The 72,089-nt window shown below is 47.2% G+C and overlaps 1 protein-coding gene and 4 long non-coding RNA genes across 7 annotated transcripts; 1 reads left to right on the top strand and 4 right to left on the bottom strand.

Moving 5' to 3' along the window:
• Window positions 1-6,331: 6,331 nt before the first annotated feature.
• On the bottom strand, window positions 6,332-9,043 carry LOC148393676 (uncharacterized). Of its 2 annotated transcripts, XR_015860385.1 has the most exons (4): window positions 8,855-9,043; window positions 7,269-8,730; window positions 7,114-7,184; window positions 6,332-6,977 (listed from the first exon to the last, which is right to left on the bottom strand). It is a non-coding gene; the product is annotated as an uncharacterized LOC148393676 (long non-coding RNA). The 2 variants fall into 2 exon arrangements; XR_015860384.1 differs by having other exon boundaries at window positions 7,114-8,730.
• A 3,850-nt stretch (window positions 9,044-12,893) lies between these two features.
• On the bottom strand, window positions 12,894-19,155 carry LOC148393675 (uncharacterized). The gene is made up of 4 exons (XR_015860607.1): window positions 19,044-19,155; window positions 13,443-13,528; window positions 13,085-13,252; window positions 12,894-12,972 (listed from the first exon to the last, which is right to left on the bottom strand). It is a non-coding gene; the product is annotated as an uncharacterized LOC148393675 (long non-coding RNA).
• A 7,447-nt stretch (window positions 19,156-26,602) lies between these two features.
• On the bottom strand, window positions 26,603-28,760 carry LOC148393674 (janus kinase and microtubule-interacting protein 3-like). Of its 2 annotated transcripts, XM_088385286.1 has the most exons (7): window positions 28,611-28,760; window positions 28,107-28,524; window positions 27,921-27,986; window positions 27,791-27,859; window positions 27,347-27,714; window positions 27,142-27,267; window positions 26,603-26,772 (listed from the first exon to the last, which is right to left on the bottom strand). In XM_088385286.1, exons 2-5 carry the CDS (start codon window positions 28,359-28,361, stop codon window positions 27,595-27,597), a joined length of 510 nt encoding a protein of 169 aa, XP_088241412.1. In that variant the 5' UTR covers window positions 28,362-28,524; window positions 28,611-28,760; the 3' UTR covers window positions 26,603-26,772; window positions 27,142-27,267; window positions 27,347-27,594. The 2 variants fall into 2 exon arrangements, with proteins under 2 accessions (XP_088241412.1, XP_088241413.1); XM_088385287.1 differs by having other exon boundaries at window positions 28,107-28,760.
• A 47-nt stretch (window positions 28,761-28,807) lies between these two features.
• Window positions 28,808-31,519, bottom strand: LOC148393673 (uncharacterized). Its single transcript, XR_015860381.1, has 4 exons — window positions 31,331-31,519; window positions 29,745-31,206; window positions 29,590-29,660; window positions 28,808-29,453 (listed from the first exon to the last, which is right to left on the bottom strand). It is a non-coding gene; the product is annotated as an uncharacterized LOC148393673 (long non-coding RNA).
• Window positions 31,520-38,174: 6,655 nt separating this feature from the next.
• LOC148393672 (uncharacterized) lies at window positions 38,175-45,463 on the top strand. The gene is made up of 3 exons (XR_015860610.1): window positions 38,175-38,286; window positions 45,027-45,112; window positions 45,303-45,463. It is a non-coding gene; the product is annotated as an uncharacterized LOC148393672 (long non-coding RNA).
• The last annotated feature ends 26,626 nt before the right edge of the window (window positions 45,464-72,089 follow it).

The following is a 72,089-nucleotide window of genomic DNA, read 5'->3' as shown; positions in this document are numbered from 1 at the left end:
ATTCTACATTACTTGGCAACAACATACTCTGTAACAGATTAGGCAGTATAATCATATCTGTTAACTTGAGAGTGCCCACACTCAATCTACTTATCGTGATGTGTTAAATCAATTACTGTTAGACATTATTTGTCTGATAATCTACCAAATCTTTGAATTGAAGAATTTGTGATTTAATTAATAGCTTGTTCAGGGTAATCAGACTTGTATATAATTCTAATGGCCTTCTTTTGAAAACTATTCTGAATTACAACTTTGGATCTTATATTACTTTGCAACAATCTACTCCGTGACAGATTAGGCAGTATAATCACATATGTTAACTTCAGTGCCCACACTGTATTTATTTATGGTTATTTGTTAAATCAAGTACTGTTAGACATGAAATAGGAAGTGTTTAACATAAATGTTATGGCTACTCACCATTGTAGCTCGCTCCTGATCAATGATACGAGCCTCTTCTTGCAGTGGAAAACTTGCAGCCAACAAACACCGTGGAACCTAAAGGAATGAAATTAAACATTAACATTTCGCCTCGACCAATTTTCACACGTACAACGCAACGCGGCTACACTTCTGCTATTACAAACGTAAATCTCCTTAAACACAATGAGTGTTACTTACCGTGTACGCTCTAGACGGTCCAGTTGCAAGCAGAAAATAAAGATATTTCTGTTGATAATCGTCGCTGCTCAGTGGCTCACGGCCATCGCGCCAACAGATTTGAATTTTGGCGGAGGTTCGGGCAATTACGTCATATCCGCGGCATTTGACTGCGACGTAATACCCGCTTATCTGAAACGGCAGTTAAAAGTAGAGTTACATCAAGTTTTCTTGGAACCTAAACGAATGAAAGAAAACTATCATTTGGCCACAACCAACATTCACAGATACAACACAACGTGCGGGGTTGAGGTTAAAGATTGAGTGAAGGGCCCTCGTTTTAAACTACTGTTTTGAAAAGGAGTGGGAACAAGTAAGACGTATTTAATTTATTTAATGGGAAGTAGTAAGACTTATTAAATTTATTTAATCTACTTTTCTTCCCAGGCAAAATTTGATGTGCTGCAATTCCAAATTTCCAAAGTGAATGAAGGAATGAAGTCCTTTAAATTATGATTTTGTATAAATACTAGGCATTAACACAAAATCGACGGCACAAAATGGGCAGACTTTACTTGTTTGAAAAGGACTGGTTACAAGACAGACTCTTTTAATTTATTTAATGGGAAGAAGACTTATATAGTTTAATTGATCTATTTTTGTTCCCTGCCAAAATTCGATTTGCTGCAATTCCAAATTTCCAAAGTGAATGAAGGAAAGAAGTCGTTTAAATTATGATTTTGTTTAAATACTAGGCATAGACACAAAATCTACGGCACAAAATGGGCAGACTTTACTTGTTTGAAGAGGACTGGTTACAAGACAGACTTTTCTGATTTATTTAATGGGAAGAGGACTTATTTAGTTTATTTAATCTATTTTTGTTCCCTGGCAAAATTGGATTTGCTGAAATTGTATTTTGCCAAATCTCGATTTGAGACCTGATAGGAAGTATTAAACGCTTAGTTAAATCAATACAAGTTGGTAATAAGAGCGAGTAATGTTGGTTGAACCGATGAATGAAGGTTGAAAGCAATTTAAATTATGACTTTGTATAAATACTAGATATTAACAGAACATCTACTGCGCAAAATGGGCAGAGTTTACTTGTTTGAGAAGGAGTGGCTTATTCAAAACTAAGATTTATGTAATCTGTTTGTTCCCAGGCAAAATTGGATGTGATGCAATTCCAAATTTCACCACATGATGGTGCCCAATTTTGACTTCATAGGACATATTAAACACTTAGCTTGTTATTATGTTCAAGGTAATCAGATTTGTTTATCATTCTAATGGCCTCTTCAAAACTATTCTGGATTACTACTTTGGATCTATTCTACATTACTTGGCAACAACATACTCTGTAACAGATTAGGCAGTATAATCACATATGTTAACTTGAGAGTGCCCACACTCAATCTACTTATCGTGATGTGTTAAATCAATTACTGTTAGACATTATTTGTCTGATAATCTACCAAATCTTTGAATTGAAGAATTTGTGATTTAATTAATAGCTTGTTCAGGGTAATCAGACTTGTATATAATTCTAATGGCCTTCTTTTGAAAACTATTCTGAATTACAACTTTGGATCTTATATTACTTTGCAACAATCTACTCGGTGACAGATTAGGCAGTATAATCACATATGTTAACTTCAGTGCCCACACTGTATTTATTTATGGTTATTTGTTAAATCAAGTACTGTTAGACATGAAATAGGAAGTGTTTAACATAAATGTTATGGCTACTCACCATTGTAGCTCGCTCCTGGTCAATGATATGAGCCTCTTCTTGCAGTGGAAAACTTGCAGCCAACAAACACCGTGGAACCTAAAGGAATGAAATTAAACATTAACATTTCGCCCGGACCAACATTCACACGTACAACGCAACGCGGCTACACTTCTGCTATTACAAACGTAAATCTCCTTAAACACAACGAGTGTTACTTACCGTGTACGCTCTAGGCAAAATTGGATGTGATGCAATTCCAAATCTATCTGAAACGGCAGTTAAAAGTAGAGTTACATCAAGTTTTCTTTTTTAATCAACACAATCATTTACAACCGTTGACCAGAAAGAATCGTCGAAATTCGACGTCCCCCACAAACGCCACGCTCACTCGCTTTTCAGGGCAACAAAAGTACTTCTTTTTAAAAACGATGAGTTGTACTTACCGTGTACGCTCTGGACGGTCCAGTTGCAAGCAGAAAATAAAAATATTTCTCTTGTTAGTCGTTTGTTACCATCCGCTGTGTCTTTGTCAACATCGCCGCCATTTTCCTACTTCCTGCTGCGAGCCGCGCCCACGGATTTAAATTTGGGCGGAAGCTCTTTCCATTGGCGTCGTTTTCGCATATAGCAAATCCGATTGGTTGGGAAGGGGGCACGGTTATGCAGCCGAGGGGTCCTGTGATCGGTGGGATGTAAAGTAGGCGTCGACGTCACGTCCGCGTCACGTGACCACGACGTGGCAGACGTCATATAGCAACCGCTGTTTTGTTTAGTAGACTTACAGTTGTTATGCATTGACATAATGGCGCACACACCAAATAGATTTAAATAAATTAAATAATTCTTCTGCCCACTCTCTTTTAAACAAGTTAACTCTCCCCGCGGATTTGAATTCCGGCGAAAGTTACGCCCATCGACGTCACGTATGTCACGTGACCACGACGTGGCAGATGTCATATAGCAACCGCTGTTTTGTTTAGTAGATTTACAGTTGTTATGCATTGGCATAATGGTGTGCACTCAAAATAGATTTAAATAAATTAAATATTTCTTCTGCCTACTCCCTTTTAAACAAGTTAACTCTGCCCACGTCCATTGACGTCTTGTCTGCGTCACGTGACCACGACGTAGCGACGTCATATAGTAACCGCTGTTTTGACCAGTAGACTTAGTTATTATGCGTTGACATAATGGCGCACTGGTTAGCATGGCCACCTCTTAAGCATGATGATGCGGGTTCGACGCCTGATCAATGTTAGCATGGAGTGAGCTGAAGTGCATGGCGCTGAAGATTTGAATCTTTGAAATGCGCTGAGGTCTGACATATCAGGCAGAATGGTTTGCCATCACGTTCAACAAAAAATAGAAACTTTCCCACTCTGATTAAAACGTCCTGTGTTCATCTACGTATTTTCGTTTTGCTGTGCATCTTTTCCCTGCCATTTCGAGAGCCCAATTGACACTCATAGTTTAAAGAAATGTGTTTGCCCATCCTACTTTGTGGAATTTCACCACATGCGCTTTTGACCAAAATACCAAATTGAACTCAAGTGAAGCCAACACGCACAACCCCCCCCCCCCCCCCACACACACACACACACACAATGTTGATATGAACATAAAAGAGCCGCATGCGGTTCGGGAGTTGCGGCTTGGCCAAACCTGTACTATACAACTTTATTTGTATAAAATTTTCACAACAGCTGTCACACAAACAAAGCGGGAAAAACCGAAGACGTGCGTGTTCCGCCCACGCTGGATTTATTTGCACCTTTGAAAAGACACCGTATTGCCGCAGATGTGGCAAAGAGTACTTTTGGGCATCTGAGACGGAAGGATGTCCAAAGCATCACGTCACCTGCTCTGGTAGGCATGGTGGTGGGACGTTGAGGTCAACCGCTTTGGGGTTGGCTGACTCTTTGATCGCAGGATGCCACACACTTGAAGACAGAAGCAGAAAAGCAGAGCTAAATGCAAAATGTACTCACCGGTGACTCCAATTTTTTTCCCCCCTGAAGAAACAGCTGGACGGGTGGCCCCGGCTGGCCAGTGGGACTCTTGTTATTCTGACCCTTTTTAGTGCGCGTTTGGGGCAACAACCGTTTTTTGTGGCGCTCTCTTCTGGTTCAAAAGTGCCCTGCATGTGAATTTGCTTTTCCTGCCTTCTGATTGGATGAGCGCCGGTGTGACGCGGTGCCTCTGTCACCGTGGCGGGGGGTATACGTTGGCATCGGAGCGTCTGCCAACGTCTGAGACCGGCTGGCAGTGTATCGGAGGTGTCGAGTGCGGTGCCGCTGGAGCTCACTCACCAGCTGGTGTTAGGGCCACAGAATGAAGGCCAAGGAGAAGAATAGAAAGAGAAACAGAAACTTCTCCTCCAATTGTTTGATTTGTCTCTTCTGAGCTTCGATGAATTCTTTCAGCTCTTTGTTCCTCTAGGACGGACAAATGGAAAGTGGCATTCAAAAGCCAGTAAGCGTGCAAGTAAGTGCCGGGCTGGCTTTGGGCCCTTACCTGTTGCGCGCTGTGCAGCAGATCCATTCTCTCTTGGAGGATGCAAGCGTCGCGCTCCCTCAACTCGCACATCAGGGCTCGCTTCCATTGGTCCACGGCGCTCCTAAGCTCTTCTCTCTGATCCGCCGTCAGCACGTCATTCACGCCAGCGTGGCTGGCTTTTTCGCCGTCCGTGGCGGGGCAGTCCCGCTGCGGTAGCGCCTCGTACAACATGGCCTCCAGCTCCAGGATCCTCTGGGCCGCAATCCTCGTCCATCAGTGGTCCGGCGGGAGATTTGAGGGCGGCTTACCTTATGAGCCTGGTCCATGGAACACTTCCTGAAGTCCAACTCTTCATCCAGGTAGCCCTTCTGCTTGCAGAACATATCCTAGCACAGCTCAAGGTCAGAATTGTTGGGGCACATTGCCGGAGTTCCCCTTGGCTGATGTCGCGTGTCTGTCTACCTTCTCACTTTCAATGTCCAACATCTTCTGTTGAAGTGTTGACTTGGTCACTTTGATGTATTCTAACCACTGAGGAAAGGCTGCTGTCACATAAGCAGAATGCGAGAGCGTGCGTGGACGTGCGTGTTACCTTCTCGGCTAGGGTGAGAAGGGTCCTGGCGTGAATCACGACCACCTGCTCCTCGCTGGTGAGATTCTGCAAGAGCCCAAAGGCACAGCGTCAACAAGCTTCTTTCAGCGCAAAGCCTTCCAAAAGTCACATTTGAGCCGCCGAGTCTCGTGGAGTGCGAACATAAGGAGTTCGACATACACTTACGGCGTTATAGCCCAGGATGTCCAGCTTCTTCATCAGATCACTGATGACGATGTCCGGGGGAAAGGCGCAAGGAGCAATGTAAGGTGTTCTGGGACCTCGGGTTAAGGTTAGGGTTGCGAGGGACGCCTTACGTACGCTCACGACCTCGGCCTCGCAGTAGATCTGCAAAGGGCTGAGGCCGTCTGGGAAACGGACTTGCAGAAACTTCAAGACGGGGGAGCGCCACTCCCTCTCCTGAAAGGCAGAGGCATGCATCCGTCCGTCCGTCCGTCCGTCCGTCCGTCCGTCCGTCCGTCACATCTCTGGCCTCAACACGCTTGTGCGAGTCTTCCCACCTCCAGCTCCAGGATGCGGAACTCAAGCAGTTCGTTTTGGTCTCGGATATCCTGGATGTGCTCTTTCAGACGCGCTTCTTCCGCCTCCATCCGCCTGACCTGAAAAGACAGTCAGACCTCATCTGCGGGGCTTCCCGACAGGTGTGACGCCAAGCGACTCCGCCCAGCGCCTTTCTTTCCGTCACCTTTTCGGCCAACTGCTGATTGCTCTGACGCAGCAGCTGCTTCTCCTCCACCCACTTGACATTCTAGAAGAGACAAACGCGTGGACAGCTTTGGAATGTTGTGTCATTTTCATCCACAAATTCTTTGGTTGACTGGAAAATGACATTTGCTTTTCTCCGCATTTTCCCAGCCACGTTCGGGGGGGGGGGGGGGGGGTTGGTCCAGTAATGCCAGACGGATGAGTGACTGAAGAATGTAGCTATTTTGTCTGAGAAAAAGGTGTGCTCATTGATGAGCTTACCTGTCCTTGTTGCTTCAGCGCTGACTCCAGATCTGCTACTCTGCTTTGATAGTGACCCATTTCTACCATCAGCTTTTCTCTGGTCTGAAAGGAGGAGGAGGGAGGCTCCTCCTCCTCCTTTCAGACCAGAGAACACCCGAGGCTGGGTGAGAACGGGGAGGCTGCGACCCGGCCGGGGGTTGCGGGAAGGGGCGCCACCTTGATCTCCTTCTCGGCGTCGTAGTCCCCTTTCGCTGGTCTGGGCTAGCAGAGCGTAGGCTCGTTGCAGCGCTTGATATTCTTGCGTCAGCTGGCGGTAGCGAAGCTCCGCCTCTTCATGCACACACCAATGCAACACAGCACTAGTACCAGAATCAGTCAGACCGGCGACAAAGCACCCGCGACGCAAAGACGAGTCCGATTCCAGGCTGAAGAGGAATGTTTGGTGCCAATACGCTGGCAGAAATGGCGGGCTACCTCTTCGGGTTCCGTGTCGGGGGTTCTGTCGGTGTGAAAAGACAAGGACGATCCGTCCGAGTCCACCAACACGTCTTCGTCGTAGCCGTAAAATGTTTCGATGACCTGCGGGCGCGGAAGCAAACATCTCTCTGAACAAACTGAAGCGACACCTCACGATGAATCGACGAGAGGAACGATAGCGAGAAAAAGGCCATTTCATCTTGCGCAACACCAAGCAGCCGCAAACAAACAGACTCACCTTGCAGGACCTCACGCTTTGTTCCTCCTCAGAGATTCTCGACGTCGGTATCGTAGCAGCAAATCTCTCTCCTGTCGACACAAATAATCCGCCTTTGAGATTCTTTGGATGCAAAGGGAACGAACGGCTCCGGCGCAGAAACAAACGCGACTCACAATGACATTTCTGACATGAGCTCCTGTCTCCAGAGCCTGAAAAACACGTCACCGGCGATGATTGGAGGGACGCTCGTCTTTTCCAAAAGTGACAACTACAGGGTGTGTCAGGGTTTTCCAGATTATCTTTATCGTATCATTGTTTTGCTTTGACTTTGACTGCGACCTGTAATAAATAATATTATTTATCCCTTATTTATCCCTATCGCTTATCCCTTCCTACACAAAGTCGTAAAACACCCCTTGCTATGTTTTGACTAGAGGTCAAGGGCTTCCTCTATTCAATCCACTCTTACACCCACCCTGTTTCTCTTAATTAAAATGCTCGTGCAGGAGCCGAGAGTCAGACTTCATTCGTACAACGGATGGACTCTCCACCTGCAGGTGTCCAAAAGAACTTACTTGTCTCCCGTGTGGTTCTTGCAAAATAAGTTGGAGCGAGCGCAACTCTAACAGGGTGCATTTTGCCACTAGCTGCCTACGGACAATGACGTCGCGCTCGCGGCTCATGGTTGACGGGCTGAGCAGCCGGGCAAGTCCGTCGTTTTCAGCGCACAGCGAGTGGCAAAGGCGCTGACAAAACGGGAGCTTTGAGCTGCTGAAAACGGCAAAACAAGTCTAAAGCGTGTTCAAACGCGTGCGCACAATGCTCCTGCTTGAAAGGTCGGAATTTAAGGGGCCAATTTTTTGGATGGCGGCCGCCGGCCAAGCTTTGGACGGAAAAGGTTTCCTGGCGACAGCGAGCGAGCGCGGCGCTGCCGTACGTGCACCGAGTCGCCTGCCTGAAGACCTTGGACAAGTCGTCGATGATGTGCCGCTGCTCCACAACTTGAAGGAACTCCATTTCACCGTCCTGCTGGCCGCAACCGCGGTCCAGGTCATTGAGCGAACTAGGCCTTCTCTGTGGAACACAAATGCAGTGGACTCTGTTGGCACGCCGCCGTTGTCCGCGTCGACTTACCAAGCTTGCCATCTCCTCGTTCTCCTGGGTGACAAAGCGCACTTTGTTTTCAAGGCGACACAGCACCAGCGAGAGTTCTTCATTCTTCCTGCTCAGGCGTTTGTTTTTGTACAGGAGTGGCAGAAACTGGCTTTCTGTTTCTCTCAGTCGCTTTAGCTGCAAGCATGAAGTGCGGGATGTGAAAGACGCACAACACGCGGGCCAGAACGTATCCATTCCTTTTGCATCGGTTTGAACGGAATCGTGGCTTTGGCTCCCAATAAAAGACATCTACCAGGCAACCGACTCGCCGCGCCGCTCAACTAATAAGCAAGCGCAATGGGTGCCTCGCTGGATGGCGCGCATCAAACGTAGCGCAAACCTTCAAGCGTGCTGTCAATAAATTACCAGTTCATTGCGCTCTTCAGAAAGCAGGGCGTTTCGATCCTCCAGTTTCCTGATGACTGCGCTGAGCTCAGCGATTTTCAGATGAAACCGTCGCGTGTCCCGATCCTCCTGAGACTGAAAACGCCCCGCAACACACACACACAAGCACTCGTTCAAAGTTCAAAACTGTTTTTGTGCTACCTTCCTCCAGCAACGAACTAAGTCATGCGTACTGCAAGTGTGTGATGAGGTGGCTTACGCAATGAAGAGGATTGCTAGTAGCGGCGTTGACCCCACTTCCAGGGTAGTTTAGGCCCGCCCTTTGGGAATCCCTCAGGGCAGCGATCTGCTGCTCGGCAGCCTGAGTCTGCAGCTGAAGGCGGTGGACGTGGCCGGCCCCAGGGCTTCATCCAAAACACTAACCGCTCTGTCTTTCAGCTTGATCTCATCCGTCTGGATGTACAAACGGGGAGCGCTCAGGCAGGCGGGCAAACTCATTTGCCAGAATTGTGACAAAAACAAAGAGAGCAACCGGCCAATTTTTTTCTGGAATCGACTAGAACACCTTTGCTGTGACAAAAGCGAAGCGAGCAACCGGACATTTTCTTCTTGTGAAATAGAATAGAATAGAATGCCTTAGGTGTCATTGCACTGCAGGTATACAACGAAATTGGGAACATAGCCACGCACCGCGCATCTGATCAGTCCTACCAGTCGGCGGATCTCCCTCTCGCAGTCTCTCTTGGTTCGGCTCAGCTCCTCCCGATGCTGGTGATGAGCCGATCGGAGCTCGGCCGCTCGGGACTGCCAGGCCTGCTGGGCCGCTGCCAGGGCTTCTTCCGCGCTCCTGGTGGAGGCGACACCGCTCGGTCTCCCGACACCGCCGCGTCTCCTCCACCTCCGCCAGCAAAGCGCCCCCCCTCCTCACCTGAGCAGACATTGCGCCACACCGGGCCGTTGAGACCGCAACGGAGCGCCGCGACGCTTACTGGGGACAAGCTACACAATACGGTAGCGGCCGCATCGAAGCCCGACGTGGCGTGCGGATAGTCAGACACGGATAGAGCGGATCACCTTGTCCATGGAGCCGTCCCTCAGGCTGAGGACCAAGGCATTCAGTCGCTGGATCTCTCCATCTTTGATTTTGATCACTCTCATCAGCTCCATTTCATGCTGCCGCAGTAATGTCTCCCTGGTAATGGCTAACTCTTTCTGCTTCTCCTCATGGAGTTTGCTTTTGAGTTCCGTCATGGCGGCGGTGGCACGGTGGTGCTCCGCCCGCAGGTCCTGACTTCTCTCTCTCTCCAGACAGCTGACCTGACATGACTTAGACTTAGACAAACTTTATTGTCATCTTGTCTGCACATGGTGCATACAAAACGAAATTCCGTTGCATACGTCTTACAACAAAGTAGTGATATTGCAGTTGAATAGAAGTAACATATCCTATGAAAATATATATATATACATATATACTATATATATATATATATATATATTAAAAATAAGTATAAAGTGCAGCAGTGATAATTATGCAATAGTGCAAGTAGGCAAAACAGTATTCAAGAGTGTGCAGAGGAATGCTAAACCATGTATTAAACTTCTATTTAAAGGGTTTATACAAGTTCAGTAAAGTTGGTAGTGCGAGATAGTGCAAGATAGAGGTCCGTAGTGTCATAAAGTACAGTTCTGTGAATGTGTGATGCAGAGTTCAGTTTAGAGCTCAACAGTTCTAGTGTTCAACAGTCTGATGACAGCAGGGAAAAAGCTGTTGCAGAACCTGGTGGACCTGCAGCGGATGCTGCAAACCTCTTCCCAGAGGGCAGCAGGGAGAACAGTCCATGGTGGGGGTGTGATGGGTCATTGATGATGTTACGGGCACGGGACATGCAGCGCTGAGATGAAATGTCCTGAATGGAGGGAAGAGGAGCCCCTATGATCCTCTCTGCTGTCCTCACCACTCTCCTCACGTTCTTCCAATCGGAGGCGGTGCAGCCTCCACACCACACAGAGAGACAGCTTGTCAGAATGCTCTCTATGGTGCTCCTGTAGAACGTCCTCATGATGGGTGGGGGCAGGTGGGCTCTCCTCATCCTCCGCAGGAAGTACAAGCGCTTCTGTGCCCTCTTGACCAGTGCCGTAGTGTTCATAGTCCAGGTGAGGTCTTCTGTGATGTGGACCCCCAGGAATTTGGTGGTGCTGACCACCTCCACAGCTGAGCTGTTGATGATCAGTGGAGCGTGGTGAGGCTGTTTTTTCCTGAAGTCGACGATGATCTCCTTCATCTTCTCCTCATTCAGGATCAGGCTGTTTTCTCTGCACCAGCCCACCAGCTGCTCCACCTCCTCTCTGTAGTCCAGGTCGTTGTTGTCTCTGATGAGCCCCACCACCGTTGTGTCGTCTGCTGACTTCACGATGTGATTGGTGGTGAACCTGAGGACGCAGTCGTGTGTCATCAGGGTGCACAGCAGGGGGCTCAGGACGCAGCCCTGAAGGGAGCCTGTGCTGAGGGTGATGACATCAGAGGTGTTCTGTCCGACCCGGACTGACTGAGGTCTGTTGGTGAGGAAGTCTAGCAGCCAGTTGCGAAGGGGGGTGTTGAAGCCCAGGTGTTCCAATTTTCCTACCAGATGCTGTGGGATGATGGTGTTAAACGCTGAGCTGAAGTCCAGGAACAGCCTCCGCACATGGGTGTTCTTCTCCTCCAGGTGAGCCAGGCTCAGGTGAAGAACGGAGGAGATGGCGTCCTGAGTGGAGCGGTTTTGCCGGTCGGCAAACTGGAACGGGTCAAATAATAGGGGGAGTCTGGAAACGATGTGACCTTTAAGCAGCCTTTCGAAGCACTTCATCATAACCGGAGTCAGTGCAACAGGCCGGTAATCATTAAATGAGGTGATTTGAGGTTTCTTCGGCACCGGAATGATGGAGGCAGTCTTAAAGCACGCCGGCACTGTGGCTTGGCCCAGCGAGGTGTTAAAAATGTCTGTGATGACCCCAGCCAGATGACTTGCACATTCCCTGAACACACGCCCAGGAATGTTGTCGGGGCCAGGGGCCTTACAGGGGTTGACTCTCCTCAGGGTCTTCAACACATCGGCGGAGTCAAGGCAGAGTACCTCCTCTTCCTGATGGGGGACAGTTTTAACTGCTGGAGTGCCGTTTAGTGCCTCGAACCTCCCAAAGAAGTTATTTAGACCATTTAGAAAGTCAGCATCAACTACACCCACCGGGGGGGGGGAGGGTGAGTTGTAGTCTGTAATCGCCCGTATGCCTTGCCACATACTCCTGATGTTTTTGACGTCGTGGAAACGATCCTGAAATTTTCGACTGCGGTCTCGCTTCGCTATCCTGATGGCACGGTTCAAGTTGGCTCTCGCTGTCCTCAGTGTCTCCTTGTCGCCAGACTTGAAGGCAGAGTTCCGCGCTCGTAGCGTTTGACGTACCTCCTCAGTCATCCAGGGTCGTTGGTTGCCCCGGGTGATGATATTCTTAGTGGTGCTGACGTCCTCGGTGCATTTGTTGATGTAGGCTGACACAGTCATGGCACACGCATGTCTAATCTACATCGGGAAAACTGGGAGGGAGGGAGGCAGGCAGGGAGGCAGGCAGGGAGGCAGGCAGGGAGGCAGGCAGTGTCTGTCTGTTGAGGTTTTCACCTTGTTCTTCTCCTGCTGAAGTTCTAACTGGACGTCCATCAGTTTGGTTCTCAGCTCGTCATTGGCGGCCTGAAGGGCGTCCGTTCGCTCCGCCTTGGCCCGCCCTGCCGGAGCTCGTTTGGACATCTCTTACTCGAGTCTCGCCCGGTCGTCAGTCAGAGATCACAACATTTGTACCTGGAGAGCACAAACGCAGCGCTGTTTTCCACTGGCTTCGAACTCAACTTCAATCGGTACCGTAACTTACAACATCATAAACATAGAACTAGCTTGACTTATTCATTGAATAAATGCATTTGGTTCTTCAAAACTGCATCACGCAACATAGCGTGACCGAGACGGCCGTTATCCACCTGCGTGAAGTTATTTGGTGAAATGAATGAGATGTTTAAGACACCATCGTTCTGTCTCTATGTAGATGAAGGGAAATAATCGATTGCTGAAGGTCCAAAGGTGTTGTGATAAACAAATAAACATATTAGTGATTAGTGACATATTTGTGATAAACATATTAGGCAGGATAATCACATATGTTAACGTGACTGCCCACACTGTATTTATTTATGGTTATTTGTTAAATCGAGTACTGTTAGACATGAAATAGGAAGTGTTTAACATAAATGGAAGACGAAAGGGGTACTCACCATTGTAGCTCCTGCTGGTCAATGATACGAGCCTCTTCTTGCAGTGGAAAACATACAGCCAACAAACACCGTGGAACCTAAAGGAATGAAATTAAACATTAACATTTAGCCTCAACCAACATTCACAGATACAACGCAACGCAAACTACACAAACGTAAATCTTTTTAAACACAATGAGTTGTACTTACCGTGTACGCTCTAGACGGTCCACTTGCAAGCGGAAAATAAAGATATTTCTGTTGATAATCGTCGTGTTTGTATCCGGTGTCTCGCTCAAGGCCATTGCGCCCACAGATTTGAATTTTGGCGAGAGTTCAGCCTATTGACGTCATTTCCGCGGTGTAATACCCGCATATCTGAAACGGCAAAGTTAAGAGTAGAGTTAAATAAAGTTTTTAGTCAACGCAATAATTTACAACCGTTGACCAGTCGAAATAATCGTCGAAATTTGGCGTCTGTGGCTGGAAGCAGACGCCGAGTTCGACATTCCTCCCAAACGCCACACTCCCTTGCTTTTCAGGGCTAAAAAAAAACAGTTGTAATTACCTTGTACGCTCTAGACCAGGGGTGTCAAACTCATTTTTTTGGCGGGCCGCATTGTAGTCATAGCTTCTTTCGGAGGGCCATTATGACTGTCAACCCAAATAAATGTATGAGCACCTCATATTATACACAGTAAAATCTACAAAACAAACTGACAAAGGACTCGTTTTCAAATCAGACGAATAAAAACTGGTCAAATATTTTTAAAAAATATATATTAAAAGTGAAGACAATTTGCAATTCTATTAATGACACACAAATGTCATGCACAATTTGTCTTCGCGGGCCACATAAAATGATGTGGCGGGCCGTATCTGGCCCCCGGGCCTTGAGTTTGACACCTGTGCTCTAGACGGTCATGTTGCAAGCTGAAAACAAAAATATTTGCCTTGTTAGTCATCGTGTTACTAACAGCTGCGTCTTGTTTGCCAGAACTGCCGCTTTCCTACTTCCTGTTGCAAGCCACGCCCACGGATTATAATTTTGCCGTGAGTTCCGCCTATTGACGTCATGTCCGCGTCACATGACTGCGACGTAATATTATCTAAAACTGTTTGTGCGGTATTGTGTTGTTCTGTGCGGTATTGTGTTATTCTGTGCGGCGTCGTGTTGTTCTGTGCGGCGTCGTGTTGTTCAGTGCGACGTCGTGTTGTTCAGTGCGGCATGGTGTTGTTCAGTGCGGCATGGTGTTGTTCAGTGCGGCATGGTGTTGTTCAGTGCGGCATAATGTTGTTCAGTGCGGCATAATGTTGTTCAGTGCGGCATGGTGTTGTTCAGTGCGGCATGGTGTTGTTCAGTGCGGCATGGTGTTGTTCAGTGCGGCATAATGTTGTTCAGTGCGCCATAATGTTGTTCAGTGCGGCATGGTGTTGTTCAGTGCGGGATGGTGTTGTTCAGTGCAGGATGGTGTTGTTCAGTGCGGCATGGTGTTGTTCAATGCGGCATGGTGTTGTTCAGTGCGGGATGGTGTTGTTCAGTGCGGCATGGTGTTGTTCAGTGCGGCATAATGTTGTTCAGTGCGGCATGGTGTTGTTCAGTGCGGCATGGTGTTGTTCAGTGCGGCATGGTGTTGTTCAGTGCGGCATGGTGTTGTTCAGTGCGGAATGGTGTTGTTCAGTGCGGCATGGTGTTGTTCAGTCCGGGATGGTGTTGTTCAATGCGGGATCGTGTTGTTCAGTGCGGGGTGGTGTTGTTCAGTGCGGGATGGTGTTGTTCAGTGCGGGATGGTGTTGTTCAGTGCGGCATGGTGTTGTTCAATGCGGGATGGTGTTGTTCATTGCGGCATGGTGTTGTTCAGTGCGGCATGGTGTTGTTCAGTGCGGCATGGTGTTGTTCAGTGCGGCATGGTGTTGTTCAGTGCGGCATGGTGTTGTTCAGTGCGACATAATGTTGTTTAGTGCGGCATAATGTTGTTCAGTAAGGCATAATGTTGTTCAGTGCGGCATGGTGTTGTTCAGTGCGGCATGGTGTTGTTCAGTGCGGCATGGTGTTGTTCAGTGCAGGATGGTGTTGTTCAGTGCGGCATGGTGTTGTTCAATGCGGCATGGTGTTGTTCAGTGCGGGATGGTGTTGTTCAGTGCGGAATGGTGTTGTTCAGTGCAGGATGGTGTTGTTCAGTGCGGCATGGTGTTGTTCAGTGTGGAATGGTGTTGTTCAGTGCGGCATGGTGTTGTTCAGTGCGGCATGGTGTTGTTCAGTGCAGGATGGTGTTGTTCGATGCGGGATCGTGTTGTTCAGTGCGGCATGGTGTTGTTCAGTGCGGCATGGTGTTGTTCAGTGCGGCATAATGTTGTTCAGTGCGGCATGGTGTTGTTCAGTGCGGCATGGTGTTGTTCAGTGCGGCATGGTGTTGTTCAGTGCGGCATGGTGTTGTTCAGTGCGGCATAATGTTGTCCAGTGCGCCATAATGTTGTTCAGTGCGGCATGGTGTTGTTTAGTGCGGGATGGTGTTGTTCAGTGCAGGATGGTGTTGTTCAGTGCGGCATGGTGTTGTTCAATGCGGCATGGTGTTGTTCAGTGCGGGATGGTGTTGTTCAGTGCGGCATGGTGTTGTTCAGTGCGGCATAATGTTGTTCAGTGCGGCATGGTGTTGTTCAGTGCGGCATGGTGTTGTTCAGTGCGGCATGGTGTTGTTCAGTGCGGCATGGTGTTGTTCAGTGCGGCATGGTGTTGTTCAGTGCGGCATGGTGTTGTTCAGTGCGGGATGGTGTTGTTCAATGCGGGATCATGTTGTTCAGTGCGGGGTGGTGTTGTTCAGTGCAGGATGGTGTTGTTCAGTGCAGGATGGTGTTGTTCAGTGCGGCATGGTGTTGTTCAATGCAGGATCGTGTTGTTCAGTGCAGCATAATGTTGTTCAGTGCAGCATGGTGTTGTTCAGTGCGGCATGGTGTTGTTCAATGCGGCATGGTGTTGTTCAGTGCGGGATGGTGTTGTTCAGTGCGGCATGGTGTTTTTCAGTGCGGCATAATGTTGTTCAGTGCGGCATGGTGTTGTTCAGTGCGGCATGGTGTTGTTCAGTGCAGGATGGTGTTGTTCAGTGCGGCATGGTGTTGTTCAATGCAGGATCGTGTTGTTCAGTGCAGCATAATGTTGTTCAGTGCAGCATGGTGTTGTTCAGTGCGGCATAATGTTGTCCAGTGCGCCATAATGTTGTTCAGTGCGGCATGGTGTTGTTTAGTGCGGGATGGTGTTGTTCAGTGCAGGATGGTGTTGTTCAGTGCGGCATGGTGTTGTTCAATGCGGCATGGTGTTGTTCAGTGCGGGATGGTGTTGTTAAGTGCGGCATGGTGTTGTTCAGTGCGGCATAATGTTGTTCAGTGCGGCATGGTGTTGTTCAGTGCGGCATGGTGTTGTTCAGTGCGGCATGGTGTTGTTCAGTGCGGCATGGTGTTGTTCAGTGCGGCATGGTGTTGTTCAGTGCGGCATGGTGTTGTTCAGTGCGGCATGGTGTTGTTCAGTGCGGAATGGTGTTGTTCAGTGCGGCATGGTGTTGTTCAGTGCGGGATGGTGTTGTTCAATGCGGGATCATGTTGTTCAGTGCGGGGTGGTGTTGTTCAGTGCAGGATGGTGTTGTTCAGTGCAGGATGGTGTTGTTCAGTGCGGCATGGTGTTGTTCAATGCAGGATCGTGTTGTTCAGTGCAGCATAATGTTGTTCAGTGCAGCATGGTGTTGTTCAGTGCGGCATGGTGTTGTTCAATGCGGCATGGTGTTGTTCAGTGCGGGATGGTGTTGTTCAGTGCGGCATGGTGTTTTTCAGTGCGGCATAATGTTGTTCAGTGCGGCATGGTGTTGTTCAGTGCGGCATGGTGTTGTTCAGTGCAGGATGGTGTTGTTCAGTGCGGCATGGTGTTGTTCAATGCAGGATCGTGTTTTTCAGTGCAGCATAATGTTGTTCAGTGCAGCATGGTGTTGTTCAGTGCGGCATAATGTTGTCCAGTGCGCCATAATGTGGTTCAGTGCGGCATGGTGTTGTTTAGTGCGGGATGGTGTTGTTCAGTGCAGGATGGTGTTGTTCAGTGCGGCATGGTGTTGTTCAATGCGGCATGGTGTTGTTCAGTGCGGGATGGTGTTGTTCAGTGCGGCATGGTGTTGTTCAGTGCGGCATAATGTTGTTCAGTGCGGCATGGTGTTGTTCAGTGCGGCATGGTGTTGTTCAGTGCGGCATGGTGTTGTTCAGTGCGGCATGGTGTTGTTCAGTGCGGAATGGTGTTGTTCAGTGCGGCATGGTGTTGTTCAGTGCGGGATGGTGTTGTTCAATGCGGGATCATGTTGTTCAGTGCGGGGTGGTGTTGTTCAGTGCAGGATGGTGTTGTTCAGTGCAGGATGGTGTTGTTCAGTGCGGCATGGTGTTGTTCAATGCAGGATCGTGTTGTTCAGTGCAGCATAATGTTGTTCAGTGCAGCATGGTGTTGTTCAGTGCGGCATGGTGTTGTTCAATGCGGCATGGTGTTGTTCAGTGCGGGATGGTGTTGTTCAGTGCGGCATGGTGTTTTTCAGTGCGGCATAATGTTGTTCAGTGCGGCATGGTGTTGTTCAGTGCGGCATGGTGTTGTTCAGTGCAGGATGGTGTTGTTCAGTGCGGCATGGTGTTGTCCAATGCAGGATCGTGTTGTTCAGTGCAGCATAATGTTGTTCAGTGCAGCATGGTGTTGTTCAGTGCGGCATGGTGTTGTTCAATGCGGCATGGTGTTGTTCACTGCGGGATGGTGTTGTTCAATGCGGGATCGTGTTGTTCAGTGCGGCATAATGTTGTTCAGTGCAGCATGGTGTTGTTCAGTGCGGCATGGTGTTGTTCAGTGCGACATAATGTTGTTTAGTGCGGCATAATGTTGTTCAGTGCGGCATAATGTTGTTCAGTGCGGCATGGTGTTGTTCAGTGCGGCATGGTGTTGTTCAGTGCGGGATGGTGTTGTTCAGTGCAGGATGGTGTTGTTCAGTGCGGCATGGTGTTGTTCAGTGCGGCATAATGTTGTTCAGTGCGGCATAATGTTGTTCAGTGCGGCATAATGTTGTTCAGTGCGGCATAATGTTGTTCAGTGCGGGATGGTGTTGTTCATTGCGGCATGGTGTTGTTCAGTGCGGCATGGTGTTGTTCAGTGCGGGATGGTGTTGTTCAGTGCAGGATGGTGTTGTTCAGTGCGGCATGGTGTTGTTCAGTGCGGCATGGTGTTGTTCATTTCGGCATAATGTTGTTCAGTGCGGCATAATGTTGTTTAGTGCGGCATGGTGTTGTTCAGTGCGGGATGGTGTTGTTCAGTGCGTTATAATGTTGTTCAGTGCGGCATGGTGTTGTTCAGTGCGGCATGGTGTTGTTCAGTGCGGCATGGTGTTGTTCAGTGCGGCATAATGTTGTTCAGTGCGGCATAATGTTGTTCAGTGCGGCATGGTGTTGTTCAGTGCGGGATGGTGTTGTTCAGTGCGGGATGGTGTTGTTCAGTGCGGCATGGTGTTCAATGCGGAATGGTGTTGTTCAGTGCAGGATGGTGTTGTTCAGTGCGGCATGGTGTTGTTCAGTGCGGCATAATGTTGTTCAGTGCGGCATGGTGTTGTTCAGTGCGGCACGGTGTTGTTCAGTGCGGCATGGTGTTGTTCAGTGCGGCATAATGTTGTTCAGTGCGGCATGGTGTTGTTCAGTGCGGCATGGTGTTGTTCAGTGCGGCATAATGTTCAGTGCGGCATGGTGTTGTTCAGTGCGGGATGGTGTTGTTCAGTGCAGGATGGTGTTGTTCAGTGCGGCATGGTGTTCAGTGCGGGATGGTGTCTTTCAGTGCGGCATGGTGTCGTTCAGTGCGGCATGGTGTCTTTCAGTGCGGCATGGTGTCGTTCAGTGAGGCATGGTGTTGTTCAGTGCGGCATGGTGTTGTTTAGTGCGGCATGGTGTTGTTCAGTGCGGGATGGTGTTGTTCAGTGTGGCATGGTGTTCAGTGCGGCATGGTGTTGTTCAGTGCGGTATCGTGTTGTTCAGTGCGGTATCGTGTTTCTCAGTGCGGTATCGTGTTGTTCAGTGCAGTATCGTTGTGTTGTTCGTATTGTGTTTAACACTTAGCCTCTAACACTTAGCCTCTAGCATCTAGAAGGTAAATAAATAGGAAGGAAGGACTCACCGGTGACGTCTTCGCCCACGTCCAAGCGTTGTACTTTGTATTTTCATCCTTCTGACAGTGGAAAACATAGCCAACAAACACCGTGGAACCTAAACGAATGAAAGAAAACTATCATTTGGCCACAACCAACATTCACAGATACAACACAATGTGACGTGCGGGGTTGAGGTTAAAGGTTGAGTGAAGGGCCCTCGTTTTAAACTACTTTTTTGAAAAGGATTGGGAACAAGTAAGACGTATTTAATTTATTTAATGGGAAGTAGTAAGAGCTATTGAATTTAATCTATGTATTATATTCTATTGTATTGTATTCTGTTGTATTCTTTTGGATTGTATTCACACTAACCCCACTAAAACTTCAGCCCACAAAAACTCGCCTCTGGCGCCTAGCCTCTGGCACTTAGCCTCTAACACTTAGCCTTTAACACTTAGCCTTTAACACTTAGCCTTTAACACTTAGCCTAGAAGGTGAATAAATAGGGTTAAAGGTTGAGTGAAGGGACCTCGTTTTAAACTACTTTTTTGTAAAGGAGTGGGAACAAGTAAGACGTATTTAATTTATTTAATGGGAAGTAGTAAGACTTATTAAATTTATTTAATCTACTTTTCTTCCCAGGCAAAATTTGATGTGCTGCAATTCCAAATTTCCAAAGTGAATGAAGGAATGAAGTCCTTTAAATTATGATTTTGTATAAATACTAGGCATTAACACAAAATCGACGGCACAAAATGGGCAGACTTTACTTGTTTGAAAAGGACTGGTTACAAGACAGACTTTTTTAATTTATTTAATGGGAAGAAGACTTATTTAGTTTAATTGATCTATTTTTGTTCCCTGGCAAAATTCGATTTGCTGCAATTCCAAATTTCCAAAGTGAATGAAGGAAAGAAGTCGTTTAAATTATGATTTTGTTTAAATACTAGGCATAGACACAAAATCTACGGCACAAAATGGGCAGACTTTACTTGTTTGAAGAGGACTGGTTACAAGACAGACTTTTCTGATTTATTTAATGGGAAGAAGACTTATTTAGTTTATTTAATCTATTTTTGTTCCCTGGCAAAATTGGATTTGCTGAAATTGTATTTTGCCAAATCTTGCCTTGAGACCTGATAGGAAGTATTAAACGCTTAGTTAAATCAATACAAGTTGGTAATAAGAGCGAGTAATGTTGGTTGAACCGATGAATGAAGGTTGAAAGCAATTTAAATTATGACTTTGTATAAATACTAGATATTAACAGAACATCTACTGCGCGAAATGGGCAGAGTTTACTTGTTTGAGAAGGAGTGGCTTATTCAAAACTAAGATTTATTTAATCTGTTTGTTCCCAGGCAAAATTGGATGTGATGCAATTCCAAATTTCACCACATGATGGTGCCCAATTTTGACTTCATAGGACATATTAAACACTTAGCTTGTTATTATGTTCAAGGTAATCAGATTTGTTTATTATTCTAATGGCCTCTTCAAAACTATTCTGGATTACTACTTTGGATCTATTCTACATTACTTGGCAACAACATACTCTGTAACAGATTAGGCAGTATAATCATATCTGTTAACTTGAGAGTGCCCACACTCAATCTACTTATCGTGATGTGTTAAATCAATTACTGTTAGACATTATTTGTCTGATAATCTACCAAATCTTTGAATTGAAGAATTTGTGATTTAATTAATAGCTTGTTCAGGGTAATCAGACTTGTATATAATTCTAATGGCCTTCTTTTGAAAACTATTCTGAATTACAACTTTGGATCTTATATTACTTTGCAACAATCTACTCCGTGACAGATTAGGCAGTATAATCACATATGTTAACTTCAGTGCCCACACTGTATTTATTTATGGTTATTTGTTAAATCAAGTACTGTTAGACATGAAATAGGAAGTGTTTAACATAAATGTTATGGCTACTCACCATTGTAGCTCGCTCCTGGTCAATGATACGAGCCTCTTCTTGCAGTGGAAAACTTGCAGCCAACAAACACCGTGGAACCTAAAGGAATGAAATTAAACATTAACATTTCGCCTCGACCAATTTTCACACGTACAACGCAACGCGGCTACACTTCTGCTATTACAAACGTAAATCTCCTTAAACACAATGAGTGTTACTTACCGTGTACGCTCTAGACGGTCCAGTTGCAAGCAGAAAATAAAGATATTTCTGTTGATAATCGTCGCTGCTCAGTGGCTCACGGCCATCGCGCCAACAGATTTGAATTTTGGCGGAGGTTCGGGCAATTACGTCATATCCACGGCACATGACTGCGACGTAATACCCGCTTATCTGAAACGGCAGTTAAAAGTAGAGTTACATCAAGTTTTCTTGGAACCTAAACGAATGAAAGAAAACTATCATTTGGCCACAACCAACATTCACAGATACAACACAACGTGCGGGGTTGGGGTTAAAGATTGAGTGAAGGGCCCTCGTTTTAAACTACTGTTTTGAAAAGGAGTGGGAACAAGTAAGACGTATTTAATTTATTTAATGGGAAGTAGTAAGACTTATTAAATTTATTTAATCTACTTTTCTTCCCAGGCAAAATTTGATGTGCTGCAATTCCAAATTTCCAAAGTGAATGAAGGAATGAAGTCCTTTAAATTATGATTTTGTATAAATACTAGGCATTAACACAAAATCGACGGCACAAAATGGGCAGACTTTACTTGTTTGAAAAGGACTGGTTACAAGACAGACTTTTTTAATTTATTTAATGGGAAGAAGACTTATTTAGTTTAATTGATCTATTTTTGTTCCCTGCCAAAATTCGATTTGCTGCAATTCCAAATTTCCAAAGTGAATGAAGGAAAGAAGTCGTTTAAATTATGATTTTGTTTAAATACTAGGCATAGACACAAAATCTACGGCACAAAATGGGCAGACTTTACTTGTTTGAAGAGGACTGGTTACAAGACAGACTTTTCTGATTTATTTAATGGGAAGAGGACTTATTTAGTTTATTTAATCTATTTTTGTTCCCTGGCAAAATTGGATTTGCTGAAATTGTATTTTGCCAAATCTCGATTTGAGACCTGATAGGAAGTATTAAACGCTTAGTTAAATCAATACAAGTTGGTAATAAGAGCGAGTAATGTTGGTTGAACCGATGAATGAAGGTTGAAAGCAATTTAAATTATGACTTTGTATAAATACTAGATATTAACAGAACATCTACTGCGCAAAATGGGCAGAGTTTACTTGTTTGAGAAGGAGTGGCTTATTCAAAACTAAGATTTATGTAATCTGTTTGTTCCCAGGCAAAATTGGATGTGATGCAATTCCAAATTTCACCACATGATGGTGCCCAATTTTGACTTCATAGGACATATTAAACACTTAGCTTGTTATTATGTTCAAGGTAAACAGATTTGTTTATCATTCTAATGGCCTCTTCAAAACTATTCTGGATTACTACTTTGGATCTATTCTACATTACTTGGCAACAACATACTCTGTAACAGATTAGGCAGTATAATCACATATGTTAACTTGAGAGTGCCCACACTCAATCTACTTATCGTGATGTGTTAAATCAATTACTGTTAGACATTATTTGTCTGATAATCTACCAAATCTTTGAATTGAAGAATTTGTGATTTAATTAATAGCTTGTTCAGGGTAATCAGACTTGTATATAATTCTAATGGCCTTCTTTTGAAAACTATTCTGAATTACAACTTTGGATCTTATATTACTTTGCAACAATCTACTCCGTGACAGATTAGGCAGTATAATCACATATGTTAACTTCAGTGCCCACACTTTATTTATTTATGGTTATTTGTTAAATCAAGTACTGTTAGACATGAAATAGGAAGTGTTTAACATAAATGTTATGGCTACTCACCATTGTAGCTCGCTCCTGGTCAATGATACGAGCCTCTTCTTGCAGTGGAAAACTTGCAGCCAACAAACACCGTGGAACCTAAAGGAATGAAATTAAACATTAACATTTCGCCTCGATCAATTTTCACACGTACAACGCAACGCGGCTACACTTCTGCTATTACAAACGTAAATCTCCTTAAACACAATGAGTGTTACTTACCGTGTACGCTCTAGACGGTCCAGTTGCAAGCAGAAAATAAAGATATTTCTGTTGATAATCGTCGCTGCTCAGTGGCTCACGGCCATCGCGCCAACAGATTTGAATTTTGGCGGAGGTTCGGGCAATTACGTCATATCCGCGGCATTTGACTGCGACGTAATACCCGCTTATCTGAAACGGCAGTTAAAAGTAGAGTTACATCAAGTTTTCTTGGAACCTAAACGAATGAAAGAAAACTATCATTTGGCCACAACCAACATTCACAGATACAACACAACGTGCGGGGTTGAGGTTAAAGATTGAGTGAAGGGCCCTCGTTTTAAACTACTGTTTTGAAAAGGAGTGGGAACAAGTAAGACGTATTTAATTTATTTAATGGGAAGTAGTAAGACTTATTAAATTTATTTAATCTACTTTTCTTCCCAGGCAAAATTTGATGTGCTGCAATTCCAAATTTCCAAAGTGAATGAAGGAATGAAGTCCTTTAAATTATGATTTTGTATAAATACTAGGCATTAACACAAAATCGACGGCACAAAATGGGCAGACTTTACTTGTTTGAAAAGGACTGGTTACAAGACAGACTTTTTTAATTTATTTAATGGGAAGAAGACTTATTTAGTTTAATTGATCTATTTTTGTTCCCTGCCAAAATTCGATTTGCTGCAATTCCAAATTTCCAAAGTGAATGAAGGAAAGAAGTCGTTTAAATTATGATTTTGTTTAAATACTAGGCATAGACACAAAATCTACGGCACAAAATGGGCAGACTTTACTTGTTTGAAGAGGACTGGTTACAAGACAGACTTTTCTGATTTATTTAATGGGAAGAGGACTTATTTAGTTTATTTAATCTATTTTTGTTCCCTGGCAAAATTGGATTTGCTGAAATTGTATTTTGCCAAATCTCGATTTGAGACCTGATAGGAAGTATTAAACGCTTAGTTAAATCAATACAAGTTGGTAATAAGAGCGAGTAATGTTGGTTGAACCGATGAATGAAGGTTGAAAGCAATTTAAATTATGACTTTGTATAAATACTAGATATTAACAGAACATCTACTGCGCAAAATGGGCAGAGTTTACTTGTTTGAGAAGGAGTGGCTTATTCAAAACTAAGATTTATGTAATCTGTTTGTTCCCAGGCAAAATTGGATGTGATGCAATTCCAAATTTCACCACATGATGGTGCCCAATTTTGACTTCATAGGACATATTAAACACTTAGCTTGTTATTATGTTCAAGGTAATCAGATTTGTTTATCATTCTAATGGCCTCTTCAAAACTATTCTGGATTACTACTTTGGATCTATTCTACATTACTTGGCAACAACATACTCTGTAACAGATTAGGCAGTATAATCACATATGTTAACTTGAGAGTGCCCACACTCAATCTACTTATCGTGATGTGTTAAATCAATTACTGTTAGACATTATTTGTCTGATAATCTACCAAATCTTTGAATTGAAGAATTTGTGATTTAATTAATAGCTTGTTCAGGGTAATCAGACTTGTATATAATTCTAATGGCCTTCTTTTGAAAACTATTCTGAATTACAACTTTGGATCTTATATTACTTTGCAACAATCTACTCGGTGACAGATTAGGCAGTATAATCACATATGTTAACTTCAGTGCCCACACTGTATTTATTTATGGTTATTTGTTAAATCAAGTACTGTTAGACATGAAATAGGAAGTGTTTAACATAAATGTTATGGCTACTCACCATTGTAGCTCGCTCCTGGTCAATGATATGAGCCTCTTCTTGCAGTGGAAAACTTGCAGCCAACAAACACCGTGGAACCTAAAGGAATGAAATTAAACATTAACATTTCGCCCGGACCAACATTCACACGTACAACGCAACGCGGCTACACTTCTGCTATTACAAACGTAAATCTCCTTAAACACAACGAGTGTTACTTACCGTGTACGCTCTAGGCAAAATTGGATGTGATGCAATTCCAAATCTATCTGAAACGGCAGTTAAAAGTAGAGTTACATCAAGTTTTCTTTTTTAATCAACACAATCATTTACAACCGTTGACCAGAAAGAATCGTCGAAATTCGACGTCCCCCACAAACGCCACGCTCACTCGCTTTTCAGGGCAACAAAAGTACTTCTTTTTAAAAACGATGAGTTGTACTTACCGTGTACGCTCTGGACGGTCCAGTTGCAAGCAGAAAATAAAAATATTTCTCTTGTTAGTCGTATGTTACCATCCGCTGTGTCTTTGTCAACATCGCCGCCATTTTCCTACTTCCTGCTGCGAGCCACGCCCACGGATTTAAATTTGGGCGGAAGCTCTTTCCATTGGCGTCGTTTTCGCGTATAGCAAATCCGATTGGTTGGGAAGGGGGCACGGTTATGCAGCCGAGGGGTCCTGTGATCGGTGGGATGTAAAGTAGGCGTCGACGTCACGTCCGCGTCACGTGACCACGACGTGGCAGACGTCATATAGCAACCGCTGTTTTGTTTAGTAGACTTACAGTTGTTATGCATTGACATAATGGCGCACACACCAAATAGATTTAAATAAATTAAATAATTCTTCTGCCCACTCTCTTTTAAACAAGTTAACTCTCCCCGCGGATTTGAATTCCGGCGAAAGTTACGCCCATCGACGTCACGTATGTCACGTGACCACGACGTGGCAGATGTCATATAGCAACCGCTGTTTTGTTTAGTAGATTTACAGTTGTTATGCATTGGCATAATGGTGTGCACTCAAAATAGATTTAAATAAATTAAATATTTCTTCTGCCTACTCCCTTTTAAACAAGTTAACTCTGCCCACGTCCATTGACGTCTTGTCTGCGTCACGTGACCACGACGTAGCGACGTCATATAGTAACCGCTGTTTTGACCAGTAGACTTAGTTATTATGCGTTGACATAATGGCGCACTGGTTAGCATGGCCACCTCTTAAGCATGATGATGCGGGTTCGACGCCTGATCAATGTTAGCATGGAGTGAGCTGAAGTGCATGGCGCTGAAGATTTGAATCTTTGAAATGCGCTGAGGTCTGACATATCAGGCAGAATGGTTTGCCATCACGTTCAACAAAAAATAGAAACTTTCCCACTCTGATTAAAACGTCCTGTGTTCATCTACGTATTTTCGTTTTGCTGTGCATCTTTTCCCTGCCATTTCGAGAGCCCAATTGACACTCATAGTTTAAAGAAATGTGTTTGCCCATCCTACTTTGTGGAATTTCACCACATGCGCTTTTGACCAAAATACCAAATTGAACTCAAGTGAAGCCAACACGCACAACCCCCCCCCCCACACACACACACACACACACACACACACACACAAATGTTGATATGAACATAAAAGAGCCGCATGCGGTTCGGGAGTTGCGGCTTGGCCAAACCTGTACTATACAACTTTATTTGTATAAAATTTTCACAACAGCTGTCACACAAACAAAGCAGGAAAAACCGAAGACGTGCGTGTTCCGCCCACGCTGGATTTATTTGCACCTTTGAAAAGACACCGTATTGCCGCAGATGTGGCAAAGAGTACTTTTGGGCATCTGAGACGGAAGGATGTCCAAAGCATCACGTCACCTGCTCTGGTAGGCATGGTGGTGGGACGTTGAGGTCAACCGCTTTGGGGTTGGCTGAATCTTTGATCGCAGGATGCCACACACTTGAAGACAGAAGCAGAAAAGCAGAGCTAAATGCAAAATGTACTCACCGGTGACTCCAATTTTTTTCCCCCCTGAAGAAACAGCTGCACGGGTGGCCCCGGCTGGCCAGTGGGACTCTTGTTATTCTGACCCTTTTTAGTGCGCGTTTGGGGCGACAACCGTTTTTTGTGGCGCTCTCTTCTGGTTCAAAAGTGCCCTGCATGTGAATTTGCTTTTCCTGCCTTCTGATTGGATGAGCGCCGGTGTGACGCGGTGCCTCTGTCACCGTGGCGGGGGGTATACGTTGGCATCGGAGCGTCTGCCAACGTCTGAGACCGGCTGGCAGTGTATCGGAGGTGTCGAGTGCGGTGCCGCTGGAGCTCACTCACCAGCTGGTGTTAGGGCCACAGAATGAAGGCCAAGGAGAAGAATAGAAAGAGAAACAGAAACTTCTCCTCCAATTGTTTGATTTGTCTCTTCTGAGCTTCGATGAATTCTTTCAGCTCTTTGTTCCTCTAGGACGGACAAATGGAAAGTGGCATTCAAAAGCCAGTAAGCGTGCAAGTAAGTGCCGGGCTGGCTTTGGGCCCTTACCTGTTGCGCGCTGCGCAGCAGATCCATTCTCTCTTGGAGGATGCAAGCGTCGCGCTCCCTCAACTCGCACATCAGGGCTCGCTTCCATTGGTCCACGGCGCTCCTAAGCTCTTCTCTCTGATCCGCCGTCAGCACGTCATTCACGCCAGCGTGGCTGGCTTTTTCGCCGTCCGTGGCGGGGCAGTCCCGCTGCGGTAGCGCCTCGTACAACATGGCCTCCAGCTCCAGGATCCTCTGGGCCGCAATCCTCATCCATCAGTGGTCCGGCGGGAGATTTGAGGGCGGCTTACCTTATGAGCCTGGTCCATGGAACACTTCCTGAAGTCCAACTCTTCATCCAGGTAGCCCTTCTGCTTGCAGAACATATCCTAGCACAGCTCAAGGTCAGAATTGTTGGGGCACATTGCCGGAGTTCCCCTTGGCTGATGTCGCGTGTCTGTCTACCTTCTCACTTTCAATGTCCAACATCTTCTGTTGAAGTGCTGACTTGGTCACTTTGATGTATTCTAACCACTGAGGAAAGGCTGCTGTCACATAAGCAGAATGCGAGAGCGTGCGTGGACGTGCGCGTTACCTTCTCGGCTAGGGTGAGAAGGGTCCTGGCGTGAATCACGACCACCTGCTCCTCGTTGGTGAGATTCTGCAAGAGCCCAAAGGCACAGCGTCAACAAGCTTCTTTCAGCGCAAAGCCTTCCAAAAGTCACATTTGAGCCGCCGAGTCTCGTGGAGTGCGAACATAAGGAGTTCGACATACACTTACGGCGTTATAGCCCAGGATGTCCAGCTTCTTCATCAGATCACTGATGACGATGTCCGGGGGAAAGGCGCAAGGAGCAATGTAAGGTGTTCTGGGACCTCGGGTTAAGGTTAGGGTTGCGAGGGAGGCCTTACCTACGCTCACGCCCTCGGCCTCGCAGTAGATCTGCAAAGGGCTGAGGCCGTCTGGGAAACGGACTTGCAGAAACTTCAAGACGGGGGAGCGCCACTCCCTCTCCTGAAAGGCAGAGGCATGCATCCGTCCGTCCGTCCGTCCGTCCGTCACATCTCTGGCCTCAACACGCTTGTGCGAGTCTTCCCACCTCCAGCTCCAGGATGCGGAACTCAAGCAGTTCGTTTTGGTCTCGGATATCCTGGATGTGCTCTTTCAGACGCGCTTCTTCCGCCTCCATCCGCCTGACCTGAAAAGACAGTCAGACCTCATCTGCGGGGCTTCCCGACAGGTGTGACGCCAAGCGACTCCGCCCAGCGCCTTTCTTTCCGTCACCTTTTCGGCCAACTGCTGATTGCTCTGACGCAGCAGCTGCTTCTCCTCCACCCACTTGACATTCTAGAAGAGACAAACGCGTGGACAGCTTTGGAATGTTGTGTCATTTTCATCCACAAATTCTTTGGTTGACTGGAAAATGACATTTGCTTTTCTCCGCATTTACCCAGCCACGTTCGGGGGGGGGGGGGGGGGGGTTGGTCCAGTAATGCCAGACGGATGAGTGACTGAAGAATGTAGCTATTTTGTCTGAGAAAAAGGTGTGCTCATTGATGAGCTTACCTGTCCTTGTTGCTTCAGCGCTGACTCCAGATCTGCTACTCTGCTTTGATAGTGACCCATTTCTACCATCAGCTTTTCTCTGGTCTGAAAGGAGGAGGAGGGAGGCTCCTCCTCCTCCTTTCAGACCAGAGAACACCCGAGGCTGGGTGAGAACGGGGAGGCTGCGACCCGGCCGGGGGTTGCGGGAAGGGGCGCCACCTTGATCTCCTTCTCGGCGTCGTAGTCCCCTTTCGCTGGTCTGGGCTAGCAGAGCGTAGGCTCGTTGCAGCGCTTGATATTCTTGCGTCAGCTGGCGGTAGCGAAGCTCCGCCTCTTCATGCACACACCAATGCAACACAGCACTAGTACCAGAATCAGTCAGACCGGCGACAAAGCACCCGCGACGCAAAGACGAGTCCGATTCCAGGCTGAAGAGGAATGTTTGGTGCCAATACGCTGGCAGAAATGGCGGGCTACCTCTTCGGGTTCCGTGTCGGGGGTTCTGTCGGTGTGAAAAGACAAGGACGATCCGTCCGAGTCCACCAACACGTCTTCGTCGTAGCCGTAAAATGTTTCGATGACCTGCGGGCGCGGAAGCAAACATCTCTCTGAACAAACTGAAGCGACACCTCACGATGAATCGACGAGAGGAACGATAGCGAGAAAAAGGCCATTTCATCTTGCGCAACACCAAGCAGCCGCAAACAAACAGACTCACCTTGCAGGACCTCACGCTTTGTTCCTCCTCAGAGATTCTCGACGTCGGTATCGTAGCAGCAAATCTCTCTCCTGTCGACACAAATAATCCGCCTTTGAGATTCTTTGGATGCATAGGGAACGAACGGCTCCGGCGCAGAAACAAACGCGACTCACAATGACATTTCTGACATGAGCTCCTGTCTCCAGAGCCTGAAAAACACGTCACCAGCGATGATTGGAGGGACGCTCGTCTTTTCCAAAAGTGACAACTACAGGGTGTGTCAGGGTTTTCCAGATTATCTTTATCGTATCATTGTGTTGCTTTGACTTTGACTGCGACCTGTAATAAATAATATTATTTATCCCTTATTTATCCCTATCGCTTATCCCTTCCTACACAAAGTCGTAAAACACCCCTTGCTATGTTTTGACTAGAGGTCAAGGGCTTCCTCTATTCAATCCACTCTTACACCCACCCTGTTTCTCTTAATTAAAATGCTCGTGCAGGAGCCGAGAGTCAGACTTCATTCGTACAACGGATGGACTCTCCACCTGCAGGTGTCCAAAAGAACTTACTTGTCTCCCGTGTGGTTCTTGCAAAATAAGTTGGAGCGAGCGCAACTCTAACAGGGTGCATTTTGCCACTAGCTGCCTACGGACAATGACGTCGCGCTCGCGGCTCATGGTTGACGGGCTGAGCAGCCGGGCAAGTCCGTCGTTTTCAGCGCACAGCGAGTGGCAAAGGCGCTGACAAAACGGGAGCTTTGAGCTGCTGAAAACGGCAAAACAAGTCTAAAGCGTGTTCAAACGCGTGCGCACAATGCTCCTGCTTGAAAGGTCGGAATTTAAGGGGCCAATTTTTTGGATGGCGGCCGCCGGCCAAGCTTTGGACGGAAAAGGTTTCCTGGCGACAGCGAGCGAGCGCGGCGCTGCCGTACGTGCACCGAGTCGCCTGCCTGAAGACCTTGGACAAGTCGTCGATGATGTGCCGCTGCTCCACAACTTGAAGGAACGCCATTTCACCGTCCTGCTGGCCGCAACCGCGGTCCAGGTCATTGAGCGAACTAGGCCTTCTCTGTGGAACACAAATGCAGTGGACTCTGTTGGCACGCCGCCGTTGTCCGCGTCGACTTACCAAGCTTGCCATCTCCTCGTTCTCCTGGGTGACAAAGCGCACTTTGTTTTCAAGGCGACACAGCACCAGCGAGAGTTCTTCATTCTTCCTGCTCAGGCGTTTGTTTTTGTACAGGAGTGGCAGAAACTGGCTTTCTGTTTCTCTCAGTCGCTTTAGCTGCAAGCATGAAGTGCGGGATGTGAAAGACGCACAACACGCGGGCCAGAACGTATCCATTCCTTTTGCATCGGTTTGAACGGAATCGTGGCTTTGGCTCCCAATAAAAGACATCTACCAGGCAACCGACTCGCCGCGCCGCTCAACTAATAAGCAAGCGCAATGGGTGCCTCGCTGGATGGCGCGCATCAAACGTAGCGCAAACCTTCAAGCGTGCCGTCAATAAATTACCAGTTCATTGCGCTCTTCAGAAAGCAGGGCGTTTCGATCCTCCAGTTTCCTGATGACTGCGCTGAGCTCAGCGATTTTCAGATGAAACCGTCGCGTGTCCCGATCCTCCTGAGACTGAAAACGCCCCGCAACACACACACACAAGCACTCGTTCAAAGTTCAAAACTGTTTTTGTGCTACCTTCCTCCAGCAACGAACTAAGTCATGCGTACTGCAAGTGTGTGATGAGGTGGCTTACGCAATGAAGAGGATTGCTAGTAGCGGCGTTGACCCCACTTCCAGGGTAGTTTAGGCCCGCCCTTTGGGAATCCCTCAGGGCAGCGATCTGCTGCTCGGCAGCCTGAGTCTGCAGCTGAAGGCGGTGGACGTGGCCGGCCCCAGGGCTTCATCCAAAACACTAACCGCTCTGTCTTTCAGCTTGATCTCATCCGTCTGGATGTACAAACGGGGAGCGCTCAGGCAGGCGGGCAAACTCATTTGCCAGAATTGTGACAAAAACAAAGAGAGCAACCGGCCAATTTTTTTCTTGAATCGACTAGAACACCTTTGCTGTGACAAAAGCGAAGCGAGCAACCGGACATTTTCTTCTTGTGAAATAGAATAGAATAGAATGCCTTAGGTGTCATTGCACTGCAGGTATACAACGAAATTGGGAACATAGCCACGCACCGCGCATCTGATCAGTCCTACCAGTCGGCGGATCTCCCTCTCGCAGTCTCTCTTGGTTCGGCTCAGCTCCTCCCGATGCTGGTGATGAGCCGATCGGAGCTCGGCCGCTCGGGACTGCCAGGCCTGCTGGGCCGCTGCCAGGGCTTCTTCCGCGCTCCTGGTGGAGGCGACACCGCTCGGTCTCCCGACACCGCCGCGTCTCCTCCACCTCCGCCAGCAAAGCGCCCCCCCTCCTCACCTGAGCAGACATTGCGCCACACCGGGCCGTTGAGACCGCAACGGAGCGCCGCGACGCTTACTGGGGACAAGCTACACAATACGGTAGCGGCCGCATCGAAGCCCGACGTGGCGTGCGGATAGTCAGACACGGATAGAGCGGATCACCTTGTCCATGGAGCCGTCCCTCAGGCTGAGGACCAAGGCATTCAGTCGCTGGATCTCTCCATCTTTGATTTTGATCACTCTCATCAGCTCCATTTCATGCTGCCGCAGTAATGTCTCCCTGGTAATGGCTAACTCTTTCTGCTTCTCCTCATGGAGTTTGCTTTTGAGTTCCGTCATGGCGGCGGTGGCACGGTGGTGCTCCGCCCGCAGGTCCTGACTTCTCTCTCTCTCCAGACAGCTGACCTGACATGACTTAGACTTAGACTTAGACAAACTTTATTGTCATCTTGTCTGCACATGGTGCATACAAAACGAAATTCCGTTGCATACGTCTTACAACAAAGTAGTGATATTGCAGTTGAATAGAAGTAACATATCCTATGAAAATATATATATATACATATATACTATATATATATATATATATATATATATATATATTAAAAATAAGTATAAAGTGCAGCAGTGATAATTATGCAATAGTGCAAGTAGGCAAAACAGTATTCAAGAGTGTGCAGAGGAATGCTAAACCATGTATTAAACTTCTATTTAAAGGGTTTATACAAGTTCAGTAAAGTTGGTAGTGCGAGATAGTGCAAGATAGAGGTCCGTAGTGTCATAAAGTACAGTTCTGTGAATGTGTGATGCAGAGTTCAGTTTAGAGCTCAACAGTTCTAGTGTTCAACAGTCTGATGACAGCAGGGAAAAAGCTGTTGCAGAACCTGGTGGACCTGCAGCGGATGCTGCAAACCTCTTCCCAGAGGGCAGCAGGGAGAACAGTCCATGGTGGGGGTGTGATGGGTCATTGATGATGTTACGGGCACGGGACATGCAGCGCTGAGATGAAATGTCCTGAATGGAGGGAAGAGGAGCCCCTATGATCCTCTCTGCTGTCCTCACCACTCTCCTCACGTTCTTCCAATCGGAGGCGGTGCAGCCTCCACACCACACAGAGAGACAGCTTGTCAGAATGCTCTCTATGGTGCTCCTGTAGAACGTCCTCATGATGGGTGGGGGCAGGTGGGCTCTCCTCATCCTCCGCAGGAAGTACAAGCGCTTCTGTGCCCTCTTGACCAGTGCCGTAGTGTTCATAGTCCAGGTGAGGTCTTCTGTGATGTGGACCCCCAGGAATTTGGTGGTGCTGACCACCTCCACAGCTGAGCTGTTGATGATCAGTGGAGCGTGGTGAGGCTGTTTTTTCCTGAAGTCGACGATGATCTCCTTCATCTTCTCCTCATTCAGGATCAGGCTGTTTTCTCTGCACCAGCCCACCAGCTGCTCCACCTCCTCTCTGTAGTCCAGGTCGTTGTTGTCTCTGATGAGCCCCACCACCGTTGTGTCGTCTGCTGACTTCACGATGTGATTGGTGGTGAACCTGAGGACGCAGTCGTGTGTCATCAGGGTGCACAGCAGGGGGCTCAGGACGCAGCCCTGAAGGAAGCCTGTGCTGAGGGTGATGACATCAGAGGTGTTCTGTCCGACCCGGACTGACTGAGGTCTGTTGGTGAGGAAGTCTAGCAGCCAGTTGCGAAGGGGGGTGTTGAAGCCCAGGTGTTCCAATTTTCCTACCAGATGCTGTGGGATGATGGTGTTAAACGCTGAGCTGAAGTCCAGGAACAGCCTCCGCACATGGGTGTTCTTCTCCTCCAGGTGAGCCAGGCTCAGGTGAAGAACGGAGGAGATGGCGTCCTGAGTGGAGCGGTTTTGCCGGTCGGCAAACTGGAACGGGTCAAATAATAGGGGGAGTCTGGAAACGATGTGACCTTTAAGCAGCCTTTCGAAGCACTTCATCATAACCGGAGTCAGTGCAACAGGCCGGTAATCATTAAATGAGGTGATTTGAGGTTTCTTCGGCACCGGAATGATGGAGGCAGTCTTAAAGCACGCCGGCACTGTGGCTTGGCCCAGCGAGGTGTTAAAAATGTCTGTGATGACCCCAGCCAGATGACTTGCACATTCCCTGAACACACGCCCAGGAATGTTGTCGGGGCCAGGGGCCTTACAGGGGTTGACTCTCCTCAGGGTCTTCAACACATCGGCGGAGTCAAGGCAGAGTACCTCCTCTTCCTGATGGGGGACAGTTTTAACTGCTGGAGTGCCGTTTAGTGCCTCGAACCTCCCAAAGAAGTTATTTAGACCATTTAGAAAGTCAGCATCAACTACACCCACCGGGGGGGGGGAGGGTGAGTTGTAGTCTGTAATCGCCCGTATGCCTTGCCACATACTCCTGATGTTTTTGACGTCGTGGAAACGATCCTGAAATTTTCGACTGCGGTCTCGCTTCGCTATCCTGATGGCACGGTTCAAGTTGGCTCTCGCTGTCCTCAGTGTCTCCTTGTCGCCAGACTTGAAGGCAGAGTTCCGCGCTCGTAGCGTTTGACGTACCTCCTCAGTCATCCAGGGTCGTTGGTTGCCCCGGGTGATGATATTCTTAGTGGTGCTGACGTCCTCGGTGCATTTGTTGATGTAGGCTGACACAGTCATGGCACACGCATGTCTAATCTACATCGGGAAAACTGGGAGGGAGGGAGGCAGGCAGGGAGGCAGGCAGGGAGGCAGGCAGGGAGGCAGGCAGTGTCTGTCTGTTGAGGTTTTCACCTTGTTCTTCTCCTGCTGAAGTTCTAACTGGACGTCCATCAGTTTGGTTCTCAGCTCGTCATTGGCGGCCTGAAGGGCGTCCGTTCGCTCCGCCTTGGCCCGCCCTGCCGGAGCTCGTTTGGACATCTCTTACTCGAGTCTCGCCCGGTCGTCAGTCAGAGATCACAACATTTGTACCTGGAGAGCACAAACGCAGCGCTGTTTTCCACTGGCTTCGAACTCAACTTCAATCGGTACCGTAACTTACAACATCATAAACATAGAACTAGCTTGACTTATTCATTGAATAAATGCATTTGGTTCTTCAAAACTGCATCACGCAACATAGCGTGACCGAGACGGCCGTTATCCACCTGCGTGAAGTTATTTGGTGAAATGAATGAGATGTTTAAGACACCATCGTTCTGTCTCTATGTAGATGAAGGGAAATAATCGATTGCTGAAGGTCCAAAGGTGTTGTGATAAACAAATAAACATATTAGTGATTAGTGACATATTTGTGATAAACATATTAGGCAGGATAATCACATATGTTAACGTGACTGCCCACACTGTATTTATTTATGGTTATTTGTTAAATCGAGTACTGTTAGACATGAAATAGGAAGTGTTTAACATAAATGGAAGACGAAAGGGGTACTCACCATTGTAGCTCCTGCTGGTCAATGATACGAGCCTCTTCTTGCAGTGGAAAACATACAGCCAACAAACACCGTGGAACCTAAAGGAATGAAATTAAACATTAACATTTAGCCTCAACCAACATTCACAGATACAACGCAACGCAAACTACACAAACGTAAATCTTTTTAAACACAATGAGTTGTACTTACCGTGTACGCTCTAGACGGTCCACTTGCAAGCAGAAAATAAAGATATTTCTGTTGATAATCGTCGTGTTTGTATCCGGTGTCTCGCTCAAGGCCATTGCGCCCACAGATTTGAATTTTGGCGAGAGTTCAGCCTATTGACGTCATTTCCGCGGTGTAATACCCGCATATCTGAAACGGCAAAGTTAAGAGTAGAGTTAAATAAAGTTTTTAGTCAACGCAATAATTTACAACCGTTGACCAGTCGAAATAATCGTCGAAATTTGGCGTCTGTGGCTGGAAGCAGACGCCGAGTTCGACATTCCTCCCAAACGCCACACTCCCTCGCTTTTCAGGGCTAAAAAAAAACAGTTGTAATTACCTTGTACGCTCTAGACGGTCAAGTTGCAAGCTGAAAACAAAAATATTTGCCTTGTTAGTCATCGTGTTACTAACCGCTGTGTCTTGTTTGCCAGAACTGCCGCTTTCCTACTTCCTGTTGCAAGCCACGCCCACGGATTATAATTTTGCCGTGAGTTCCGCCTATTGACGTCATGTCCGCGTCACATGACTGCGACGTAATATTATCTAAAACTGTTTGTGCGGTATTGTGTTGTTCTGTGCGGTATTGTGTTATTCTGTGCGGCGTCGTGTTGTTCTGTGCGGCGTCGTGTTGTTCAGTGCGACGTCGTGTTGTTCAGTGCGGCATGGTGTTGTTCAGTGCGGCATGGTGTTGTTCAGTGCGGCATGGTGTTGTTCAGTGCGGCATGGTGTTGTTCAGTGCGGCATAATGTTGTTCAGTGCGGCATGGTGTTGTTCAGTGCGGCATGGTGTTGTTCAGTGCGGCATGGTGTTGTTCAGTGCGGCATAATGTTGTTCAGTGCGCCATAATGTTGTTCAGTGCGGCATGGTGTTGTTCAGTGCGGGATGGTGTTGTTCAGTGCAGGATGGTGTTGTTCAGTGCGGCATGGTGTTGTTCAATGCGGCATGGTGTTGTTCAGTGCGGGATGGTGTTGTTCAGTGCGGCATGGTGTTGTTCAGTGCGGCATAATGTTGTTCAGTGCGGCATGGTGTTGTTCAGTGCGGCATGGTGTTGTTCAGTGCGGCATGGTGTTGTTCAGTGCGGCATGGTGTTGTTCAGTGCGGAATGGTGTTGTTCAGTGCGGCATGGTGTTGTTCAGTCCGGGATGGTGTTGTTCAATGCGGGATCGTGTTGTTCAGTGCGGGGTGGTGTTGTTCAGTGCGGGATGGTGTTGTTCAGTGCGGCATGGTGTTGTTCAATGCGGCATGGTGTTGTTCAGTGCGGGATGGTGTTGTTCATTGCGGCATGGTGTTGTTCTTGTTTAAATTGGGCACCATCATGTGGTGAAATTTGGAATTGCATCACATCCAATTTTGCCTGGGAACAAACAGATTAAATAAATCTTAGTTTTGAATAAGCCACTCCTTCTCAAACAAGTAAACTCTGCCCATTTCGCGCAGTAGATGTTCTGTTAATATCTAGTATTTATACAAAGTCATAATTTAAATTGCTTTCAACCTTCATTCATCGGTTCAACCAACATTACTCGCTCTTATTACCAACTTGTATTGATTTAACTAAGCGTTTAATACTTCCTATCAGGTCTCAAGGCAAGATTTGGCAAAATACAATTTCAGCAAATCCAATTTTGCCAGGGAACAAAAATAGATTAAATAAACTAAATAAGTCTTCTTCCCATTAAATAAATCAGAAAAGTCTGTCTTGTAACCAGTCCTCTTCAAACAAGTAAAGTCTGCCCATTTTGTGCCGTAGATTTTGTGTCTATGCCTAGTATTTAAACAAAATCATAATTTAAACGACTTCTTTCCTTCATTCACTTTGGAAATTTGGAATTGCAGCAAATCGAATTTTGCCAGGGAACAAAAATAGATCAATTAAACTAAATAAGTCTTCTTCCCATTAAATAAATTAAAAAAGTCTGTCTTGTAACCAGTCCTTTTCAAACAAGTAAAGTCTGCCCATTTTGTGCCGTCGATTTTGTGTTAATGCCTAGTATTTATACAAAATCATAATTTAAAGGACTTCATTCCTTCATTCACTTTGGAAATTTGGAATTGCAGCACATCAAATTTTGCCTGGGAAGAAAAGTAGATTAAATAAATTTAATAAGTCTTACTACTTCCCATTAAATAAATTAAATACGTCTTACTTGTTCCCACTCCTTTACAAAAAAGTAGTTTAAAACGAGGTCCCTTCACTCAACCTTTAACCCTATTTATTCACCTTCTAGGCTAAGTGTTAAAGGCTAAGTGTTAAAGGCTAAGTGTTAAAGGCTAAGTGTTAGAGGCTAAGTGCCAGAGGCTAGGCGCCAGAGGCGAGTTTTTGTGGGCTGAAGTTTTAGTGGGGTTAGTGTGAATACAATCCAAAAGAATACAACAGAATACAATACAATAGAATATAATACATAGATTAAATTCAATAGCTCTTACTACTTCCCATTAAATAAATTAAATACGTCTTACTTGTTCCCAATCCTTTTCAAAAAAGTAGTTTAAAACGAGGGCCCTTCACTCAACCTTTAACCTCAACCCCGCACGTCACATTGTGTTGTATCTGTGAATGTTGGTTGTGGCCAAATGATAGTTTTCTTTCATTCGTTTAGGTTCCACGGTGTTTGTTGGCTATGTTTTCCACTGTCAGAAGGATGAAAATACAAAGTACAACGCTTGGACGTGGGCGAAGACGTCACCGGTGAGTCCTTCCTTCCTATTTATTTACCTTCTAGATGCTAGAGGCTAAGTGTTAGAGGCTAAGTGTTAGAGGCTAAGTGTTAAACACAATACGAACAACACAACGATACTGCACTGAACAACACGATACCGCACTGAGAAACACGATACCGCACTGAACAACACGATACCGCACTGAACAACACCATGCCGCACTGAACACCATGCCACACTGAACAACACCATCCCGCACTGAACAACACCATGCCGCACTAAACAACACCATGCCGCACTGAACAACACCATGCCTCACTGAACGACACCATGCCGCACTGAAAGACACCATGCCGCACTGAACGACACCATGCCGCACTGAAAGACACCATCCCGCACTGAACACCATGCCGCACTGAACAACACCATCCTGCACTGAACAACACCATCCCGCACTGAACAACACCATGCCGCACTGAACAACATTATGCCGCACTGAACATTATGCCGCACTGAACAACACCATGCCGCACTGAACAACACCATGCCGCACTGAACAACATTATGCCGCACTGAACAACACCATGCCGCACTGAACAACACCATGCCGCACTGAACAACACCATGCCGCACTGAACAACACCATCCCGCACTGAACAACACCATCCCGCACTGAACAACACCATGCCGCACTGAACAACATTATGCCGCACTGAACAACATTATGCCGCACTGAACAACACCATGCCGCACTGAACAACACCATGCCGCACTGAACAACACCATGCCGCACTGAACAACATTATAACGCACTGAACAACACCATCCCGCACTGAACAACACCATGCCGCACTGAACAACATTATGCCGCACTGAACATTATGCCGCACTGAACAACACCATGCCGCACTGAACAACACCATGCCGCACTGAACAACATTATGCCGCACTGAACAACACCATGCCGCACTGAACAACACCATGCCGCACTGAACAACACCATGCCGCACTGAACAACACCATGCCGCAATGAACAACACCATCCCGCACTGAACAACATTATGCCGCACTGAACAACATTATGCCGCACTGAACAACATTATGCCGCACTGAACAACACCATGCCGCACTGAACAACACCATCCTGAACTGAACAACACCATCCCGCACTGAACAACACCATGCCGCACTGAACAACATTATGGCGCACTGAACAACATTATGCCGCACTGAACAACACCATGCCGCACTGAACAACACCATGCCGCACTGAACAACACCATCCCGCACTAAACAACACCATGCCACACTGAACAACATTATGGCGCACTGGACAACATTATGCCGCACTGAACAACACCATGCCGCACTGAACAACACCATGCCGCACTGAACAACACCATGCCGCACTGAACAACACCATGCCGCACTGAACAACATTATGCCGCACTGAACAACACCATGCCGCACTGAACAACACCATGCCGCACTGAACAACACGATCCCGCATCGAACAACACCATCCTGCACTGAACAACACCATCCTGCACTGAACAACACCATGCCGCATTGAACAACACCATGCCGCACTGAACAACACCATCCTGCACTGAACAACACCATCCCGCACTGAACAACACCATCCCGCATTGAACAACACCATGCCGCACTGAACAACACCATGCCTCACTGAACGACACCATGCCGCACTGAAAGACACCATGCTGCACTGAACGACACCATGCCGCACTGAAAGACACCATCCCGCACTGAACACCATGCCGCACTGAACAACACCATCCTGCACTGAACAACACCATCCCGCACTGAACAACACCATGCCGCACTGAACAACATTATGCCGCACTGAACATTATGCCGCACTGAACAACACCATGCCGCACTGAACAACACCATGCCGCACTGAACAACATTATGCCGCACTGAACAACACCATGCCGCACTGAACAACACCGTGCCGCACTGAACAACACCATGCCGCACTGAACAACATTATGCCGCACTGAACAACACGATGCCGCACTGAACAACACCATCCTGCACTGAACAACACCATTCCGCATTGAACACCATGCCGCACTGAACAACACCATCCCGCACTGAACAACACCATCCCGCACTGAACAACACCATGCCGCACTGAACAACATTATGCCGCACTGAACAACATTATGCCGCACTGAACAACACCATGCCGCACTGAACAACACCATGCCGCACTGAACAACACCATGCCGCACTGAACAACATTATAACGCACTGAACAACACCATCCCGCACTGAACAACACCATGCCGCACTAAACAACATTATGCCGCACTGAACAACATTATGCCGAAATGAACAACACCATGCCGCACTGAACAACACCATGCCGCACTGAACAACACCATCCTGCACTGAACAACACCATCCCGCACTGAACAACACCATGCCGCACTGAACAACACCATGCCGCACTGAACAACACCATGCCGCAATGAACAACACCATCCCGCACTGAACAACATTATGCCGCACTGAACAACATTATGCCGCACTGAACAACATTATGCCGCACTGAACAACATTATGCCGCACTGAACAACACCATGCCGCACTGAACAACACCATCCTGCACTGAACAACACCATCCCGCACTGAACAACACCATGCCGCATTAAACAACACCATGCCGCACTGAACAACACCATCCTGCACTGAACAACACCATGCCGCACTGAACAACACCATGCCGCACTGAACAACACCATGCCGCACTGAACAACATTATGCCGCACTGAACAACATTATGCCGCACTAAACAACATTATGTCGCACTGAACAACACCATGCCGCACTGAACAACACCATGCTGCACTGAACAACATTATGCCGCACTGAACAACACGATCCCGCATTGAACAACACCATCCCGCAGTGAACAACACCATGCCGCATTGAACAACACCATGCCGCACTGAACAACACCATGCTGCACTGAACAACATTATGCTGCACTGAACAACACGATCCTGCATTGAACAACACCATGCCGCACTGAACAACACCATCCTGCACTGAACAACACCATCCTGCACTGAACAACACCACCCCGCACTGAACAACATGATCCCGCATTGAACAACACCATCCCGCACTGAACAACACCATGCCGCACTGAACAACACCATTCCGCACTGAACAACACCATGCCGCACTGAACAACACCATGCCGCACTGAACAACACCATGCCGCACTGAACAACACCATGCCGCACTGAACAACATTATGCCGCACTGAACAACACCATGCCGCACTGAACAACACCATCCCGCACTGAACAACACCATGCCGCATTGAACAACACCATGCCGCACTGAACAACACCATCCTGCACTGAACAACACCATCCCGCACTAAACAACACCATGCCGCACTGAACAACATTATGGCGCACTGGACAACATTATGCCGCACTGAACAACACCATGCTGCACTGAACAACATTATGCTGCACTGAAAAACACGATCCTGCATTGAACAACCCCATGCCGCACTGAACAACACCATCCTGCACTGAACAACACCATGCCGCACTGAACAACACCATGCCGCACTGAACAACATTATGCCGCACTGAAAAACACCATGCCGCACTGAACAACACCATCCCGCACTGAACAACACCATGCCGCATTGAACAACAACATGCCGCACTGAACAACACCATGCTGCACTGAACAACATTATGCTGCACTGAACAACACGATCCTGCATTGAACAACACCATGCCGCACTGAACAACACCATCCTGCACTGAACAACACCATCCTGCACTGAACAACACCACCCCGCACTGAACAACATGATCCCGCATTGAACAACACCATCCCGCACTGAACAACACCATGCCGCACTGAACAACACCATTCCGCACTGAACAACACCATGCCGCACTGAACAACACCATGCCGCACTGAACAACACCATGCCGCACTGAACAACACCATGCCGCACTGAACAACACCATGCCGCACTGAACAACACCATGCCGCACTGAACAACACCATGCCGCACTGAACAACATTATGCCGCACTGAACAACACCATGCCGCACTTAACAACACCATCCCGCACTGAACAACACCATGCCGCATTGAACAACACCATGCCGCACTGAACAACACCATCCTGCACTGAACAACACCATCCCGCACTAAACAACACCATGCCGCACTGAACAACATTATGGCGCACTGGACAACATTATGCCGCACTGAACAACACCATGCTGCACTGAACAACATTATGCTGCACTGAACAACACGATCCTGCATTGAACAACACCATGCCGCACTGAACAACACCATCCTGCACTGAACAACACCATGCCGCACTGAACAACACCATGCCGCACTGAACAACATTATGCCGCACTGAAAAACACCATGCCGCACTGAACAACACCATCCCGCACTGAACAACACCATGCCGCATTGAACAACACCATGCCGCACTGAACAACACCATGCTGCACTGAACAACATTATGCTGCACTGAACAACACGATCCTGCATTGAACAACACCATGCCGCACTGAACAACACCATCCTGCACTGAACAACACCATCCTGCACTGAACAACACCACCCCGCACTGAACAACATGATCCCGCATTGAACAACACCATCCCGCACTGAACAACACCATGCCGCACTGAACAACACCATTCCGCACTGAACAGCACCATGCCGCACTGAACAACACCATGCCGCACTGAACAACACCATGCCGCACTGAACAACACCATGCCGCACTGAACAACATTATGCCGCACTGAACAACACCATGCCGCACTGAACAACACCATCCCGCACTGAACAACACCATGCCGCATTGAACAACACCATGCCGCACTGAACAACACCATCCTGCACTGAACAACACCATCCCGCACTAAACAACACCATGCCACACTGAACAACATTATGGCGCACTGGACAACATTATGCCGCACTGAACAACACCATGCCGCACTGAACAACACCATGCCGCACTGAACAACACCATGCCGCACTGAACAACACCATGCCGCACTGAACAACATTATGCCGCACTGAACAACACCATGCCGCACTGAACAACACCATGCCGCACTGAACAACACGATCCCGCATCGAACAACACCATCCTGCACTGAACAACACCATGCCGCACTGAACAACACCATGCCGCACTGAACAACACCATTCCACACTGAACAACACCATGCCGCACTGAACAACACCATCCTGCACTGAACAACACCATCCCGCACTGAACAACACCATGCCGCATTGAACAACACCATGCCGCACTGAACAACACCATCCTGCACTGAACAACACCATGCCGCACTGAACAACACCATGCCGCACTGAACAACACCATGCCGCACTGAACAACATTATGCCTTACTGAACAACATTATGCCGCACTAAACAACATTATGTCGCACTGAACAACACCATGCCGCACTGAACAACACCATGCCGCACTGAACAACACCATGCCGCACTGAACAACACCATGCCGCACTGAACAACACCATGCCGCAATGAACAACACCATCCCGCATTGAACAACACCATGCCGCACTGAACAACACCATCCCGCACTGGACAACACCACCCCGCACTGAACAACACGATCCCGCATTGAACAACACCATCCCGGACTGAACAACACCATGCCGCACTGAACAACACCATTCCGCACTGAACAACACCATGCCGCACTGAACAACACCATGCCGCACTGAACAACACCATGCCGCACTGAACAACACCATGCCGCACTGAACAACATTATGCCGCACTGAACAACACCATGCCGCACTGAACAACACCATCCCGCACTGAACAACACCATGCCGCATTGAACAACACCATGCCGCACTGAACAACACCATCCTGCACTGAACAACACCATCCCGCACTGAACAACACCATGCCGCACTGAACAACATTATGGCGCACTGAACAACATTATGCCGCACTGAACAACACCATGCCGCACTGAACAACACCATGTCGCACTGAACAACACCATGCCGCACTGAACAACATTATGCCGCACTGAACAACATTATGCCGCACTGAACAACACCATGCCGCACTGAACAACACCATGCCGCACTGAACAACACCATGCCGCACTGAACAACACGACGTCGCACTGAACAACACGACGCCGCACAGAACAACACGACGCCGCACAGAATAACACAATACCGCACAGAACAACACAATACCGCACAAACAGTTTTAGATAATATTACGTCGCAGTCATGTGACGCGGACATGACGTCAATAGGCGGAACTCACGGCAAAATTATAATCCGTGGGCGTGGCTTGCAACAGGAAGTAGGAAAGCGGCAGTTCTGGCAAACAAGACACAGCTGTTAGTAACACGATGACTAACAAGGCAAATATTTTTGTTTTCAGCTTGCAACTTGACCGTCTAGAGCACAGGTGTCAAACTCAAGGCCCGGGGGCCAGATACGGCCCGCCACATCATTTTATGTGGCCCGCGAAGACAAATTGTGCATGACATTTGTGTGTCATTAATAGAATTGCAAATTGTCTTCACTTTTAATATATATTTTTTAAAAATATTTGACCAGTTTTTATTCGTCTGATTTGAAAACGAGTCCTTTGTCAGTTTGTTTTGTAGATTTTACTGTGTATAATATGAGGTGCTCATACATTTATTTGGGTTGACAGTCATAATGGCCCTCCGAAAGAAGCTATGACTACAATGCGGCCCGCCAAAAAAATGAGTTTGACACCCCTGGTCTAGAGCGTACAAGGTAATTACAACTGTTTTTTTTTAGCCCTGAAAAGCAAGGGAGTGTGGCGTTTGGGAGGAATGTCGAACTCGGCGTCTGCTTCCAGCCACAGACGCCAAATTTCGACGATTATTTCGACTGGTCAACGGTTGTAAATTATTGCGTTGACTAAAAACTTTATTTAACTCTACTCTTAACTTTGCCGTTTCAGATATGCGGGTATTACACCGCGGAAATGACGTCAATAGGCTGAACTCTCGCCAAAATTCAAATCTGTGGGCGCAATGGCCTTGAGCGAGACACCGGATACAAACGCGACGATTATCAACAGAAATATCTTTATTTTCCGCTTGCAAGTGGACCGTCTAGAGCGTACACGGTAAGTACAACTCATTGTGTTTAAAAAGATTTACGTTTGTGTAGTTTGCGTTGCGTTGTATCTGTGAATGTTGGTTGAGGCTAAATGTTAATGTTTAATTTCATTCCTTTAGGTTCCACGGTGTTTGTTGGCTGTATGTTTTCCACTGCAAGAAGAGGCTCGTATCATTGACCAGCAGGAGCTACAATGGTGAGTACCCCTTTCGTCTTCCATTTATGTTAAACACTTCCTATTTCATGTCTAACAGTACTCGATTTAACAAATAACCATAAATAAATACAGTGTGGGCAGTCACGTTAACATATGTGATTATCCTGCCTAATATGTTTATCACAAATATGTCACTAATCACTAATATGTTTATTTGTTTATCACAACACCTTTGGACCTTCAGCAATCGATTATTTACCTTCATCTACATAGAGACAGAACGATGGTGTCTTAAACATCTCATTCATTTCACCAAATAACTTCACGCAGGTGGATAACGGCCGTCTCGGTCACGCTATGTTGCGTGATGCAGTTTTGAAGAACCAAATGCATTTATTCAATGAATAAGTCAAGCTAGTTCTATGTTTATGATGTTGTAAGTTACGGTACCGATTGAAGTTGAGTTCGAAGCCAGTGGAAAACAGCGCTGCGTTTGTGCTCTCCAGGTACAAATGTTGTGATCTCTGACTGACGACCGGGCGAGACTCGAGTAAGAGATGTCCAAACGAGCTCCGGCAGGGCGGGCCAAGGCGGAGCGAACGGACGCCCTTCAGGCCGCCAATGACGAGCTGAGAACCAAACTGATGGACGTCCAGTTAGAACTTCAGCAGGAGAAGAACAAGGTGAAAACCTCAACAGACAGACACTGCCTGCCTCCCTGCCTGCCTCCCTGCCTGCCTCCCTGCCTGCCTCCCTCCCTCCCAGTTTTCCCGATGTAGATTAGACATGCGTGTGCCATGACTGTGTCAGCCTACATCAACAAATGCACCGAGGACGTCAGCACCACTAAGAATATCATCACCCGGGGCAACCAACGACCCTGGATGACTGAGGAGGTACGTCAAACGCTACGAGCGCGGAACTCTGCCTTCAAGTCTGGCGACAAGGAGACACTGAGGACAGCGAGAGCCAACTTGAACCGTGCCATCAGGATAGCGAAGCGAGACCGCAGTCGAAAATTTCAGGATCGTTTCCACGACGTCAAAAACATCAGGAGTATGTGGCAAGGCATACGGGCGATTACAGACTACAACTCACCCTCCCCCCCCCCGGTGGGTGTAGTTGATGCTGACTTTCTAAATGGTCTAAATAACTTCTTTGGGAGGTTCGAGGCACTAAACGGCACTCCAGCAGTTAAAACTGTCCCCCATCAGGAAGAGGAGGTACTCTGCCTTGACTCCGCCGATGTGTTGAAGACCCTGAGGAGAGTCAACCCCTGTAAGGCCCCTGGCCCCGACAACATTCCTGGGCGTGTGTTCAGGGAATGTGCAAGTCATCTGGCTGGGGTCATCACAGACATTTTTAACACCTCGCTGGGCCAAGCCACAGTGCCGGCGTGCTTTAAGACTGCCTCCATCATTCCGGTGCCGAAGAAACCTCAAATCACCTCATTTAATGATTACCGGCCTGTTGCACTGACTCCGGTTATGATGAAGTGCTTCGAAAGGCTGCTTAAAGGTCACATCGTTTCCAGACTCCCCCTATTATTTGACCCGTTCCAGTTTGCCGACCGGCAAAACCGCTCCACTCAGGACGCCATCTCCTCCGTTCTTCACCTGAGCCTGGCTCACCTGGAGGAGAAGAACACCCATGTGCGGAGGCTGTTCCTGGACTTCAGCTCAGCGTTTAACACCATCATCCCACAGCATCTGGTAGGAAAATTGGAACACCTGGGCTTCAACACCCCCCTTCGCAACTGGCTGCTAGACTTCCTCACCAACAGACCTCAGTCAGTCCGGGTCGGACAGAACACCTCTGATGTCATCACCCTCAGCACAGGCTCCCTTCAGGGCTGCGTCCTGAGCCCCCTGCTGTGCACCCTGATGACACACGACTGCGTCCTCAGGTTCACCACCAATCACATCGTGAAGTCAGCAGACGACACAACGGTGGTGGGGCTCATCAGAGACAACAACGACCTGGACTACAGAGAGGAGGTGGAGCAGCTGGTGGGCTGGTGCAGAGAAAACAGCCTGATCCTGAATGAGGAGAAGATGAAGGAGATCATCGTCGACTTCAGGAAAAAACAGCCTCACCACGCTCCACTGATCATCAACAGCTCAGCTGTGGAGGTGGTCAGCACCACCAAATTCCTGGGGGTCCACATCACAGAAGACCTCACCTGGACTATGAACACTACGGCACTGGTCAAGAGGGCACAGAAGCGCTTGTACTTCCTGCGGAGGATGAGGAGAGCCCACCTGCCCCCACCCATCATGAGGACGTTCTACAGGAGCACCATAGAGAGCATTCTGACAAGCTGTCTCTCTGTGTGGTGTGGAGGCTGCACCGCCTCCGATTGGAAGAACGTGAGGAGAGTGGTGAGGACAGCAGAGAGGATCATAGGGGCTCCTCTTCCCTCCATTCAGGACATTTCATCTCAGCGCTGCATGTCCCGTGCCCGTAACATCATCAATGACCCATCACACCCCCACCATGGACTGTTCTCCCTGCTGCCCTCTGGGAAGAGGTTTGCAGCATCCGCTGCAGGTCCACCAGGTTCTGCAACAGCTTTTTCCCTGCTGTCATCAGACTGTTGAACACTAGAACTGTTGAGCTCTAAACTGAACTCTGCATCACACATTCACAGAACTGTACTTTATGACACTACGGACCTCTATCTTGCACTATCTCGCACTACCAACTTTACTGAACTTGTATAAACCCTTTAAATAGAAGTTTAATACATGGTTTAGCATTCCTCTGCACACTCTTGAATACTGTTTTGCCTACTTGCACTATTGCATAATTATCACTGCTGCACTTTATACTTATTTTTAATATATATATATATATATATAGTATATATGTATATATATATATTTTCATAGGATATGTTACTTCTATTCAACTGCAATATCACTACTTTGTTGTAAGACGTATGCAACGGAATTTCGTTTTGTATGCACCATGTGCAGACAAGATGACAATAAAGTTTGTCTAAGTCTAAGTCATGTCAGGTCAGCTGTCTGGAGAGAGAGAGAAGTCAGGACCTGCGGGCGGAGCACCACCGTGCCACCGCCGCCATGACGGAACTCAAAAGCAAACTCCATGAGGAGAAGCAGAAAGAGTTAGCCATTACCAGGGAGACATTACTGCGGCAGCATGAAATGGAGCTGATGAGAGTGATCAAAATCAAAGATGGAGAGATCCAGCGACTGAATGCCTTGGTCCTCAGCCTGAGGGACGGCTCCATGGACAAGGTGATCCGCTCTATCCGTGTCTGACTATCCGCACGCCACGTCGGGCTTCGATGCGGCCGCTACCGTATTGTGTAGCTTGTCCCCAGTAAGCGTCGCGGCGCTCCGTTGCGGTCTCAACGGCCCGGTGTGGCGCAATGTCTGCTCAGGTGAGGAGGGGGGGCGCTTTGCTGGCGGAGGTGGAGGAGACGCGGCGGTGTCGGGAGACCGAGCGGTGTCGCCTCCACCAGGAGCGCGGAAGAAGCCCTGGCAGCGGCCCAGCAGGCCTGGCAGTCCCGAGCGGCCGAGCTCCGATCGGCTCATCACCAGCATCGGGAGGAGCTGAGCCGAACCAAGAGAGACTGCGAGAGGGAGATCCGCCGACTGGTAGGACTGATCAGATGCGCGGTGCGTGGCTATGTTCCCAATTTCGTTGTATACCTGCAGTGCAATGACACCTAAGGCATTCTATTCTATTCTATTTCACAAGAAGAAAATGTCCGGTTGCTCGCTTCGCTTTTGTCACAGCAAAGGTGTTCTAGTCGATTCCAGAAAAAAATTGGCCGGTTGCTCTCTTTGTTTTTGTCACAATTCTGGCAAATGAGTTTGCCCGCCTGCCTGAGCGCTCCCCGTTTGTACATCCAGACGGATGAGATCAAGCTGAAAGACAGAGCGGTTAGTGTTTTGGATGAAGCCCTGGGGCCGGCCACGTCCACCGCCTTCAGCTGCAGACTCAGGCTGCCGAGCAGCAGATCGCTGCCCTGAGGGATTCCCAAAGGGCGGGCCTAAACTACCCTGGAAGTGGGGTCAACGCCGCTACTAGCAATCCTCTTCATTGCGTAAGCCACCTCATCACACACTTGCAGTACGCATGACTTAGTTCGTTGCTGGAGGAAGGTAGCACAAAAACAGTTTTGAACTTTGAACGAGTGCTTGTGTGTGTGTGTTGCGGGGCGTTTTCAGTCTCAGGAGGATCGGGACACGCGACGGTTTCATCTGAAAATCGCTGAGCTCAGCGCAGTCATCAGGAAACTGGAGGATCGAAACGCCCTGCTTTCTGAAGAGCGCAATGAACTGGTAATTTATTGACGGCACGCTTGAAGGTTTGCGCTACGTTTGATGTGCGCCATCCAGCGAGGCACCCATTGCGCTTGCTTATTAGTTGAGCGGCGCGGCGAGTCGGTTGCCTGGTAGATGTCTTTTATTGGGAGCCAAAGCCACGATTCCGTTCAAACCGATGCAAAAGGAATGGATACGTTCTGGCCCGCGTGTTGTGCGTCTTTCACATCCCGCACTTCATGCTTGCAGCTAAAGCGACTGAGAGAAACAGAAAGCCAGTTTCTGCCACTCCTGTACAAAAACAAACGCCTGAGCAGGAAGAATGAAGAACTCTCGCTGGTGCTGTGTCGCCTTGAAAACAAAGTGCGCTTTGTCACCCAGGAGAACGAGGAGATGGCAAGCTTGGTAAGTCGACGCGGACAACGGCGGCGTGCCAACAGAGTCCACTGCATTTGTGTTCCACAGAGAAGGCCTAGTTCGCTCAATGACCTGGACCGCGGTTGCGGCCAGCAGGACGGTGAAATGGAGTTCCTTCAAGTTGTGGAGCAGCGGCACATCATCGACGACTTGTCCAAGGTCTTCAGGCAGGCGACTCGGTGCACGTACGGCAGCGCCGCGCTCGCTCGCTGTCGCCAGGAAACCTTTTCCGTCCAAAGCTTGGCCGGCGGCCGCCATCCAAAAAATTGGCCCCTTAAATTCCGACCTTTCAAGCAGGAGCATTGTGCGCACGCGTTTGAACACGCTTTAGACTTGTTTTGCCGTTTTCAGCAGCTCAAAGCTCCCGTTTTGTCAGCGCCTTTGCCACTCGCTGTGCGCTGAAAACGACGGACTTGCCCGGCTGCTCAGCCCGTCAACCATGAGCCGCGAGCGCGACGTCATTGTCCGTAGGCAGCTAGTGGCAAAATGCACCCTGTTAGAGTTGCGCTCGCTCCAACTTATTTTGCAAGAACCACACGGGAGACAAGTAAGTTCTTTTGGACACCTGCAGGTGGAGAGTCCATCCGTTGTACGAATGAAGTCTGACTCTCGGCTCCTGCACGAGCATTTTAATTAAGAGAAACAGGGTGGGTGTAAGAGTGGATTGAATAGAGGAAGCCCTTGACCTCTAGTCAAAACATAGCAAGGGGTGTTTTACGACTTTGTGTAGGAAGGGATAAGCGATAGGGATAAATAAGGGATAAATAATATTATTTATTACAGGTCGCAGTCAAAGTCAAAGCAACACAATGATACGATAAAGATAATCTGGAAAACCCTGACACACCCTGTAGTTGTCACTTTTGGAAAAGACGAGCGTCCCTCCAATCATCGCCGGTGACGTGTTTTTCAGGCTCTGGAGACAGGAGCTCATGTCAGAAATGTCATTGTGAGTCGCGTTTGTTTCTGCGCCGGAGCCGTTCGTTCCCTTTGCATCCAAAGAATCTCAAAGGCGGATTATTTGTGTCGACAGGAGAGAGATTTGCTGCTACGATACCGACGTCGAGAATCTCTGAGGAGGAACAAAGCGTGAGGTCCTGCAAGGTGAGTCTGTTTGTTTGCGGCTGCTTGGTGTTGCGCAAGATGAAATGGCCTTTTTCTCGCTATCGTTCCTCTCGTCGATTCATCGTGAGGTGTCGCTTCAGTTTGTTCAGAGAGATGTTTGCTTCCGCGCCCGCAGGTCATCGAAACATTTTACGGCTACGACGAAGACGTGTTGGTGGACTCGGACGGATCGTCCTTGTCTTTTCACACCGACAGAACCCCCGACACGGAACCCGAAGAGGTAGCCCGCCATTTCTGCCAGCGTATTGGCACCAAACATTCCTCTTCAGCCTGGAATCGGACTCGTCTTTGCGTCGCGGGTGCTTTGTCGCCGGTCTGACTGATTCTGGTACTAGTGCTGTGTTGCATTGGTGTGTGCATGAAGAGGCGGAGCTTCGCTACCGCCAGCTGACGCAAGAATATCAAGCGCTGCAACGAGCCTACGCTCTGCTAGCCCAGACCAGCGAAAGGGGACTACGACGCCGAGAAGGAGATCAAGGTGGCGCCCCTTCCCGCAACCCCCGGCCGGGTCGCAGCCTCCCCGTTCTCACCCAGCCTCGGGTGTTCTCTGGTCTGAAAGGAGGAGGAGGAGCCTCCCTCCTCCTCCTTTCAGACCAGAGAAAAGCTGATGGTAGAAATGGGTCACTATCAAAGCAGAGTAGCAGATCTGGAGTCAGCGCTGAAGCAACAAGGACAGGTAAGCTCATCAATGAGCACACCTTTTTCTCAGACAAAATAGCTACATTCTTCAGTCACTCATCCGTCTGGCATTACTGGACCAACCCCCCCCCCCCCCCCCCCCCCCGAACGTGGCTGGGAAAATGCGGAGAAAAGCAAATGTCATTTTCCAGTCAACCAAAGAATTTGTGGATGAAAATGACACAACATTCCAAAGCTGTCCACGCGTTTGTCTCTTCTAGAATGTCAAGTGGGTGGAGGAGAAGCAGCTGCTGCGTCAGAGCAATCAGCAGTTGGCCGAAAAGGTGACGGAAAGAAAGGCGCTGGGCGGAGTCGCTTGGCGTCACACCTGTCGGGAAGCCCCGCAGATGAGGTCTGACTGTCTTTTCAGGTCAGGCGGATGGAGGCGGAAGAAGCGCGTCTGAAAGAGCACATCCAGGATATCCGAGACCAAAACGAACTGCTTGAGTTCCGCATCCTGGAGCTGGAGGTGGGAAGACTCGCACAAGCGTGTTGAGGCCAGAGATGTGACGGACGGACGGACGGACGGACGGATGCATGCCTCTGCCTTTCAGGAGAGGGAGTGGCGCTCCCCCGTCTTGAAGTTTCTGCAAGTCCGTTTCCCAGACGGCCTCAGCCCTTTGCAGATCTACTGCGAGGCCGAGGGCGTGAGCGTACGTAAGGCGTCCCTCGCAACCCTAACCTTAACCCGAGGTCCCAGAACACCTTACATTGCTCCTTGCGCCTTTCCCCCGGACATCGTCATCAGTGATCTGATGAAGAAGCTGGACATCCTGGGCTATAACGCCGTAAGTGTATGTCGAACTCCTTATGTTCGCACTCCACGAGACTCGGCGGCTCAAATGTGACTTTTGGAAGGCTTTGCGCTGAAAGAAGCTTGTTGACGCTGTGCCTTTGGGCTCTTGCAGAATCTCACCAACGAGGAGCAGGTGGTCGTGATTCACGCCAGGACCCTTCTCACCCTAGCCGAGAAGGTAACGCGCACGTCCACGCACGCTCTCGCATTCTGCTTATGTGACAGCAGCCTTTCCTCAGTGGTTAGAATACATCAAAGTGACCAAGTCAGCACTTCAACAGAAGATGTTGGACATTGAAAGTGAGAAGGTAGACAGACACGCGACATCAGCCAAGGGGAACTCCGGCAATGTGCCCCAACAATTCTGACCTTGAGCTGTGCTAGGATATGTTCTGCAAGCAGAAGGGCTACCTGGATGAAGAGTTGGACTTCAGGAAGTGTTCCATGGACCAGGCTCATAAGGTAAGCCGCCCTCAAATCTCCCGCCGGACCACTGATGGACGAGGATTGCGGCCCAGAGGATCCTGGAGCTGGAGGCCATGTTGTACGAGGCGCTACCGCAGCGGGACTGCCCCGCCACGGACGGCGAAAAAGCCAGCCACGCTGGCGTGAATGACGTGCTGACGGCGGATCAGAGAGAAGAGCTTAGGAGCGCCGTGGACCAATGGAAGCGAGCCCTGATGTGCGAGTTGAGGGAGCGCGACGCTTGCATCCTCCAAGAGAGAATGGATCTGCTGCACAGCGCGCAACAGGTAAGGGCCCAAAGCCAGCCCGGCACTTACTTGCACGCTTACTGGCTTTTGAATGCCACTTTCCATTTGTCCGTCCTAGAGGAACAAAGAGCTGAAAGAATTCATCGAAGCTCAGAAGAGACAAATCAAACAATTGGAGGAGAAGTTTCTGTTTCTCTTTCTATTCTTCTCCTTGGCCTTCATTCTGTGGCCCTAACACCAGCTGGTGAGTGAGCTCCAGCGGCACCGCACTCGACACCTCCGATACACTGCCAGCCGGTCTCAGACGTTGGCAGACGCTCCGATGCCAACGTATACCCCCCGCCACGGTGACAGAGGCACCGCGTCACACCGGCGCTCATCCAATCAGAAGGCAGGAAAAGCAAATTCACATGCAGGGCACTTTTGAACCAGAAGAGAGCGCCACAAAAAACGGTTGTTGCCCCAAACGCGCACTAAAAAGGGTCAGAATAACAAGAGTCCCACTGGCCAGCCGGGGCCACCCGTCCAGCTGTTTCTTCAGGGGGGAAAAAAATTGGAGTCACCGGTGAGTACATTTTGCATTTAGCTCTGCTTTTCTGCTTCTGTCTTCAAGTGTGTGGCATCCTGCGATCAAAGAGTCAGCCAACCCCAAAGCGGTTGACCTCAACGTCCCACCACCATGCCTACCAGAGCAGGTGACGTGATGCTTTGGACATCCTTCCGTCTCAGATGCCCAAAAGTACTCTTTGCCACATCTGCGGCAATACGGTGTCTTTTCAAAGGTGCAAATAAATCCAGCGTGGGCGGAACACGCACGTCTTCGGTTTTTCCCGCTTTGTTTGTGTGACAGCTGTTGTGAAAATTTTATACAAATAAAGTTGTATAGTACAGGTTTGGCCAAGCCGCAACTCCCGAACCGCATGCGGCTCTTTTATGTTCATATCAACATTTGTGTGTGTGTGTGTGTGTGGGGGGGGGGGGGGGGGGGGTTGTGCGTGTTGGCTTCACTTGAGTTCAATTTGGTATTTTGGTCAAAAGCGCATGTGGTGAAATTCCACAAAGTAGGATGGGCAAACACATTTCTTTAAACTATGAGTGTCAATTGGGCTCTCGAAATGGCAGGGAAAAGATGCACAGCAAAACGAAAATACGTAGATGAACACAGGACGTTTTAATCAGAGTGGGAAAGTTTCTATTTTTTGTTGAACGTGATGGCAAACCATTCTGCCTGATATGTCAGACCTCAGCGCATTTCAAAGATTCAAATCTTCAGCGCCATGCACTTCAGCTCACTCCATGCTAACATTGATCAGGCGTCGAACCCGCATCATCATGCTTAAGAGGTGGCCATGCTAACCAGTGCGCCATTATGTCAACGCATAATAACTAAGTCTACTGGTCAAAACAGCGGTTACTATATGACGTCGCTACGTCGTGGTCACGTGACGCAGACAAGACGTCAATGGACGTGGGCAGAGTTAACTTGTTTAAAAGGGAGTAGGCAGAAGAAATATTTAATTTATTTAAATCTATTTTGAGTGCACACCATTATGCCAATGCATAACAACTGTAAATCTACTAAACAAAACAGCGGTTGCTATATGACATCTGCCACGTCGTGGTCACGTGACATACGTGACGTCGATGGGCGTAACTTTCGCCGGAAGTCAAATCCGCGGGGAGAGTTAACTTGTTTAAAAGAGAGTGGGCAGAAGAATTATTTAATTTATTTAAATCTATTTGGTGTGTGCGCCATTATGTCAATGCATAACAACTGTAAGTCTACTAAACAAAACAGCGGTTGCTATTTGACGTCTGCCACGTCGTGGTCACGTGACGCGGACGTGACGTCGACGCCTACTTTACATCCCACCGATCACAGGACTCCTCGGCTGCATAACCGTGCCCCCTTCCCAACCAATCGGATTTGCTATACGCGAAAACGACGCCAATGGAAAGAACTTCCGCCCAAATTTAAATCCGTGGGCGTGGCTCGCAGCAGGAAGTAGGAAAATGGCGGCGATGTTGACAAAGACACAGCGGATGGTAACATACGACTAACAAGAGAAATATTTTTATTTTCTGCTTGCAACTGGACCGTCCAGAGCGTACACGGTAAGTACAACTCATCGTTTTTAAAAAGAAGTACTTTTGTTGCCCTGAAAAGCGAGTGAGCGTGGCGTTTGTGGGGGACGTCGAATTTCGACGATTCTTTCTGGTCAACGGTTGTAAATGATTGTGTTGATTAAAAAAGAAAACTTGATGTAACTCTACTTTTAACTGCCGTTTCAGATAGATTTGGAATTGCATCACATCCAATTTTGCCTAGAGCGTACACGGTAAGTAACACTCGTTGTGTTTAAGGAGATTTACGTTTGTAATAGCAGAAGTGTAGCCGCGTTGCGTTGTACGTGTGAATGTTGGTCCGGGCGAAATGTTAATGTTTAATTTCATTCCTTTAGGTTCCACGGTGTTTGTTGGCTGCAAGTTTTCCACTGCAAGAAGAGGCTCATATCATTGACCAGGAGCGAGCTACAATGGTGAGTAGCCATAACATTTATGTTAAACACTTCCTATTTCATGTCTAACAGTACTTGATTTAACAAATAACCATAAATAAATACAGTGTGGGCACTGAAGTTAACATATGTGATTATACTGCCTAATCTGTCACCGAGTAGATTGTTGCAAAGTAATATAAGATCCAAAGTTGTAATTCAGAATAGTTTTCAAAAGAAGGCCATTAGAATTATATACAAGTCTGATTACCCTGAACAAGCTATTAATTAAATCACAAATTCTTCAATTCAAAGATTTGGTAGATTATCAGACAAATAATGTCTAACAGTAATTGATTTAACACATCACGATAAGTAGATTGAGTGTGGGCACTCTCAAGTTAACATATGTGATTATACTGCCTAATCTGTTACAGAGTATGTTGTTGCCAAGTAATGTAGAATAGATCCAAAGTAGTAATCCAGAATAGTTTTGAAGAGGCCATTAGAATGATAAACAAATCTGATTACCTTGAACATAATAACAAGCTAAGTGTTTAATATGTCCTATGAAGTCAAAATTGGGCACCATCATGTGGTGAAATTTGGAATTGCATCACATCCAATTTTGCCTGGGAACAAACAGATTACATAAATCTTAGTTTTGAATAAGCCACTCCTTCTCAAACAAGTAAACTCTGCCCATTTTGCGCAGTAGATGTTCTGTTAATATCTAGTATTTATACAAAGTCATAATTTAAATTGCTTTCAACCTTCATTCATCGGTTCAACCAACATTACTCGCTCTTATTACCAACTTGTATTGATTTAACTAAGCGTTTAATACTTCCTATCAGGTCTCAAATCGAGATTTGGCAAAATACAATTTCAGCAAATCCAATTTTGCCAGGGAACAAAAATAGATTAAATAAACTAAATAAGTCCTCTTCCCATTAAATAAATCAGAAAAGTCTGTCTTGTAACCAGTCCTCTTCAAACAAGTAAAGTCTGCCCATTTTGTGCCGTAGATTTTGTGTCTATGCCTAGTATTTAAACAAAATCATAATTTAAACGACTTCTTTCCTTCATTCACTTTGGAAATTTGGAATTGCAGCAAATCGAATTTTGGCAGGGAACAAAAATAGATCAATTAAACTAAATAAGTCTTCTTCCCATTAAATAAATTAAAAAAGTCTGTCTTGTAACCAGTCCTTTTCAAACAAGTAAAGTCTGCCCATTTTGTGCCGTCGATTTTGTGTTAATGCCTAGTATTTATACAAAATCATAATTTAAAGGACTTCATTCCTTCATTCACTTTGGAAATTTGGAATTGCAGCACATCAAATTTTGCCTGGGAAGAAAAGTAGATTAAATAAATTTAATAAGTCTTACTACTTCCCATTAAATAAATTAAATACGTCTTACTTGTTCCCACTCCTTTTCAAAACAGTAGTTTAAAACGAGGGCCCTTCACTCAATCTTTAACCTCAACCCCGCACGTTGTGTTGTATCTGTGAATGTTGGTTGTGGCCAAATGATAGTTTTCTTTCATTCGTTTAGGTTCCAAGAAAACTTGATGTAACTCTACTTTTAACTGCCGTTTCAGATAAGCGGGTATTACGTCGCAGTCAAATGCCGCGGATATGACGTAATTGCCCGAACCTCCGCCAAAATTCAAATCTGTTGGCGCGATGGCCGTGAGCCACTGAGCAGCGACGATTATCAACAGAAATATCTTTATTTTCTGCTTGCAACTGGACCGTCTAGAGCGTACACGGTAAGTAACACTCATTGTGTTTAAGGAGATTTACGTTTGTAATAGCAGAAGTGTAGCCGCGTTGCGTTGTACGTGTGAAAATTGGTCGAGGCGAAATGTTAATGTTTAATTTCATTCCTTTAGGTTCCACGGTGTTTGTTGGCTGCAAGTTTTCCACTGCAAGAAGAGGCTCGTATCATTGATCAGGAGCGAGCTACAATGGTGAGTAGCCATAACATTTATGTTAAACACTTCCTATTTCATGTCTAACAGTACTTGATTTAACAAATAACCATAAATAAATACAGTGTGGGCACTGAAGTTAACATATGTGATTATACTGCCTAATCTGTCACGGAGTAGATTGTTGCAAAGTAATATAAGATCCAAAGTTGTAATTCAGAATAGTTTTCAAAAGAAGGCCATTAGAATTATATACAAGTCTGATTACCCTGAACAAGCTATTAATTAAATCACAAATTCTTCAATTCAAAGATTTGGTAGATTATCAGACAAATAATGTCTAACAGTAATTGATTTAACACATCACGATAAGTAGATTGAGTGTGGGCACTCTCAAGTTAACATATGTGATTATACTGCCTAATCTGTTACAGAGTATGTTGTTGCCAAGTAATGTAGAATAGATCCAAAGTAGTAATCCAGAATAGTTTTGAAGAGGCCATTAGAATGATAAACAAATCTGATTACCTTGAACATAATAACAAGCTAAGTGTTTAATATGTCCTATGAAGTCAAAATTGGGCACCATCATGTGGTGAAATTTGGAATTGCATCACATCCAATTTTGCCTGGGAACAAACAGATTACATAAATCTTAGTTTTGAATAAGCCACTCCTTCTCAAACAAGTAAACTCTGCCCATTTTGCGCAGTAGATGTTCTGTTAATATCTAGTATTTATACAAAGTCATAATTTAAATTGCTTTCAACCTTCATTCATCGGTTCAACCAACATTACTCGCTCTTATTACCAACTTGTATTGATTTAACTAAGCGTTTAATACTTCCTATCAGGTCTCAAATCGAGATTTGGCAAAATACAATTTCAGCAAATCCAATTTTGCCAGGGAACAAAAATAGATTAAATAAACTAAATAAGTCCTCTTCCCATTAAATAAATCAGAAAAGTCTGTCTTGTAACCAGTCCTCTTCAAACAAGTAAAGTCTGCCCATTTTGTGCCGTAGATTTTGTGTCTATGCCTAGTATTTAAACAAAATCATAATTTAAACGACTTCTTTCCTTCATTCACTTTGGAAATTTGGAATTGCAGCAAATCGAATTTTGGCAGGGAACAAAAATAGATCAATTAAACTAAATAAGTCTTCTTCCCATTAAATAAATTAAAAAAGTCTGTCTTGTAACCAGTCCTTTTCAAACAAGTAAAGTCTGCCCATTTTGTGCCGTCGATTTTGTGTTAATGCCTAGTATTTATACAAAATCATAATTTAAAGGACTTCATTCCTTCATTCACTTTGGAAATTTGGAATTGCAGCACATCAAATTTTGCCTGGGAAGAAAAGTAGATTAAATAAATTTAATAAGTCTTACTACTTCCCATTAAATAAATTAAATACGTCTTACTTGTTCCCACTCCTTTTCAAAACAGTAGTTTAAAACGAGGGCCCTTCACTCAATCTTTAACCCCAACCCCGCACGTTGTGTTGTATCTGTGAATGTTGGTTGTGGCCAAATGATAGTTTTCTTTCATTCGTTTAGGTTCCAAGAAAACTTGATGTAACTCTACTTTTAACTGCCGTTTCAGATAAGCGGGTATTACGTCGCAGTCATGTGCCGTGGATATGACGTAATTGCCCGAACCTCCGCCAAAATTCAAATCTGTTGGCGCGATGGCCGTGAGCCACTGAGCAGCGACGATTATCAACAGAAATATCTTTATTTTCTGCTTGCAACTGGACCGTCTAGAGCGTACACGGTAAGTAACACTCATTGTGTTTAAGGAGATTTACGTTTGTAATAGCAGAAGTGTAGCCGCGTTGCGTTGTACGTGTGAAAATTGGTCGAGGCGAAATGTTACTGTTTAATTTCATTCCTTTAGGTTCCACGGTGTTTGTTGGCTGCAAGTTTTCCACTGCAAGAAGAGGCTCGTATCATTGACCAGGAGCGAGCTACAATGGTGAGTAGCCATAACATTTATGTTAAACACTTCCTATTTCATGTCTAACAGTACTTGATTTAACAAATAACCATAAATAAATACAGTGTGGGCACTGAAGTTAACATATGTGATTATACTGCCTAATCTGTCACGGAGTAGATTGTTGCAAAGTAATATAAGATCCAAAGTTGTAATTCAGAATAGTTTTCAAAAGAAGGCCATTAGAATTATATACAAGTCTGATTACCCTTAACATAACAACAAGCTATTAATTAAATCACAAATTCTTCAATTCAAAGATTTGGTAGATTATCAGACAAATAATGTCTAACAGTAATTGATTTAACACATCACGATAAGTAGATTGAGTGTGGGCACTCTCAAGTTAACAGATATGATTATACTGCCTAATCTGTTACAGAGTATGTTGTTGCCAAGTAATGTAGAATAGATCCAAAGTAGTAATCCAGAATAGTTTTGAAGAGGCCATTAGAATAATAAACAAATCTGATTACCTTGAACATAATAACAAGCTAAGTGTTTAATATGTCCTATGAAGTCAAAATTGGGCACCATCATGTGGTGAAATTTGGAATTGCATCACATCCAATTTTGCCTGGGAACAAACAGATTAAATAAATCTTAGTTTTGAATAAGCCACTCCTTCTCAAACAAGTAAACTCTGCCCATTTCGCGCAGTAGATGTTCTGTTAATATCTAGTATTTATACAAAGTCATAATTTAAATTGCTTTCAACCTTCATTCATCGGTTCAACCAACATTACTCGCTCTTATTACCAACTTGTATTGATTTAACTAAGCGTTTAATACTTCCTATCAGGTCTCAAGGCAAGATTTGGCAAAATACAATTTCAGCAAATCCAATTTTGCCAGGGAACAAAAATAGATTAAATAAACTAAATAAGTCTTCTTCCCATTAAATAAATCAGAAAAGTCTGTCTTGTAACCAGTCCTCTTCAAACAAGTAAAGTCTGCCCATTTTGTGCCGTAGATTTTGTGTCTATGCCTAGTATTTAAACAAAATCATAATTTAAACGACTTCTTTCCTTCATTCACTTTGGAAATTTGGAATTGCAGCAAATCGAATTTTGGCAGGGAACAAAAATAGATCAATTAAACTAAATAAGTCTTCTTCCCATTAAATAAATTAAAAAAGTCTGTCTTGTAACCAGTCCTTTTCAAACAAGTAAAGTCTGCCCATTTTGTGCCGTCGATTTTGTGTTAATGCCTAGTATTTATACAAAATCATAATTTAAAGGACTTCATTCCTTCATTCACTTTGGAAATTTGGAATTGCAGCACATCAAATTTTGCCTGGGAAGAAAAGTAGATTAAATAAATTTAATAAGTCTTACTACTTCCCATTAAATAAATTAAATACGTCTTACTTGTTCCCACTCCTTTACAAAAAAGTAGTTTAAAACGAGGTCCCTTCACTCAACCTTTAACCCTATTTATTCACCTTCTAGGCTAAGTGTTAAAGGCTAAGTGTTAAAGGCTAAGTGTTAAAGGCTAAGTGTTAGAGGCTAAGTGCCAGAGGCTAGGCGCCAGAGGCGAGTTTTTGTGGGCTGAAGTTTTAGTGGGGTTAGTGTGAATACAATCCAAAAGAATACAACAGAATACAATACAATAGAATATAATACATAGATTAAATTCAATAGCTCTTACTACTTCCCATTAAATAAATTAAATACGTCTTACTTGTTCCCAATCCTTTTCAAAAAAGTAGTTTAAAACGAGGGCCCTTCACTCAACCTTTAACCTCAACCCCGCACGTCACATTGTGTTGTATCTGTGAATGTTGGTTGTGGCCAAATGATAGTTTTCTTTCATTCGTTTAGGTTCCACGGTGTTTGTTGGCTATGTTTTCCACTGTCAGAAGGATGAAAATACAAAGTACAACGCTTGGACGTGGGCGAAGACGTCACCGGTGAGTCCTTCCTTCCTATTTATTTACCTTCTAGATGCTAGAGGCTAAGTGTTAGAGGCTAAGTGTTAGAGGCTAAGTGTTAAACACAATACGAACAACACAACGATACTGCACTGAACAACACGATACCGCACTGAGAAACACGATACCGCACTGAACAACACGATACCGCACTGAACAACACCATGCCGCACTGAACACCATGCCACACTGAACAACACCATCCCGCACTGAACAACACCATGCCGCACTAAACAACACCATGCCGCACTGAACAACACCATGCCTCACTGAACGACACCATGCCGCACTGAAAGACACCATGCCGCACTGAACGACACCATGCCGCACTGAAAGACACCATCCCGCACTGAACACCATGCCGCACTGAACAACACCATCCTGCACTGAACAACACCATCCCGCACTGAACAACACCATGCCGCACTGAACAACATTATGCCGCACTGAACATTATGCCGCACTGAACAACACCATGCCGCACTGAACAACACCATGCCGCACTGAACAACATTATGCCGCACTGAACAACACCATGCCGCACTGAACAACACCATGCCGCACTGAACAACACCATGCCGCACTGAACAACATTATGCCGCACTGAACAACACCATGCCGCACTGAACAACACCATCCTGCACTGAACAACACCATTCCGCATTGAACACCATGCCGCACTGAACAACACCATCCCGCACTGAACAACACCATCCCGCACTGAACAACACCATGCCGCACTGAACAACATTATGCCGCACTGAACAACACCATGCCGCACTGAACAACACCATGCCGCACTGAACAACACCATGCCGCACTGAACAACATTATAACGCACTGAACAACACCATCCCGCACTGAACAACACCATGCCGCACTAAACAACATTATGCCGCACTGAACAACATTATGCCGAAATGAACAACACCATGCCGCACTGAACAACACCATGCCGCACTGAACAACACCATCCTGCACTGAACAACACCATCCCGCACTGAACAACACCATGCCGCACTGAACAACACCATGCCGCACTGAACAACACCATGCCGCAATGAACAACACCATCCCGCACTGAACAACATTATGCCGCACTGAACAACATTATGCCGCACTGAACAACATTATGCCGCACTGAACAACATTATGCCGCACTGAACAACACCATGCCGCACTGAACAACACCATCCTGCACTGAACAACACCATCCCGCACTGAACAACACCATGCCGCATTAAACAACACCATGCCGCACTGAACAACACCATCCTGCACTGAACAACACCATGCCGCACTGAACAACACCATGCCGCACTGAACAACACCATGCCGCACTGAACAACATTATGCCGCACTGAACAACATTATGCCGCACTAAACAACATTATGTCGCACTGAACAACACCATGCCGCACTGAACAACACCATGCTGCACTGAACAACATTATGCCGCACTGAACAACACGATCCCGCATTGAACAACACCATCCCGCAGTGAACACCATGCCGCATTGAACAACACCATGCCGCACTGAACAACACCATGCTGCACTGAACAACATTATGCTGCACTGAACAACACGATCCTGCATTGGACAACACCATGCCGCACTGAACAACACCATCCTGCACTGAACAACACCATGCCGCACTGAACAACACCATGCCGCACTGAACAACATTATGCCGCACTGAAAAACACCATGCCGCACTGAACAACACCATCCCGCACTGAACAACACCATGCCGCATTGAACAACACCATGCCGCACTGAACAACACCATGCTGCACTGAACAACATTATGCTGCACTGAACAACACGATCCTGCATTGAACAACACCATGCCGCACTGAACAACACCATCCTGCACTGAACAACACCATCCTGCACTGAACAACACCACCCCGCACTGAACAACATGATCCCGCATTGAACAACACCATCCCGCACTGAACAACACCATGCCGCACTGAACAACACCATGCCGCACTGAACAACACCATGCCGCACTGAACAACACCATGCCGCACTGAACAACATTATGCCGCACTGAACAACACCATGCCGCACTGAACAACACCATCCCGCACTGAACAACACCATGCCGCATTGAACAACACCATGCCGCACTGAACAACACCATCCTGCACTGAACAACACCATCCCGCACTAAACAACACCATGCCGCACTGAACAACATTATGGCGCACTGGACAACATTATGCCGCACTGAACAACACCATGCTGCACTGAACAACATTATGCTGCACTGAAAAACACGATCCTGCATTGAACAACACCATGCCGCACTGAACAACACCATCCTGCACTGAACAACACCATGCCGCACTGAACAACACCATGCCGCACTGAACAACATTATGCCGCACTGAAAAACACCATGCCGCACTGAACAACACCATCCCGCACTGAACAACACCATGCCGCATTGAACAACACCATGCCGCACTGAACAACACCATGCTGCACTGAACAACATTATGCTGCACTGAACAACACGATCCTGCATTGAACAACACCATGCCGCACTGAACAACACCATCCTGCACTGAACAACACCATCCTGCACTGAACAACACCACCCCGCACTGAACAACATGATCCCGCATTGAACAACACCATCCCGCACTGAACAACACCATGCCGCACTGAACAACACCATTCCGCACTGAACAACACCATGCCGCACTGAACAACACCATGCCGCACTGAACAACACCATGCCGCACTGAACAACACCATGCCGCACTGAACAACACCATGCCGCACTGAACAACACCATGCCGCACTGAACAACACCATGCCGCACTGAACAACATTATGCCGCACTGAACAACACCATGCCGCACTTAACAACACCATCCCGCACTGAACAACACCATGCCGCATTGAACAACACCATGCCGCACTGAACAACACCATCCTGCACTGAACAACACCATCCCGCACTAAACAACACCATGCCGCACTGAACAACATTATGGCGCACTGGACAACATTATGCCGCACTGAACAACACCATGCTGCACTGAACAACATTATGCTGCACTGAACAACACGATCCTGCATTGAACAACACCATGCCGCACTGAACAACACCATCCTGCACTGAACAACACCATGCCGCACTGAACAACACCATGCCGCACTGAACAACATTATGCCGCACTGAAAAACACCATGCCGCACTGAACAACACCATCCCGCACTGAACAACACCATGCCGCATTGAACAACACCATGCCGCACTGAACAACACCATGCTGCACTGAACAACATTATGCTGCACTGAACAACACGATCCTGCATTGAACAACACCATGCCGCACTGAACAACACCATCCTGCACTGAACAACACCATCCTGCACTGAACAACACCACCCCGCACTGAACAACATGATCCCGCATTGAACAACACCATCCCGCACTGAACAACACCATGCCGCACTGAACAACACCATTCCGCACTGAACAACACCATGCCGCACTGAACAACACCATGCCGCACTGAACAACACCATGCCGCACTGAACAACACCATGCCGCACTGAACAACATTATGCCGCACTGAACAACACCATGCCGCACTGAACAACACCATCCCGCACTGAACAACACCATGCCGCACTGAACAACACCATGCCGCACTGAACAACACCATCCCGCACTGAACAACACCATCCCGCACTAAACAACACCATGCCACACTGGACAACATTATGCCGCACTGGACAACATTATGCCGCACTGAACAACACCATGCCGCACTGAACAACACCATGCCGCACTGAACAACACCATGCCGCACTGAACAACACCATGCCGCACTGAACAACATTATGCCGCACTGAACAACACCATGCCGCACTGAACAACACCATGCCGCACTGAACAACACGATCCCGCATCGAACAACACCATCCTGCACTGAACAACACCATGCTGCACTGAACAACATTATGCCGCACTGAACAACACGATCCCGCACTGAACAACATTATGCCGCACTGAACAACACGATCCCGCATTGAACAACACCATCCCGCACTGAACAACACCATGCCGCATTGAACAACACCATGCCGCACTGAACAACACCATCCCGCACTGAACAACACCACCCCGCACTGAACAACACCATGCCGCACTGAACAACACCATGCCGCACTGAACAACACCATGCCGCACTGAACAACACCATTCCGCACTGAACAACACCATGCCGCACTGAACAACACCATGCCGCACTGAACAACACCATGCCGCACTGAACAACACCATGCCGCACTGAACAACATTATGCCGCACTGAACAACACCATGCCGCACTGAACAACACCATCCCGCACTGAACAACACCATGCCGCATTGAACAACACCATGCCGCACTGAACAACACCATCCTGCACTGAACAACACCATCCCGCACTGAACAACACCATGCCGCACTGAACAACATTATGGCGCACTGAACAACATTATGCCGCACTGAACAACACCATGCCGCACTGAACAACACCATGCCGCACTGAATAACACCATGCCGCACTGAACAACACTATGCCGCACTGAACAACATTATGCCGCACTGAACAACACCATGCCGCACTGAACAACACCATGCCGCACTGAACAACACCATGCCGCACTGAACAACACGACGTCGCACTGAACAACACGACGCCGCACAGAACAACACGACGCCGCACAGAATAACACAATACCGCACAGAACAACACAATACCGCACAAACAGTTTTAGATAATATTACGTCGCAGTCATGTGACGCGGACATGACGTCAATAGGCGGAACTCACGGCAAAATTATAATCCGTGGGCGTGGCTTGCAACAGGAAGTAGGAAAGCGGCAGTTCTGGCAAACAAGACACAGCGGTTAGTAACACGATGACTAACAAGGCAAATATTTTTGTTTTCAGCTTGCAACTTGACCGTCTAGAGCGTACAAGGTAATTACAACTGTTTTTTTTTAGCCCTGAAAAGTGAGGGAGTGTGGCGTTTGGGAGGAATGTCGAACTCGGCGTCTGCTTCCAGCCACAGACGCCAAATTTCGACGATTATTTCGACTGGTCAACGGTTGTAAATTATTGCGTTGACTAAAAACTTTATTTAACTCTACTCTTAACTTTGCCGTTTCAGATATGCGGGTATTACACCGCGGAAATGACGTCAATAGGCTGAACTCTCGCCAAAATTCAAATCTGTGGGCGCAATGGCCTTGAGCGAGACACCGGATACAAACGCGACGATTATCAACAGAAATATCTTTATTTTCCGCTTGCAAGTGGACCGTCTAGAGCGTACACGGTAAGTACAACTCATTGTGTTTAAAAAGATTTACGTTTGTGTAGTTTGCGTTGCGTTGTATCTGTGAATGTTGGTTGAGGCTAAATGTTAATGTTTAATTTCATTCCTTTAGGTTCCACGGTGTTTGTTGGCTGTATGTTTTCCACTGCAAGAAGAGGCTCGTATCATTGACCAGCAGGAGCTACAATGGTGAGTACCCCTTTCGTCTTCCATTTATGTTAAACACTTCCTATTTCATGTCTAACAGTACTCGATTTAACAAATAACCATAAATAAATACAGTGTGGGCAGTCACGTTAACATATGTGATTATCCTGCCTAATATGTTTATCACAAATATGTCACTAATCACTAATATGTTTATTTGTTTATCACAACACCTTTGGACCTTCAGCAATCGATTATTTACCTTCATCTACATAGAGACAGAACGATGGTGTCTTAAACATCTCATTCATTTCACCAAATAACTTCACGCAGGTGGATAACGGCCGTCTCGGTCACGCTATGTTGCGTGATGCAGTTTTGAAGAACCAAATGCATTTATTCAATGAATAAGTCAAGCTAGTTCTATGTTTATGATGTTGTAAGTTACGGTACCGATTGAAGTTGAGTTCGAAGCCAGTGGAAAACAGCGCTGCGTTTGTGCTCTCCAGGTACAAATGTTGTGATCTCTGACTGACGACCGGGCGAGACTCGAGTAAGAGATGTCCAAACGAGCTCCGGCAGGGCGGGCCAAGGCGGAGCGAACGGACGCCCTTCAGGCCGCCAATGACGAGCTGAGAACCAAACTGATGGACGTCCAGTTAGAACTTCAGCAGGAGAAGAACAAGGTGAAAACCTCAACAGACAGACACTGCCTGCCTCCCTGCCTGCCTCCCTGCCTGCCTCCCTGCCTGCCTCCCTCCCTCCCAGTTTTCCCGATGTAGATTAGACATGCGTGTGCCATGACTGTGTCAGCCTACATCAACAAATGCACCGAGGACGTCAGCACCACTAAGAATATCATCACCCGGGGCAACCAACGACCCTGGATGACTGAGGAGGTACGTCAAACGCTACGAGCGCGGAACTCTGCCTTCAAGTCTGGCGACAAGGAGACACTGAGGACAGCGAGAGCCAACTTGAACCGTGCCATCAGGATAGCGAAGCGAGACCGCAGTCGAAAATTTCAGGATCGTTTCCACGACGTCAAAAACATCAGGAGTATGTGGCAAGGCATACGGGCGATTACAGACTACAACTCACCCTCCCCCCCCCCGGTGGGTGTAGTTGATGCTGACTTTCTAAATGGTCTAAATAACTTCTTTGGGAGGTTCGAGGCACTAAACGGCACTCCAGCAGTTAAAACTGTCCCCCATCAGGAAGAGGAGGTACTCTGCCTTGACTCCGCCGATGTGTTGAAGACCCTGAGGAGAGTCAACCCCTGTAAGGCCCCTGGCCCCGACAACATTCCTGGGCGTGTGTTCAGGGAATGTGCAAGTCATCTGGCTGGGGTCATCACAGACATTTTTAACACCTCGCTGGGCCAAGCCACAGTGCCGGCGTGCTTTAAGACTGCCTCCATCATTCCGGTGCCGAAGAAACCTCAAATCACCTCATTTAATGATTACCGGCCTGTTGCACTGACTCCGGTTATGATGAAGTGCTTCGAAAGGCTGCTTAAAGGTCACATCGTTTCCAGACTCCCCCTATTATTTGACCCGTTCCAGTTTGCCGACCGGCAAAACCGCTCCACTCAGGACGCCATCTCCTCCGTTCTTCACCTGAGCCTGGCTCACCTGGAGGAGAAGAACACCCATGTGCGGAGGCTGTTCCTGGACTTCAGCTCAGCGTTTAACACCATCATCCCACAGCATCTGGTAGGAAAATTGGAACACCTGGGCTTCAACACCCCCCTTCGCAACTGGCTGCTAGACTTCCTCACCAACAGACCTCAGTCAGTCCGGGTCGGACAGAACACCTCTGATGTCATCACCCTCAGCACAGGCTCCCTTCAGGGCTGCGTCCTGAGCCCCCTGCTGTGCACCCTGATGACACACGACTGCGTCCTCAGGTTCACCACCAATCACATCGTGAAGTCAGCAGACGACACAACGGTGGTGGGGCTCATCAGAGACAACAACGACCTGGACTACAGAGAGGAGGTGGAGCAGCTGGTGGGCTGGTGCAGAGAAAACAGCCTGATCCTGAATGAGGAGAAGATGAAGGAGATCATCGTCGACTTCAGGAAAAAACAGCCTCACCACGCTCCACTGATCATCAACAGCTCAGCTGTGGAGGTGGTCAGCACCACCAAATTCCTGGGGGTCCACATCACAGAAGACCTCACCTGGACTATGAACACTACGGCACTGGTCAAGAGGGCACAGAAGCGCTTGTACTTCCTGCGGAGGATGAGGAGAGCCCACCTGCCCCCACCCATCATGAGGACGTTCTACAGGAGCACCATAGAGAGCATTCTGACAAGCTGTCTCTCTGTGTGGTGTGGAGGCTGCACCGCCTCCGATTGGAAGAACGTGAGGAGAGTGGTGAGGACAGCAGAGAGGATCATAGGGGCTCCTCTTCCCTCCATTCAGGACATTTCATCTCAGCGCTGCATGTCCCGTGCCCGTAACATCATCAATGACCCATCACACCCCCACCATGGACTGTTCTCCCTGCTGCCCTCTGGGAAGAGGTTTGCAGCATCCGCTGCAGGTCCACCAGGTTCTGCAACAGCTTTTTCCCTGCTGTCATCAGACTGTTGAACACTAGAACTGTTGAGCTCTAAACTGAACTCTGCATCACACATTCACAGAACTGTACTTTATGACACTACGGACCTCTATCTTGCACTATCTCGCACTACCAACTTTACTGAACTTGTATAAACCCTTTAAATAGAAGTTTAATACATGGTTTAGCATTCCTCTGCACACTCTTGAATACTGTTTTGCCTACTTGCACTATTGCATAATTATCACTGCTGCACTTTATACTTATTTTTAATATATATATATATATATATAGTATATATGTATATATATATATTTTCATAGGATATGTTACTTCTATTCAACTGCAATATCACTACTTTGTTGTAAGACGTATGCAACGGAATTTCGTTTTGTATGCACCATGTGCAGACAAGATGACAATAAAGTTTGTCTAAGTCTAAGTCATGTCAGGTCAGCTGTCTGGAGAGAGAGAGAAGTCAGGACCTGCGGGCGGAGCACCACCGTGCCACCGCCGCCATGACGGAACTCAAAAGCAAACTCCATGAGGAGAAGCAGAAAGAGTTAGCCATTACCAGGGAGACATTACTGCGGCAGCATGAAATGGAGCTGATGAGAGTGATCAAAATCAAAGATGGAGAGATCCAGCGACTGAATGCCTTGGTCCTCAGCCTGAGGGACGGCTCCATGGACAAGGTGATCCGCTCTATCCGTGTCTGACTATCCGCACGCCACGTCGGGCTTCGATGCGGCCGCTACCGTATTGTGTAGCTTGTCCCCAGTAAGCGTCGCGGCGCTCCGTTGCGGTCTCAACGGCCCGGTGTGGCGCAATGTCTGCTCAGGTGAGGAGGGGGGGGCGCTTTGCTGGCGGAGGTGGAGGAGACGCGGCGGTGTCGGGAGACCGAGCGGTGTCGCCTCCACCAGGAGCGCGGAAGAAGCCCTGGCAGCGGCCCAGCAGGCCTGGCAGTCCCGAGCGGCCGAGCTCCGATCGGCTCATCACCAGCATCGGGAGGAGCTGAGCCGAACCAAGAGAGACTGCGAGAGGGAGATCCGCCGACTGGTAGGACTGATCAGATGCGCGGTGCGTGGCTATGTTCCCAATTTCGTTGTATACCTGCAGTGCAATGACACCTAAGGCATTCTATTCTATTCTATTTCACAAGAAGAAAATGTCCGGTTGCTCGCTTCGCTTTTGTCACAGCAAAGGTGTTCTAGTCGATTCCAGAAAAAAATTGGCCGGTTGCTCTCTTTGTTTTTGTCACAATTCTGGCAAATGAGTTTGCCCGCCTGCCTGAGCGCTCCCCGTTTGTACATCCAGACGGATGAGATCAAGCTGAAAGACAGAGCGGTTAGTGTTTTGGATGAAGCCCTGGGGCCGGCCACGTCCACCGCCTTCAGCTGCAGACTCAGGCTGCCGAGCAGCAGATCGCTGCCCTGAGGGATTCCCAAAGGGCGGGCCTAAACTACCCTGGAAGTGGGGTCAACGCCGCTACTAGCAATCCTCTTCATTGCGTAAGCCACCTCATCACACACTTGCAGTACGCATGACTTAGTTCGTTGCTGGAGGAAGGTAGCACAAAAACAGTTTTGAACTTTGAACGAGTGCTTGTGTGTGTGTGTTGCGGGGCGTTTTCAGTCTCAGGAGGATCGGGACACGCGACGGTTTCATCTGAAAATCGCTGAGCTCAGCGCAGTCATCAGGAAACTGGAGGATCGAAACGCCCTGCTTTCTGAAGAGCGCAATGAACTGGTAATTTATTGACGGCACGCTTGAAGGTTTGCGCTACGTTTGATGTGCGCCATCCAGCGAGGCACCCATTGCGCTTGCTTATTAGTTGAGCGGCGCGGCGAGTCGGTTGCCTGGTAGATGTCTTTTATTGGGAGCCAAAGCCACGATTCCGTTCAAACCGATGCAAAAGGAATGGATACGTTCTGGCCCGCGTGTTGTGCGTCTTTCACATCCCGCACTTCATGCTTGCAGCTAAAGCGACTGAGAGAAACAGAA

This window comes from Syngnathus floridae, chromosome 9 (genome assembly GCF_059516105.1).
Source record: "Syngnathus floridae isolate MCC-2025c chromosome 9, RoL_Sflo_1.0, whole genome shotgun sequence".
NCBI lineage: Eukaryota > Metazoa > Chordata > Actinopteri > Syngnathiformes > Syngnathidae > Syngnathus > Syngnathus floridae.
Note: the sequence above shows the minus strand (reverse complement) of the source record. Positions and strands in the feature narration are given on the sequence as shown.

Bases quoted from the DNA above. Each gene is read 5' to 3' on its own strand.
- LOC148393674 (XM_088385287.1), bottom strand. From the start codon at position 28,361: ATGCATGCCTCTGCCTTTCAGGAGAGGGAGTGGCGCTCCCCCGTCTTG. The intron at 27,987-28,106 runs GTAAGTGTATGT...GGGCTCTTGCAG, and splicing joins ACATCCTGGGCTATAACGCC to AATCTCACCAACGAGGAGCA. The intron at 27,860-27,920 runs GTAACGCGCACG...GCCTTTCCTCAG, and splicing joins TTCTCACCCTAGCCGAGAAG to TGGTTAGAATACATCAAAGT.